The 70191-nt window shown below is 32.9% G+C and overlaps 1 protein-coding gene across 2 annotated transcripts; it reads left to right on the forward strand.

Moving 5' to 3' along the window:
- Positions 1–7263: 7263 nt before the first annotated feature.
- On the forward strand, positions 7264–43346 carry LOC143063308 (uncharacterized). 2 transcript variants are annotated; one of them, XM_076235371.1, is made up of 8 exons: positions 7264–7443; positions 32722–32818; positions 33536–33598; positions 36225–36810; positions 37717–37788; positions 40851–41020; positions 41575–41792; positions 42740–43346. In XM_076235371.1, the coding sequence occupies exons 2-8, from the start codon at positions 32729–32731 to the stop codon at positions 42912–42914; spliced, it is 1374 nt and encodes a 457-aa protein (XP_076091486.1). In that variant the 5' UTR covers positions 7264–7443; positions 32722–32728; the 3' UTR covers positions 42915–43346. The 2 variants fall into 2 exon arrangements, with proteins under 2 accessions (XP_076091486.1, XP_076091487.1); XM_076235372.1 differs by having other exon boundaries at positions 33539–33598.
- Positions 43347–70191: the final 26845 nt, after the last annotated feature.

The following is a 70191-nucleotide window of genomic DNA, read 5'->3' on the forward strand; positions in this document are numbered from 1 at the left end:
AAGAAGACGAAAAGGAGGGAACATGTAACTGAACATTCCCTTCCAAGATAGGGTCATAGCATCTACTGCCCAAGCTTTCTCGTCTGGAATGGGAGAAACGTAAGTCTCCAATTTGTGATTCAGACTGGTGGCAAAAAGATCTATATGAGGACGATCCCAACGAAGAATGATCTCCTGGAACACTGATGGATGAATTTCCCATTCTGTGTTCACTGGAACACGGGAACGGGAGAGAGCATCCGCCAGAAGATTTTGACTGCCTGGAACATGTCTCACTGACAGAAAAATATTGAGACTGTGACACAGAAGAAGAATTTCCTTGCTCAGATGATACAGAGAAAAGGAATGGGTCCCTCCTTGATTCTGAAGATAAGCCACTACTGTGGAGTTGTCCGTGGCAACCAGTAGTGACTGACCCTGAATCACAGCCTGAAACTGACGGAGAGAAAGAAACACAGCTCTCATCTCTAGAAGATTGATGTGTTCCTCCAACTGAGCACCTGACCAAAGGCCTGATGCTGTCCTGCCCTCCAGATAAGCTCCCCAACCCATCAGACTCGCATCTGTGAACAAAGTTAGGCTGGGGTCTGGAGGATCCAACAAAACTCCCTTCCGAAGATGTTTTTCCTGAAGCCACCATTGAAGATGAGGTAACAACCGAGGAAGGATGGGAACAGGTGCCTCCCACAACTGAGAAATTGGATGCCAAAACTCCATCAGATACCACTGGATTGGACGAATGTGTAGACGTCCTAGTGGAATGACGTCCATGATCGAAATCAAGAAACCCACCAGCTGAAGCAATTGACGAGCTGGGACAGATGAAAACTGAGTCAGAGCATTGACTAACTGACATACCTTGACTACCTTCTCTTCTGGAGGAAGCACTAGACCCAGATCTGTCCGAAAATGTTCTCCCAGGAAATTGAAACTCTGACTGGGAATTATCTCTGATTTTTCCCATGAAATCAAAAAACCCAGTCTCAGGAGTAAAAGGATAGACAAATTGGTGTGTTCCTCCAAAAGAGAACGGCAATGATTCTTGATGAGAGAATCGTCTAGGTAGGAATGAATGAGAACTGCCCGAGTATGAAGATACGACACCACCGTCTGAAAAATCCTGGTAAAAACTAGGGGTGCAATAGCCAGGCCAAAAGGCATAGCCTTGAAACTGTAAACCTTGTCTGCCCACACCAGTCTCAGGAAATGACGAAACTTGTGAGAAATAGGGATGTGAAAATAGGCGTCCATCAAATCTAGAGAGGTTGTCCAAGTTCCTAAATGAATTGTCGACCTGATAGACCTGTTGGTCTCCATTTTGAAATGTGGGACCACCAGATACTGATTGAGAACAGAAAGATCTAGAACCGGTCTCATTTTCCCGTTCTTCTTGGGTACCAAGAACAGCCGGGAATAAAACCCTAGATGAAAAGGAGGATTTACCTCCTCCAATACACCCTTCTGAATCAGAATGTTCACTTCGTTTTGTAACAACTGATTCTTTTGAGAATCCTTTGTCACTGACAGATTGATTGGAACAGGAGAAAGAGGAGGCTGTTCCAGAAACTGAATTTCCAATCCCCTCCGTAAAATCGAAAGTACCCACTTGTCTGAAGTTATCAGAGCCCATTGATCTAGAAAGTGGGACAGCCTGCCCCCCACTGGAAGATGAGGAAGAGGAGAAGTATAATTTTCCTCTTCCAGTGGGGAACGATTCAACGGAGGGGACAACACATCACTTACCCTGCTTCTTTCCCTTAACCACTTTAGCTTTCTTCCCACTTGAATAGTTGGGACGAGAAAAAGCTGGCCTCTTCGTAGACTGTGAAGAAGAAGAAGAGGTAGAAGCCTTGGGTTGATGAGAAGACGAAGAAGAAGAAGGATTATTCATCTGAGTAGTTTTGACAAATCTTTTCCCATCAGTGACCTTCACATCCACCTTGACTACAGGAGGGGCCTTATTCACCTCCTCCTGTAACTGCTCTAAGGAAACAGAGAACAACTTGTCCTTAGACAAAGGAGAACTGACAAGTCTCTGCTGAAGAGCTTCAGAGACAGTTGATTTTTCAAGAATCTCCCGTCTCTTAGCAAGAGTAAAGTTGGCCACAGTACCAAGAAGAAGGAATTGAGACATTCCAAGACTCTTGTCTACCTGAAGCAGCATAGACCTCAAATCTGAAAATTCCTCCCCTTTGTCCTTTAACAGAGACCCAGCTGCTGACAAAAAGTGCTCAGCTGTCTCAAGAACAAAAGTCAAACACCTCAGATTATTCTCTGACTTGACATAAGAAGCTTGAGAAAGTCTGAGGCCATCCAAAGGTTTCGAACCAAGCAAACTAGAAAAAGCCCGGTCACAAGCAGGAGCCGACATACCCACGGAAGATCCATGGATCTCAAAGTCCTTAGATCTACATCTCCCTGGGTAAGAGACAGGTCCGAAACCAGAGAACTTACTACCACCAGTTTTGCTAGTGTTAGCAAGATTCTCAGCCAGAGAAGAGTTTACAAAAGACAAAGCAGTTGTAAAGTGCCCAGACTCTGGAAAAGAATAATACCCCTTAGACTCTGGCTTGACTATACCTGAGCAAGCCATGAAATCTGAAGGAGTAGAAGAAACCCTAGGTGGAGACGACATGGGCATATCCGACATATTCCTACGAATAGAATAGACCAGACTCCTAAGGCAATCTGGATTGCCTGAAGCAGGATCCTTAGGAGCGAAAGCATCACCATCTGTGCTTACTACACTATCAGCATCAGAAATACCATCTTGGTCCTCCAAAAAGTTACCTTCCTGACTTCTAGGGGCCAAAGAAACTGAGTCGTCTTCCAACAACTGTCTAGGAGGTCTGGGAGGATCCTGTGCAGGATCCTGAGACAGACCCCTAGACTCCATAAGATCAAGCCTGTTACCAAATTCCAAAAACTTAGCATTAACAGTAGCTTGTATCTTGTGAATGGAGGTGGTAAGACTCCTCATCTCATCCTTAAACGAGGATGACTCTGAAGAGGATCTACCACCAAACCCCTGACCAGACCAAACTGATTGAGCCGAATAAGGATCAAAAGGCTGGGGATAAGGCGGCAAGTTGGGCATTCCCATAGGCATGGGAGGGTATGCAAAATTCATGGGCCACCTAGTCCGAGAAAAGGGGTCACTCCTGATGCCAGCTGGTAGTGTCTCCTGCCTGCTTGTCGTGCAAGCCACAGGAGACGTTGGTATCTCTGCAGGCCTAGTTACGGTATGTGATACCCTGCTAGGCCTAGATAACCTCAACTGACTAGCACCAGGAGTGAAAGGCAAAGTCCTGACAGGAACAGGTTCCGAGTCCTGTTCCAGACCGACACCAGAAACACCTGGAATAAACTCCAAACTTCTATCCCAAAATTCATCTGAATGGGTGGCCGAACGCCAAGGGGACAACAAATTACCATTGGATGTGTGAATTTGACTGTCACTTACCTCTTGGGTACCTGAAGCTGGAATTTTATCCATAATATTCAGATAAAATTAATATAAAATTATCCAAATATACTATAATTATAAACAAAAATATCAATATAAATTACTAAATATATAAATTATCAACTTGTTAAACTGTTTGTGAAAAAATAAACTTTTTCCTCCTCCACAAAAAAAACGTGCAGCATGCGTTGTAGAACCGGAAAAAATGATGAAGGTTTAGGACACACAGGTGTCAGGTGGGAGAGGTTGTCACGGGGTCATGGTTTCTTTTTCTGGCTGGTTTCCGGTTGAATAATGCAGCGAGTGGACTGATATCTAAATTTATGAAGGTGAGGTATTTAATGTAATAAAAACCTATCTAATGAATCATGAAAACAGAGAAGGTGTGTTCCAATAGCTATTTTTTTTTAACTAAAAGTGCTTGACGACAGTCTTTCAATTTGGATGATGAAAATGCATATCTTCGAAAAAAAAAAAATTGTGTGTGATAACTAAAGGTTTATAGTCTTCAACCACTAAAAAAAATCTAGTCTGCCCTTCTATGAAATATTTAATTACAATTTTTTAAATGTTTATGAATTTTCAAAATTCCACCTGACAATCAATTAGACAATAGTTTTAAGTTGAATCAATGCAGAAAAGATTATTAACTGATGCTCATTAGCTAGTAGATACATTTGTCTTTTAAAATACAACTGACATATAAGGATCGTAACAGGGCTATGCGGATAAATTTATCGGTTTTCATTAGTAAAATTGGAAGCGCTTAATCCCTACAATAGCTTCCATTTTTACGATTGTGAAAATCAACTGGCGTAATGGGGAGATAATTTTGACAAAGTAAATTCCTGACTGATACATGCAGTCGGAAACCTGGTTGAAATAGAACAAAAGAATCGAAGCTCTTTGTTAGAGAAGGCGATAAATGTGTACTGTAATGTTTACTATAGTGACAAACATTTAAAAAGTTTATAGAAACAAACAAAATTACAATTTTCTTCTCAACTACGATGTGTTTTATTTTGAAAACAGCATTTGCATAAGTTTTCAATTTATCTAGTACATAGTTAAGCAGAACAAATAGATATCAAGTCGACGACATGTTTAAAAAAAAACATTTACCACGCACGGAAAACATATCAATCTATTAGTTCAATAATTTTCGTGTCTGTCCTTCTATAATGTGACTCAAGAAAATATTCCAAAAAATAGGTTACAATAGTATCAAAAAGAGACAATCGAGTGCACCTTTTTATGTTAGGGCGTGTTTGAGTTGAATATTTTGTCTTGATATCGTACAAAGCAAGAATTTTCATACATCGTGTCGCTTCAGATTCTATCACTTTTATATATAAAACCTACAGGTTGATTTTATAACATAAAAAACAAGAATGTGTCCATAGTATACGGATGCCCCACTCGCACTATCATTTTCTATGTTCAGTGGACCATGAAATTGGGGTCAAAACTTTAATTTGGAATTAAAATTAGAAAGATCATATCATAGGGAACATGTGTACTAAGTTTCAAGTTGATGTAACTTTAACTTCATCACAAACTACCTTGACCAAAAACTTTAACCTGAACTTTGCACTATCATTTTCTATGTTCAGTGAACCATGAAATTGGGGTCAAAACTATAATTTGGCATTAAAATTAGAAAGATCATATCATGGGGAACATGTGTATCAAGTTTCAAGTTGATTGGACTTCAGCTTCATCAAAAACTACCTCGACCAAAAACTTTAACCTGAAGCGAACGGACGCACAGACGGACGGACGAACGGACGAACGGAGGCAAAGACCAGAAAACATAATGCCCCTCTACTATCGTAGGTGGGGCATAAAAATCACAGTACTAAAAGATGAAATATATGGGTCAAGTGTAATACCTATCTAATGAATCACAAAAATAGAGTTGGTGTGTTCGAATAACTATTTTTTACTAAAAGTACTTGACGACAGTCTTTCAAGTTGGATGATGAAAATGCATATCTTCGAAAAATTATATTTTTTTGTCTGTGATAGCTAGGGTTTATAGTCTTCAATCACTAAAAAAATCTAGTCTGCCCTTCCACGAAGTATTTAATTAGAATTTTTTTTAAATGTTTGTGAATTTTCGAAAATTCCACCTGATAACCGATCAGACAATAGTTTTAAGTTGAATCAATGCAGACAAGATCATTAACTGATGCTCATTAGCTAGTTGATACATTTATCTTTTAAAATACAACTGACATATAAGGATCGTAATGGTGGAATGTGGATAAATTTATCGGTTTCCAAGAGAAAAATTGGTAGCGTGTCATCCCTACAATGGCTTCCATTTCTACGATTGTGAAAATAAACTGGCATAATGGGGAGATAATTTTGACGAAGTAGAATCCTGACTGCCTGAATTCAGCCAATATACCCATAATAAGGGAGCACCCATTTTACTTTTTTTCTTTTTTTTCAAAAGGGAGGGGGGTAATAAAGTTCTGTTTGAGTCAGAATTATTTTTACGCGAACCATTTTTTGAGGTTTTTGGACGCCATCAATCAAGTTATATCTAGCAATAAAAGGCTAGGTGTATCTGCTCGACCACAATATTTTTTCATCAAATTTGAATCAGAATAATTTATTTTGAATAAACATAATCCCCCCTCTCCCTTTTCCAAGTTAAATGGTCGTTTCCTAATATCATTAAGGTTCATCATAACAAACGGACAAATATGGCTGTATTTACATGCCAAAAATTACTCTGAGTACAGACTTACATGTGAAGTTGGAAAAGTTTTAATGCCTGGCATCCACTAGATATAATAAAGTTAATTGCATTTTGTGTTTCAGAAAGATAAAATCTCTTTTGGATTTTGATGGGCATTTTTTTTCCTTCATGCAAAAGGTCTGAAAATTAACTAAGTTGTGGTACAACTATGAGATGCTCCCTCTGGTAAAAAAAAACAGTTTGTATTGTTTTGATTGTCCTTAATTGACACGGACAAGAGGTATCTTCACAACTACAGGCGAGTTAAAGAGTTCATCTGAGTCAGTGAGTGGACAGTATCAAAGTAATTTAGGTGTTTGTTTATTTTTACACATTCTGCAGAAAGGAAAAAAAAAATAAAAGATTTTATCTTTCTTTAACACAAAATGCATTTAACTTTTATATATCTAGTGGATGCTAGGCATTAAAACTTTCCAAACATCACAGGTCAGTCTGTACACAGAGTTGTTTTTGAGGTGAAAATACAGCCATATTTGTCCATTTGTTATGATGAACCTTAGGTAAAAAATAATATTTGTTAAGTAATCGATTCAAAATGACTTCACAATCGAGTGCAGGGGCGGATGCAGAAATTTTCGAAAGGGGGGTGCTAACCCAGGGCACCCAGAGCAAAGAGAGGGGGTGCAAAACATATGTCCCGATACAAATGCATTGATCGGCAAAAATAAAGGGGGGTGCGCACCCCCGGAACCCCCCCCCCCCCCCCTGGATCCGCCACTGGAGTGAAACTAAAAGATAAGCACCGTGATGCTAAGCAATCAAGGGGTGTTCCTAGAATTGGACCTAGATCATTGACTGGGATTGTTACAAATGTAGTCCAGATTCCAGATTAGGTACCGTGGATACATTTTATGACATGACATTTTGATGGAAAATTAAAAAAAAATCTGTCGTTATTTTTAGATCCGCTTTAAGGATTATAATAAATACAAAGCTGTCTCATTTGCCAACAGTAGCGTTTATAAATATCGATCCACCCGAGTGGTCACGGATCAGTAACTCTACCTATGGCTAATTATCTCTATTTATATCCGAAGCGTTCAGGTAAACATGGCGGCGCCCATCAAATACCAAAAAACGTATTATTTTTTTGACATTTAATTATGGAAGAAAATTAAGACCAGAACATGATATAGATTACCTTGGATACAATTTTTTCGTAGCATTATATTGGTATTTGTGTTGGAGAAGGAAACTAAAACCTCAGGTAATTTGTGTGTATTACATATAATAATTATATCAATATTACATATATCTGTTTAACATTATAAGTTTCACCTATTGTTATTTTAATTGCAATTGAACTGTGGCAAATATTTTATTTTATTTATATCACAATTTTCGACCTCCATGAACATGTTCATAGCGCCACATTTCCGGGGTATTCCACACTCCGACACCGTAGTCTTTCTCGTACTAGAGAAGAATATACTATCATGTAGTTTTATTTTAATGTTGTCTGGATATTGCATTTTCCTTTTAACCTGTTTTAAATCAGAACTATTAAACATGTATGAAAACCTTTTCTTAACAACATTACCGGACCGACGGCCTATTCCCAGCTTAACCGAAAATGTATAGAAACTCTGGCCATACTAAGGTAGGGTCAGCAAGCTCTCACATGTCGCTGCAATAGTGTGTGATTTGGAATCCGTTCGCCATACTAATTTTATATAGCATTCAAGAATGTAATACTGACTTGTATAGTAGTTTCATATGCTTATATTTCAAACACCATATGATCCCATATGACATGCCGGAATATCGATATAACCAGAAGTATGTGGCTAAAATTGCTTACATTCCAAAGAATTAACCACAAAGAAAGATAACCAGTTGAAAATTTTGATGATTCGAGACCCGTTTTTCAACACAGTTGATTTCTGACAATTATTTTATGCTTAACAATAAATAGACAATTGGCCTTAATACGTTTTCTTTTATGTTAAATGAAATTTCATTAACAATATGATGACAGTTCATCATTGCCCGGAGATATGGTCATCAACCCTATTCAATGTGTTCAGGCGTGAAGGAAAATTACTAAATTAAACGATACTTACCTTGATTAAAGTTGAAGTTTGATTTGAATTCTATGTCGTCATAGAATCACTGTTCAAAGTGATCAGATGAGAAGCACTGCGCAACCGCAACCTCAGTCTTTAAAGATACCAATTTTTTATGATAAAAGCCAAGTGGTACTCTACCAATAGCATATATATATATATATATAAGCCTTGTAAACTACACAGCTGTATATGATTGTCAATGAGATATGGAAGTTATACTATTATATAATATTAGCAAACAACCATTCTTCATCGATTTGTCATTTAAAACCTTAGAAGGTAACATCGAAATTGATAACAGATTAACATCACCGACAGAAAAAAAGCACGGAAAGTTTGTACTATTATACTAGTAAACACCCTCCAGTAATCACAATATCAGTGTCCAAAACAAACATGTAATATGTGCCACTGGACATTAAACTAACAACAATTAAGCATACGTCGTTATATCAACGGATGTTATGCTATTATACTAGTAGCAAACCTAGGTTATCACATACAGGCACTTGTCTCAGAATTTTTTTCCTATAGGCCTTATATTAAGGTATATATGGGAATTTTTTTTCTGAGACAAGTGCCTGTATTATCACACTATATCGTCATAAACATACATGAAATATGTACCACTGGACGTAAAACAAACAAAAATCAATCATACATCATGATATCAAAGGTAGTTATGCTATTATACTAGCAGACGAAATTATTTCACCCCATCATAGTAACACTGTCCGAAAGATGCATATGTGCCACTGGACATAACAAACAAACAATAAATCATTCATCAGTGTATCTCATTGAGAAAGCCTACAAATAGTGTTTTAATAAATAAATGCATGGCAGTGAACATTTTACAGAATTCACTAGCTAATATTCCTAAGGAAATATAAATAGTAACACCAATACAGAAATAAAAATCGGATGCCTATCTACCACTGGTTAAGCTTTTATTCCTAAATCGAAGAATCCGATTGGTTGCCGTAATAATTATCATGTATCATTCAATTTACATAAGGCTCTAATAATGACCTTTACTTCAACTAAGCGCAATTTTGCCATTGATCACTGACACCATCGATAAGCATGGGTCATACTAGAAGATATTATAAAAAAAACAAGAAAAGAAATAAAACAAAGAATAAGCATATAAGATTTAAACACAATATTGCTATTGAAAATAAAAACAGAACCTAAACTTTCATAAAGAGTTCGTCCTAAACCTATCAAAAAGAGATATAGCTGAAACTGGATTTAAAGTTATAGCAAAAGGTTTAAAATTTATTCCTACAAACAAATGTAAACACAGACAATTGATAAAAGATTTTCAATCATTTGAGAGGTCGTTGCGACTGAAATATTATTTCGGTACTAATATACGCATAGCAACTAAAAACCACCCTTTCAAAATTAAGTCTAATTTTCAAGTTCCAATCAATGGCGATAATTCAATAGAAAAATACATTTTCTACACAAAACACGTATTATCAAATTATATGCCAACGATTAAAATAATACAATATGTCTAAATCGGAACGTGAATGCATAAAGAAATTAAAAATCGACAATACTATATGTATTCATAAAGCCGATAAAAATAACACGACTACATGTAATACATAATAAACGTGACTATCTTACTGAAGGCGAATCCCATTTAAATGACATAGAAAACACCATAAAAAATTGTCGATAAATTGGTATACCGTATGAAAGAAAATGATGAAATAGACGAAATGTCTTTCAAATCCCTACGAGAAGAATGTACAACATTTAAAACTCCAAAAGCCTATATCCTTCCTAAGATTCACAAGGGAAACATTAGAAATGTACCAAAATAAATGTATGAATAAAGAAAAAGTACATGTACCAGGTCGACCTATTATTAGCCAATGCTCGGGACCATAACTAAATATTGGAAAATACCTAGATTATTTTCTTCTTCCACTGGTGAAGACACAAGATACATATCTATCAGATGCTAACGATTTTATCAGATATATAGCAAATACTCACACGAAACAGAGTGATTTACTTGTTTCCTATGATATAACATCGCTATATATTCCCTCCAGTTTATATGATCCGTTCATCCTATATTGACTCTTAAAATTCAAGAGTCTATCTAAAAATGAGGGTACTTTTTATATGGCCTTCCAAATACCGTTTCGATCCCTAACATCACTGAAGAGACATTTATTGTCGAAATCCGGATCTGGTGTACTAAAAAAATATTGACACCGTATGTTTGTGGCATAACATCGTGCCCCACAAGTTAATTTTTTTCTGTTTAGTATTAAATTTATATTAAGATCCATTTTGTTACATCTTGTGATCAACTTTATTTGGCAATCGCCAATGGCAGTCAGCAGTGTTAAAGAACACCAGTTGTTCGACCTGTTTGTCAAATGCGTTTTGTTTAAATATACTTTTTCACTTTTTTGGTCTTTTGAAAAATGTTGTTTGTGCTGTTTTTAGACCCTTCTACAACGAAATTTGTTTTACATGCACACGTATAAAAATTGCGGTTTTTATCCAACGCAATCATAGGCTTGAACGTAGTTTTCAATTCAGACTCGTTTATATATAAATATATATACTTATCTTAATTTCAATGAAATTAATACGACTATAGAAAATACGCTGAAAGACCATGTCAAACAAGAATATGAAATTAAAAGACCATCTACAGAAGTCTTCTTGATATTCTTAGTATTTTTCTGACAAAAAATGAATTTACGTTTAATGAAAACGCATATAAACAAATCGTTGGCGTTTCAATGGGCGGAGTTGCTTCCTCGGAAATATCTGATATTGCTATATTTGACCATATAAATAATATTATAGAACAATATCCATACAAAGATAATATCAAATTTCATAAACGAATGAGAGATGATGGCTTTATTATATTTAATGGAAGCAGTGAGCAAATTAAACAACTATTTGAAATAGCAAATAAGAAACATAACCTGCTGAAATTTACTTTTGAAATAAATACTCATACTATGAAATTCTTAAATGTGGTATATATAACGCTTCCTGTCTCAAACTCATCTACCACTATTCCATCATCCAGGTTAGCAGGCTGCTAAGCTGACCAAACTGGCCCCGAAAGCAGCCGTTGTGAAGTAAACGAAACATCATAATAGTCAAAAAAAGAAAAACAACTCACCAAGATGGCGGCCTACATATGGCGTCCTCCACTACCTGTTCCTGACCCACGGCATCAAAATATAAAGCTCACCAAACGCCTTCCGGCACCGAGCCGACCGTGAGAGGGCTTAAAAGCCAGTTAAGGTCATTAAACACCATATATATATATATATATATTACCGTTGTGCAAATCTTTAGACTGATATAATTTTTTCCTTATCTGCATAGTATCGCCTATTCTAGACGATCCGGTACATAGTAAATTTGCTGGTTGGTCGTTTTTATAGACTTTTATATATATATATGGAATAATTTCCAACTTCATGTAGTTGTAGCTACAAACATATTTTATGCAACATCAATCAATATGTTACACTTTTCCTCAACTCTTGTATAGATTAAGCTACAAAAATATTTTTTTGTCATGCATCCGATTTCACCTTGAGAGATGCACACGCCTGATGAAGCTAATTTGTTTAGCGAAATATTGCGTATTTCTATTTAACATCTAATAGAACTTTTTAATGTATTAATTAGTGTGTTTAAGTTATATTCTTAGACATTTATATAATTTTAATTCAGTAACTGTATCAGTTTATTTTCACAAACTGATCCACGCTTAAATAGATTGAATGTTGATTGTTGCTATTTTTAGACATATATATATATATATATATATATATATATATATATATATAAAGATCCGTTTAATTTTGGCTGAAATATATATATTATATGTGGTATAATATAAAAGTAAACGATTTAGTGCATCTGGAATACAAGATATATAAGTCATGCGTCTACCTGTTTCTCTATGGAGAAGGGTTTAGAGTTTTAAGAAAAAGCAGCAATAAGAACGAATATAATAAAAGTATTAAACTGTTTATAGATAAATTATCTAGACAGGGATACACGAAAGAAATCGTCAGTCAAATATTGCACAAAATTCGTCACGAAGACAGACAGTTAAAACTTCGGAAGAAAAAATAAGAACAAAATAACAGGCAGAAATATGTTCATTACAACGTATCATTATAATGCTGAATATCTTAAAAAGATTATAACAAAATTCTGGTATATAATTCGGAAAGATTCGATTGCCAAACAAATATTTAAACCTAAACCAGATATGGGTTTTAAAACAATAAGAATATTAGCGACATGATAATTAATCCTTAAGTCGAAGAACCCCTCCACAGGAAGCTTTATAATATAGTGTATACCGTGAAACAGATTTAATAAAGACATGAAACCGATTTATTTCAATAGATCACGTATCTGAGATAACCGACGGTTTCTATAACTCGAATAATTCAGCGCCCTCTATCCACTACTTTTCTTAATGGAGTGATCGAAGTGATCGTAATATAACGACTGGATTATTCGGGTTACGGTTTCTTATATGTCCATGTTTCTTCCCGGCAGGGTACCTACACATGTTTCTTCAAATGCAAAACATGAATGCTTTTGTATAATATCATTTATAATACTAAAATTACGAGGTCCAATTTGTCAGCCGTCATCACGTAAAAACGACGAATCACAGTATTCAACTTTATATATAACTAATATAGTACAAAGGTGTAGATTAAAAATTACACCACTCCAGGCCCTTTTGTTTTCCACGTAATTAATATTGCCAATAATTCAGAAGTTCCGGGTCGAGTCCGCTACCGATACCAATAGTATATTCACCTGTTACCTATTACCTTATCTGTACGTTCCGCATCTGACAGGCGCACCACCAAACGTTGTATTCAGGATTAATATGCTATATACACGGGTCATAACCACAGGGTTGACACTACTAAATTGTCAAATTGTTACCTATTGTAGTATTTTAATCAATAAGACTTTCTAAGATAACAATACGAATACTAAAAATCTGGACTAAAAATAAGGCGTATATGTACAGTTTTCAATTTGTTAGTGGGCATGACGTAAAACAGCGAAGCAAAGAATTCAACTTTATTTATAACTTATATAGGACAATGCTGTTGATTAAAAAATACTCCATTCCAGGACCTTTTGTTTTCCAAATAATTAATATTATTGTTTCAGTTCGACGGGTTCAAACAGAAAGACTTGAAAGCAGAGAAAAACTGTGTATCTTATAATCGGCATGACTTTATCAGATGACAATACTAATACTAAAATAAGGCTTGCGCATAGTTATATACTTTAATTCAGTCACGGACCCGTGATATCACGGGTGTGTTCTAATAAATTATAAAACCATGGAAAAATTATATTTCCATGATAAAACAAACACGCCAGTATACCCTGAATTTAACAATTTGATATTGATAAATACTATCTCTTCAATATCCCGTGTAGACTTATGTTGAAGTAATTAGTGATAAAAATAAAGACAATAAGTCTCTTCATTAATTAAACAAAAGAGCTTAAAAATCAACTTGGTCAGCTTTTTCAGTCTGTAAAAAGACTAGCTACAACGTGGATTTATATGCACGTGTAGTTAATATATTAAAAAAACTGTTATGAAACAGACGCACATCTATCTATGATACGAGATACGAAATAAATACCAAAGGTCGGCCTCTGATGAGGGTTTACCTGTGAATACTCCCGAAAGAACCCGAAACATTGCATATTAAATTCTTAAGAATTAAGCAATAAAAAGTACGTAGTGTCAGTTCAGAAATATTGATACCATACCATGAATAAGTGGGTTTATGGTCAAGTTATCAAACTATTTTATCCACTAAACTTTTAGAAAAATAAATCGCATAGAACAAAATAAATATTATTTTTAATTTGTCTCCGTCCTTTCAGAAGTTTCTATCGTGAAATATATTTAATTTTAATACTTGAACATACATGTAATAAAAAGTAAACTTCTTTTAATTATTGTTCTGTACGGTAAAGTTTACGGAGAGCTGTCTCATTGGCACTCATACCAAATCTTCTTGCATTTATATTGTACATGTCTTTGCAGAATTTTTTAATTTTTTTATTTATCAGAATGAATTAGACAATTGGAATCGTTAGAATTGAGAATAATACATGAAAACAGATGCCTGCGACCCCTGTTGTTTCGATAAGAATGTTTTCTAAAGATATCCGCGTGAAGTTCACAAATTTCATCATGTATTTGATCACCTGTTGTGAATTTAAGATAACACTGTCAAGTTCAGTCAAATCCGTGGTTAAAACTTTCCTTTACATATAAGCATGCTTCCATGATATAAGCAAGGAATATAACCTCCTTGATATAAGTAATATTGTTTTCCGTGCAGGGTACCCCCTTTTTTATATAATACTCGGAATATTATTGTAAACACTTTTTTGTGGGACTTTCTTTACGGTTTTAGGCGTCATGCATTTTGGGAAAATTTGCTGATTAGTTTGAGAATATTAGTACATAAATCCATTAGTATGAGCTTCGATTGGCTTATATCTATAAAAAAAAAAACAAGTAATCTAAGACTATATGATTATTGTTATAGTGAGAGACCTATCCTTCTATCAACGAACATGTGAAGCGTGTATAAATATTGTTGAAACTGATAAACATGTATTGATAGAGTGTCCATTATAAGATGACCTGCAAACTGATCTTTTTTAGAAAAACTTTGTCACTTCGGAACATCCAAACTTTTAAAAAAAAATCTAATTTGGGAAAATATCTATTGTTCTATACAGTAGGTTGCCAATGAATGTGATAGAAGTGCCAAAATCTGCAAATTTATTTTACATAGAAGACGCTGCTTTTCACATCGTTAAACTTTTTGTCTTAACTGAAGACATTTTTAAAGAAATTTGAAAATTTAGCTGTGACGTCGCGTACGGTGTTAGTGTTAGTTTTGGTAACGTTAGTTTGACGTTATTTTTCATGCATTGTATAAATAACGTCGTACTTTTTTTCATTTCGTGCAGCTCAATCATACAGCATAATTTATATGAGCGCTTTGCTTGACTTGCTACGTATAGAACCGAAATGCAAAAGCGGCACATATTGTTTTTAAGTACAGTTAAATTAAAACAGAAAAATAATATTCATTTAAATTAGTATCCCCTTGGAGCAAAGATATTTTCTCTTTTTTTGATTGAAACAGGATATTTTTTAAAAAAGTTTAAACCCCTGTCTTTTCTGCTGCTTTTTCTTTTAGTTTAAACATATTTATTTATAGTGGATTGTGAAACAAGTTAATACAACTTATATTAATCCGTTTCCACTTTGAGGGTGCGAGTGCTTCCTTGTAGCCTTAGCCTGCTCTTTTCGAAATCTAAAAGGGTGACTTTTACGTGCAAGAGATACTGCTCTCTCTTAACACGGGTCAGTCATTTATCGCCCCCTTCCGACGGACTATCATTGTTTTACAAGACCATCATACTCGCAAATGGTGTCAAGGGCTTATTCTTTTATCCACTTTTGATAATTTCCGAATAAAAATTTTATTAGTTTAATAGTTTGTTTCATCGCCTGTATTAAATGTTAAAAGAATCAACAGTTGAAAGCAAATTCAAAATTAACCACAATAAAGTTTATTTAATCAAATTTGCCAATTTCATAATTCATAAACAAAAGGAAATTTAATCTCACCTATGAACAAGAAAACAGATGGGCGCAGATAATTTTAGCGAAAAACTACTAGGGGACATTTTAGCGCAGACATTAGAGCCCATTTTAGCGCAGGATTAATCCGTTCGGCTGTATTTTCGATAGCCCATTTTAGCGAAAACTTTCCTAGTTGAATAATACTAAGACCACGAGCATTAATTTATGCTGGCTTAATATTAAAGTTGTATGTATATATATATATATATATATATATATATATATATATATAATGTTCACTTCGGTTCATCATGGAAATAAAAGTAATTCTATAGTTGTCACTCAGCTATTTACGTTTTTTTTTTTTTTATACTATCATCAAATTGCAAACAACAACATATATAAAAATACAATGTATAGACGAATGTGCACCACAATCTAGACAAGGTAAAGAGAAATATCAGTTCCTACTGCAACTTTATGAACAGTATTGTACAGGGGGTATACCCAGAGCCCATTACTTACGTTCTCTTGAATATAAATTCCAGGCTAGAACGGTCTTTTAAAATTTGATTTTAAAATTTTAGTGAACTATATTTTAATGGACATGATATTTTTTAAATTGTGCTGTCTTGCTTCTATTTAAAAAAAATATTGATCATTAATCATTAATCATAAAATGGATTAAAGCATTGCTCTAAAATGGGCATTGATAATTTCCATTTTCGCTCGAATGGGTTTAAAGTTTTGGGCTAAAATTGGCTTTACTTTGGCGCTAAAACGTTAGATTTTTTTCTCTAAAATGTCCTACCAATGCGCTAAAATGTCCTCCGCCGAAACAGATACAGATATTAATTTTAACTAGATTCGAAAAAAAATCTGTTAAGATATTGTATCAAAATTATGATAATTTGAAATAAAAATTTATAAATTTGATATATCAGATCCCTTTTGCACTGATTGTGCATGCGCATATGTTTTCTCTTCTAGATCTCGCGCATGGGTCTTTGTTTTTAATAAAAAAGTGTGCAAACAAAATAAATATTGAAACAAACATATAAAATATAAAGAAAAATGCAAGGATGAACTTAAGGATGTTTCATTAATCCTTGTATGTGCCCATCGAAATTGATAAAGAAGCATGCCAGGATTTTGAGGAAGGGAAAGCATTTTTTATCCTTGCATGTTCCCATGTCCCTAGAAACACACTATCCATTCTTTCTGATTTGAAAATGTGCAATATAAATTGATCCTTTTTCTATTATAATCGTTCGTTCTAAGACACCAGGTCCCATGTACTAAATAGAGAACGTTCAAACTAGGCCCCCAAACTGCCTCAATAATAGATAAAAGGGGAGGGAGAGGGTTTCAGAAACATTAAACCTGTTAAGAAAGTTTTGTATAAGCATTCAATGACATATTTGTCGCTGGACGTCAGATAAACAATGAATCAATACACAAAAAAATGCGCCAATTTGGGTTACGCAATGTTTCAATCAATCTCATTATTATACATGTAATTAAATCATACTATTGGTAGAGAAATTCACAATTTGTTATTTCTAATTGATAATTTGTTATATATTTATTGATAATCTGATATATCAAATTGATAATTTGTTGTACCAAATTGATAATCTGTTATATCAAATTGATAATTTGTTATATTAAATTCATATTTTGTTATATCAAATTCATAATTTGTTATATCAAATTCATAATCTGTTATATCAAATTGGAAAAAGTTACAGTACTGTTAATTAGCATGGTACGTAAAGGCTTCCGTAATTTGCGACGTTAGGCACTACATGTCAAGTTTTACAGAACGTAACGTCAAAACAAGTAACATTAAGACTAGACAAAAGTAGTCGCTGACTGTGTCGTTAATTCTTCCGACATGTGATCGAAAATGGGTTCAAAAAAATCCATGAACAGTCACTGAGATTTTAATGTTATATAGTATTTTTGTGCTATTATAATTTCAAATTTTCTCCCCTCCAAAACTGTATAATATGACTTATCATACTTGTAACAAAAATGTAGAAAACGGCGTTTTGTGACATTTTGACTAGACAAAAACAAAAAGATCGCTTTTATTTTTTTTTCAATATTTTCTCTTAAAACTTCGACACAATATTTGTTCATACACTTAAAAAAATAGTTTTCACGTTTGAATAAAATTTCATATCGTAGAAAAGACTGCAACTGCCTATTACTTTTCATAAGACACTTAACAAATACGCCAAAACGTCAGAAAACGGCGAGTGTGACATTTCAACGGATTTAATAAAATGAACAATTTAGGACATAATTTAAACAATACTTAATAATTGAAGACATAGAAAGTTGTATATTTATTGTATAATTTTGACACAAGAAGGTTGGATATGTAAATTGTGGTTTGAATCTGCAGCATTCGTTCGAATTTTGAAGAGCTCCAAAAAATATGCGAGATTTGGGTTTTGTGACAGAAATACAAATTTCAAAAAATCATGAATTCTGGCACGATCTTTTAAAATGTTGTAACAAAACTTATTATTTTTTTCCTTATTATATACGGAATAAAAAGATATATCATTTTCGGAATAATCTATTTGAATTACCTTTTAAAATCACTCTTAACTTCACCCCTATCCATATTTTTTTTCTATTTTCGGCTTGACCACAAAACAAAGTGAACTTTTCGTCCTGGTCAGACGCGTCCAGTTAACGATGACGTCATAATTAAAACATACACCATTAACACCAAAGACTACTCTTGCTATGAGTACAACTTTTTTTTAATAAGTTTAAAAAGTGACAAGAATAACTTCAAAGCAACGCTGATCGTATGTCGCGGTGTTACGTGTCTACACGCTCAAAATCAGTATTATGAGGGATCATTCGAGTAACAAAATGAATAAAAGTATTGATTTTAAGGCATATTCCATTTCTACTTTTAATTACGCACATTTTGATATATACATTTATATAGTTATCAATTCCGAAACTTCTAACAAATGCAATAAAGGCGAACTGGAAAGCAAAACCCGTATTATCACCAACACCGTACGCGACGTCTGTACATTTATACTTATTCATTATTAATATGACATTTCTCTTTTTTACACATAGCAAAATTAAAGCTATGTAAGGACAATACGTCTATGTACTGTAGTGTGTTTTACATTCATTGTGATTTATAAGCAAACTGCATCGTCGCGGGAAAAGTACTACAGAAGCATTTAGTGTTGAAGGCCAATTTTGAAATGTCTCAGAAATCATGGCTGAAAAGTTAGTGAAAATATTAATAAATATACAATTCTGGGATATAAAATTAACAAGAGTAAAAGCAGAGACTGAATTTATTCTTTTAATAAAAAATCAAAATATTGCAATGAGTTTGTGTTTGTGCATGTGTATTCAAATCTACGTTGTCTCATATTCGGGTTTACGTCGAAAGATATTATAAGTTATCTACGTTCATATCTACGGATATGAACGTAGATAACGAATTTATCCCCGGTCTTAGTCCGAATCGGGTAAGTTTTATGGAAATTCGGGTACAAAGTGGTACGTGAAAACAACGGTTTTTTTTCATTATCTAAAAAAGTTTTGTTGAAATTTGGAAATTATACATATTTTTACGGGTATGCAGGGTAGAACCCTACATGTAGTCAAATATAAGACGTTTTTAATACGGAGACAGAGAAACTGGATTGAGTCAAATTTGGCGCTCAATGTTGTGAGAGTTACGTCATAGATGCTGTGATGTCAACGTGGGTCATTTGCATAGTCCCTTTCCTTGAAAATGTGGCAGTTAAGCGATGCATTTAATGAAATGAGTGTAAATGATCGGCATGATAGGACAAAATCGTTAATGAATCAAATATTTAATTACAAATATCATAGATAATCTTCAGAATTCAATATTTCACAAGGAGCAATCATGGAACTAAGGAAAGCTTGCGTGAAGTTCCCCGGGATAATGGTTAGCAACGTCCGGGGATATGGGTTAGCAACACCCAGGGCTATGGGTTTTGTAACGACGCGTGTTAACCAATCAAAATCCTAGATATATACTAAGCCGGGGATAAATATATTATCACATGATTAATAGTAAATACAGTATTTTTGCATATTTGATAAATAGCCTGCTGTTTAATCCATATCGCGCAACTTTGATGTGCACCCTTTATCGCATACCCCTACTTTTTTTTTTTTTTTTTTTTTTTAAATAGTCAGTTTTTTAGCTCAACTGGCCTAAAAGGCCAAGTGAGCTTTTCTCATCACTTGGCGTCCGGCGTCCGTCGTCGTCCGTCGTCGTCCGTCGTCCGTCGTCCGTCGTCGTCGTTAACTTTTACAAAAATCTTCTCCTCTGAAACTACGGGGCCAAATTAAACCAAATTTGGCCACAATCATCATTGGGGTATCTAGTTTAAAAAATGTGTCCGGTGACCTGGCCAACCATCCAAGATGGCCGCCATGGCTAAAAATAGAACATAGGGGTAAAATGCAGTTTTTGGCTTATAACTCAAAAACCAAAGCATTTAGAGCAAATCTGACATGGGGTAGAATTGTTGAACAGGTGAAGATCTATCTGCCCTGAAATTTTCAGATGAATCGGATAACCCGTTGTTGGGTTGCTGCCCCTGAATTAGTAATTTTAAGGAAATTTTGCTGTTTTTGGTTATTATCTTGAATATTATTATAGATAGAGATAAACAGTAAACAGCAATAATGTTCAGCAAAGTAAGATTTACAAATAAGTCAACATGACTGAAATGGTCAGTTGACCCCTTTAGGAGTTATTGCCCTTTATAGTCAATTTTTAACCATTTTTCATAAATCTTAGTAATCTTTTACAAAAATCTTCTCCTCTGAAACTACTTGGCCAAATTAATCCAAACTTGGCCACAATCATCTTTTGGGTTAGTAGTTTGAAAAATGTGTCCAGTGACCCGGCCATCCAACCAAGATGGCCGCCATGGCTAAAAATAGAACATGGGGTAAAATGCAGTTTTTAGCTTATAACTCAAAACCCAAAGCATTTAGAGCAAATCTGACATGGGGTAAAATTGTTTTTCAGGTCAACATTTATCTGCTCTGAAATTTTTAGATGAATCGGACAACCCGTTGTTGGGTTGCTGACCCTGAATTGTTAGGTTTAAGGAAATTTTGCTGTTTTTGGTCATTATCTTGAATATTATTATTGATAGAGATAAACTGTAAACAACAATAATGTTCAGTAAAAGTAAGATTTACAAATAAGTCAACATGACCGAAATGGTCAATTGACCCCCTTAGGAGTTATTGTTCTTTATAGTCAATTTTTTAACAATTTTCATAAAATTTGTAAATTTTTACTAACATTTTCCACTGAAACTAATGGGCCAAGTTCATTATAGATAGAGATAATTTTAAGCAGCAAGAATGTTCAGTAAAGTAAGATGTACAAACACATCACCATCACCAAAACACAATTTTGTCATGAATCCATCTGCTTCCTTTAATATTCACATAGACCAAGGTGAGCGACACAGGCTCTTTAGAGCCTCTAGTTTTTTCTTAAGAAAAAATTTCCTCAAAATAGGTCCAAGAGAATGGTCATTCGGGCATGACCCAATTTATTGAGTGACGTCATTGTTTGTTATGTGACGTCACGAACGTCAAGTTTTCATATTTTTTGGCACACTAAATGGAACTATAAAAAATACAAAACACACAAAAAATACAATAATAAACAAAATATTTTTAAAACAACAGCACAAAATTGTAAGGTAACCCAAGTGCTTCGGATAAGTAATCATTGGCGGATCCGCCACTGGTAATTGAGCAGTTCTATTAAGGCCTTTGAAACAAGACAAAAGTAGAACTGAAGGTAACCCAGTGCTATGGATTAGAAAACAGTTCATATAATATAATACTCTCCTGTTGAAATATATGTTAAAGTGTATAAAACATGGCAAAATCCGTATCACATGCCGTATCACCCTCGACCAATATGATCCCTCGGGCCCTGATATTGGTGGCTCGGGATGATACGACATACGATACGGATTTTGCCATGTATTATTCTCTATTTATATATATAGATATGTTTGGTAATCATGATCTCATTTTTGTCCCTTTTCGACTTTTTATTTTGTTTGTATGGTTTGATATTCGGTAAAATCGAATTTTATCTTTCGGAAATAAAGTCAGTTTATACAAATCGTACTCATGCGGAACCTAGCATGCTACAATGTCATATACTTATAATATTGTTTACTTAGGGTTGTCAAATTATTTACGAGTGACAACATTGTCTTTACAAACTCAGCATGTTGTCTTGATAAGATATCACACACAGAAAAGACTGATCAGACGGATAAGAAATCAAAATCATGCGCGATAACTCGTACTGGCTTACCATGAGGAAAATAGTTGGCCATGGGGAGGGTGGTGGCAGTTATTCAACACATTTACATCAAAACTATTAGAATTTATAATTCTCTTGTTATAGAAAGTTGCAAAAGTATTCACATTTGTCCAACCCGCTTTACTCATAAAATCAGCTAAAGAAACATTGTACAGTTTAGCTTTAGACGTAGCTGCAAATCTCACTGAATGAGCACTAAATTGTCGAGCGTCTATACCCGATTTTTGCAAAACTACTTTAATTCAACGGGAAATAGTGCTTCAAGTCACTGTTTTGTGCGGCTTAATGTAACTGATAAGCAACTGATTAGTGTGAACACACATAAGTTCAGTACGTATAATATATTCTTTCAAAACAGTATATACACACAACCTCTTATCTGGAGGAAAAGCTCTCAGTTTGACATCTGGATTCTTATATCCTGGTCTAGACTGTTTTAATAAAACATCTAAATGAAAAACAAATTCATCCCTCAATTTTTCCATACAGTCAACACTTAAAAACTTCAGTGTTTGTACACGAGTAGCATTTGTTAATGCTATCAACATAACGTTCTTCAAAGTTACTTCTTGTAAAGTTAACATATATACAGGTGAAAGCTTTCTCAAGTAGTTCAAAACTAATGATACATCCCATAAACAAATGTTCTTAGATTTTATTGGTCTAAGATTATAAACTCCTTTCATAAATCTGACTACTAAAGGATGTGCTCCTACAAGGACATTGTCTATCACTAAACCTAGTACAGAAAGAGCAGATCTGGCTTCATTTATGGAACTGTAGCCAAGACCATTTTCAAATAAAATAGTCAAATAATCTAGCACTATATTTATAGAAATTTGAACTTCACTAATTTTCCTTTCACGACAGTAAGAAAACCACTTTTTGACAAATACTTTGTACTGTTTTTTAGTGCTTTTCCTCCAAGAGCATAACATGATGCTGGCAGTTTTTGTCGAAATTCCTCTGTCAATAAACTGTTTCCTGATACATGACCATATTATTAGATTCAATGTTTTGTTCAATGGATGGACAGTGTCTTTGTAAGGAAGAGTCAGTAGTTCTGTCCTTGCCACAAACAGTATGGGTGTATCGATTAACATCTGCATCACCAGAGTAAACCATGCTTGAGTCGGCCATAACGGTGCTACTAAAATAACTGTTGTCTTGTCTTTCAAGATCTTCTGAACATATCTGCCTAGTAAACAGAAAGGGGGAAATAAATAGCATTTAAAATCACTCCAGTCTATAGAAAAAGCATCTATAAAACTAGCATCGGGGTCAGGTTTCCATGAACATAACCTTTTCAATTGTGAGTTGAGGCGAGATGCAAATAAATCAATTTGGGGTTCACCCCAAGTTCACATATATCACAAAAGATGTCTTTGTTTAGATGCCATTCAACTTGATCATTGAACTTTCTAGATTCGGCATCTGCAATATTATTTTCAGTTCCAGCAACGTGGCTAGCAGTGAGTCACACATTTTGTTTCTTTTCCCAAAACCAAATAGATTTTGCAATAGTGTTACAACATATTGACTTGATTCCACCCATTTTATTGACATAGCTTACAGCTGTAGTATTGTCATTTAATATGTTCATATGTGTAAAACATTTTAATTGAGATTCAAATGATTTCAAACCATACAAAATTGCAAGTAATTCTAAATAATTTATATGATATTTTTGTTCATCAGGGGTCCATCTACTTCCTGTTTTGTTGTCATTAAGTACTGCTCCCCAGTCAGAGAGTGAAGCATCAGTTTGTAAAATAATTTGTGGATTAACTCTGGACTGTATATAAGTACTACATGACCACCAAAGAATTTCTTTTTTTTTATTTTATCAGTTATTTCCATATTGACATCAAAATTGCCCTTTGCCATCTTTAAGGCATGTATTTTTTTCTATTTCAATATCTCTATAATACAGTTGACCATAATCAACAGCAGAAAAACTTGAGAATATCAAACCTATATAACTAGCAACTTCTCTTGTTTTTGAGTTTTGTCTTGAAGTAATTTAGGACTTTTTTCATGTATCAGTTCTTTTTTTTGTCTTGTGTTAAAGTGACAATAATTTTTTCAGAGTCTTTCAAAAACCCCGAAAATTGAATTTTCTTTGTAGGTATAAGAACAGATTTTTTCTTATGTACTATGAATCCCAAATCAGATACTAATTTTACAGTATCTTGGATATTTAGACTACACTCTACATATCAGCCTATCAATCATCAATATAACCTATATTGATATGACCTGATCTGCGGAGTGTAGCATATACCACTTTCATAAGTTTTGTGAATAAACGTGGTGCACTTGCCAACCCATTTGGTAAGCAAGTATATTGATAAATAGAACCTTTCCAAATAAATCTCAAATATTTGTGATATTGCTCATCAATGGGCATTGAATATAATAAGCATGGCGCAGATCGACACTAGCCATGTAACACTTTTGTTTTATCAAATGCAATGCCATTTCAAAAGTGTCCATTTTAAAATGGTGATACTCTACATGTTCATTTAACTTTTAAAAATTTAGTATCATCCGATATTCACCATTCTTTTTTGGTGTCACAAATATTGGTGAAATATATTCTCCTTCAATAGATTTCACCTTTTCAATTACTTTAATATTCAGTAAATTTTGAATTTCTGCATCTATTATTCTAGTATCATTATTATTTGCTACTGTATTTCTAATAGTTGCTTGATTTTGAATAGGATGTATACCATCAATAAATTTAATGGGACATTTTTGAGCAATATCTAAAATATTACTATCTCAAGTTATTTCTTCTCATTTATTTATAAAATTTTTCAATCTACCTGCTACAAAATTTATACTCACAACATCAGATTTTAATATCTGTATTTGTTATGAGTCCACCTGGAGATTTTTGATTCTCCAGTTTTATCTGAGCCTGCACGAGATGCTCTACCAGTGCATCTACCAGAGATCCTAAAATACCAGGTCTACGACCGCCTCTAAATCCACTGTAAAAACTACCCCTTCCTCGGATTTTATTTGATATTCTACTACACTTGCCAATATCTATATTCGTAACATCAGATTTTAATATCTGTATTTGTTGTGAGTCCACCTGGAGATTTTTTATTCTCCAGTCTTATCTGAGCCTGCACAAGATGCTCTACCACGGCCTATACCTCTACCACGGACAGTGCCTCTACCAGAGATCCTAAAATACCAAGGTCTACGACCGCCTCTAAATCCACTGTAAAACCTCCCCTTCCTCGGATTTTATTTGATATTCTACTACACTTGCCAATATCATCAATAGTTTTGACCACATCACCACCAAATAGGTTTTTATCATAAGGGACTGTAGCATTCATCAAATGTCCATATTCACCAAAGATATCATACTTCATGAGAGTTCTTCTCATTTAGCATACCAATCTGTTAGCATGCCCCATCAGAGCGAGTGAATCCATACAATCGTCTAACATATTGATTTGCTCAGTACACTCCTCTTTCTCTAACATTAAATCTAGTTTATTAATAACTTTAGCCATGACAGTACCTGTCTTCACAACTACAGACTGAATAGGTTTCATTTTGTTATCCACTTTTTAGTCTCGGGACTTAAAATATCCCAAATAACCTGGTCAGTTTGAACAGTAACGAGACCGTCACAATTTTGTGGTCTCTGAAGTTTCTCATCTTTCATGAGATCTGAAAAACTCTCAGAAGAAATTCCATTTCTAAAAATATCAGTTATATTATTAGCCAACTGTTCATTAATAGATGGTGCATACTTTTCACTAGACCTTATTATTTTGCTCATGCTAGCAAATCTTGTCTCTTCGCAAGAGTCAGATTTTTGTTTCTTACTAGGGGGTTCATCCCTTTTTTCATTATCTGCTTGGACCTCGTCACAAGCGTCATCATAACAGTCAGACTCATTTTGATTTTCATCATCATACTGATATTCCTCATCATATAGAGCGTCTATTATCTTGTTCATGTTATCAACCCTACAGTTGGTTTTTACTTGTTCAGATCTTATCTGCTTAAGAATATCAAGCATTTCATTGTTTTTATTAGCGTCACCACTGACACTACCTGACACTACTAGACGTTGCTTTAGAAGTGGACGGCGTACTCGAGGAAGGGGGCTTACCCTGAACAGCAGACTTGGACGAAGCATTGGAAGTTTTCGACCTTGTTTTAGACTCCTTGGGTTTATCAAAAAGTAAAGCATCTTCATCCTCTAATCTTAAATAGTCATCGTCTATACTCTCCGCCTTCTTATCAGGCATTTTCTCTGACTTTTTGTCACGAGTCTGTATCATGGCGTCCGCCATATTCGTTTACTGTATCAGGGGCGGATCCAGGATTTTGGAAAGGAGGGGGGGGCTAAAATTTAAAAACACATTTGGAGACCTTTTCAGGGCCTAAAAACATAAAATAAGTGTATATATATACACTTTTTAAACGATTCTAGTCGTGGGCATGTATATTTTGTAGTTGCTGTAAAGTGTAAGGGTTGGACTTTTGCGATTCGAAGTTCCTATCAATTGTCTATCATAAAATGATAGTACGGATTTAAAGCTATGTGCTAATAAATTTAATGTGGGACTTTTCAGTAAAAAATAGACATGTGCAATTCTGGCGGACTTCTTGTTGTAAACCAGATATACGCCGGTCTATTCGATGAATATTTCAATACGACGGACACGAGTTAAAAAAGACAAAACAAGAAATGTTTATCCAAATGTTTGGTTGATATTTTTCACCCAACAAAATTAAGGGAAGTGAGGGGTTCTAAATCAACCAAAGGGTACCAATGGGTCTGAAATTACAACGAATTTATGAATGACGATCGAATATGTCGACATAAAGGCCACACCCAGCAGGCAGGTTGCAGTCTGGTCTTAAAAAAAGTATTCAATATAGCAGTAAGGCGAAACAGACATTCCGGTCAGACATGCAAACCCCGGCCACAAAAAAATACGCCCGTTTTTATACATCATGTTCAGTCATTCTTTTGGATTTTCGTTTCTAATAGCAAAAAAGTGGACAAGATTATTGTTTTAAATCTAGATACGGCCAGAATTTTTGTTAAATGCAAATATCAGAGTCAATTCTTTTTAAAAAAGTTATTTTTACTGTTTTGATACTATCGCAATTTGAAAATTTCGTAGCAAGGATTTGTATAATAAGTCTTACTATACAAATCCTTGTTCGTAGTTATGGTGCATTGTTATTCATCGTGCCGACTTGAAAGAAAACTTATTCGATCTGCTTTGATTGTCACAAATTTATATACAAAATAAGAATGAAACCAAGAATTTCTATTCATAGAAAATTCTCAAAATACTGTAACAATTTAGGAGGAAGCCTGATTATAATTCAAAAGTAATCAATCTTTTACTTTTCAAATGCATATTTACCTTTATTTACCCAACAAGAAATTTTCTAATGAGCCGTTGAATTTCGTCCGAATATTACCAAAATATTCAATTTCATATAAATTGATACCGTCATGTGTTAAGACAGGTATTGATGAAATCGGTATATATCACTTAAGGTGCATTCACATGATACGATTTTCCGTTCGATTTTCCATTCGACTTGACACCGTCGCACAGGTAAATCGTACAGCGTTCTGTTCACACGATACGATTTTCCATTCGATTTTCATCAGATTTGAACAAGTGCTTTTTTTTATATTTCTAAACGCAGCAACTTCCGAGATTATCTTTATACGCAAGTATTATTAAAGTTTAAACAAATATTTATTGAAGGGTGATTTGATAATGAATTTCCGAGGACTATTCAGTGGCGGATCCAGAGGGGGGCGTAGAGGGCGTACCCTCCCCCCTTTTGCTTGGACTTTTTTTTTGTAAAAATTATTAATCAGACTTAGACTTCGTGAAATTTGCCATTTCCCGTGTATTTTGTTTTTATGGACATTTCTTAACTTATAACGATAATTATTGCTCGTATTTACTGTAATATATCATTGGTTATGTCAATGTCATGTGATTCCTACGGCGGTGTTAACCAGTGCGTCGAAAAAAAAAAACCGTCATTCTCATTTTGAAATTCAGATTACAGTAACACTTAATTTAAATTTAAACATATTTATTTATAGTGGATTGGGAAACAAGTTTTGCAACTTATATTAATCCCTTTCCACTTTGCGGGTGCGAGTGCTGCCTTGTAGCGGCATTAACACTTGCTTATGATGAAGGTGACAAGCATGACACCTTCAAAGCAACAAAGGATTGAGTAAGAACGTACTGACTTCTATTTCATAATTCCACCAAACAGAAAGTAATGACTCTATTACACTCTCATGAAAGTTTCATAGCAATATTATGTATCTACGAAAACATGTTTTTTGATCCCAAAGGCCCCAGCCTATAGATAACATAGCTGAATAATGATCCCCAGTCAGTAAGTTCTAGATATGTATTTTATGTCTTATAAATGTATGGACTATTTGATTTGAGGGGGTAATTATCTGAGAGGTTTCAGAGAAAAAATCTTACCCTGATTTCTGTCTTAATCAAAAATTCTGGTCGTATATATCTGGATTGAAAACATTAATTTTGTCCACTTATTTTCTATTAGAAACAAATTTTTCAAATATAATTATTTAGCATAAAATGAACATGATGAATAATAAACGGGTGTTATTTTTTGTTGCCGGGGTTTGAATGTAAATCCCATATCTGACCGGAATATTTGTTTCGCCTAACTTATATATAGAATACTTTTTTCAAGGCCCGATTGCAACCTGCCTGCTTGGTGTGGCCATTATGTCTCCATTTGTCGACCGTCATTCATAAATTTGTTTTCTTTTCAGACTCATTCGTAGACTTTAGTTAATTTGGAACCCTCACTTCCCTTTTTTGCTGAAACATTTCAACTAAACATTTGGACAAAAAATGTTTGTTTGTTTCTTATCTCGTGTCGGTTTATTGTAAATTTCATCGATAGCCCGGCGTCTATCTTGTTTACAACATATAATTGTGAGGTTTTACTAAATAAAACAAACGAGAAATTTCCATGTCCATTTTTTACTGCTAACTCCCACATCAATTATATTAGTACATATATAGCTTTCGATCTATCCAATCGTTTTATAATGGGAGAATACGGCATCAAAAATGTCCGACCCTTACACTTTACAGCAACTATAAAAGATGCATGCCCAACTTTAGGAACCGTGTAAAAAGTTCATTGTACACTTATTTTATGTTTTTTAGCCTAAAAAGGTCCAAAAATATTTCGCCTCGCTCCGCTTTGCGAAATTCAATTTACTTCGCCAACTCTTTCCAAAATCCTGGATTCGCCCCTATACTCTGACACAAAATAGTGCTTTTGATGTCATTGTTTACTTAAACTAACCAACAAATATGCAGAAATGAAATTTTTTGGTAAAAGGAAATATATTTAGACCATTTTGAGTCAAAATTCACTTAGCTATGAGTTTGCGTTAAAAATTCAGGATTAATGCGTTACATAGTACACTAATTTAAGATTTCCAGAAAACCGGTAGTTTGGTAGTACCTGTGTTTTCAAAATCAGAAATTTCATATAAGACTTTAAACATCGGTTGAAAATTGGCATGTAGAAAGGTGATACATGTACAATTCAGGATATACCTCCTTTCCTTGAAGTTAAACTTAAGGTAAAATATTTAGATAGCTGTGAAAATTGAAAGATTTGGTAAACAGATACTGAGATAGGGATTTTTATTTGGTGGTCTGACACCTTTATTTTCGTTTTCCTCCCAAAATAACCCAAATTGAATAATCATAGGAAAAGATGACAAATGCGACTAAACCTATATAGAACACAGAGGCATGATGATTTATTTATTGTAGAAGGAAGAGAAGCGACACACAAAATGAGGTCTTCTCGTTTATTAGTATAGATACTTTTCTTCGAATTCTTGGTTGACTGTTCTAGAAACAACCTTATAACTTTATCTCAGCAGAGAGACTTAGAACGAATCTGCAAAGACTGGATATATGCACTGCATGCTAAAAGAGCCCAACTTTTGGAAAACAAATGAACAATCAGTTAGAGTTCGGTGCTTAACTTGCAAGTGGCTGTTAGTCGTGGGAATGTAACAAGTATTATACTATATATGTGTATATTCTTAATTAAATACTAAGTGATATAACTAAGTACTTGGTAGCAAAAATCATAATTAGTGCATATGAATATTAATTACCCCTAAATAATCTTGTAGACCCAAAATTGTGTTGACAAACTCTACTGTTTTATTTAAAACTAATTTTTATAGTTTACTTTTATCTTTTACCATTTAAGATTTTAAGTACATACAACTAAATAGAAAACCACACTAGTGCATAAAATTACCCATTACTAATACGGATTAGTAGTTCATTTCATTTCACTTTCCTTTTGCTAAGAGAAGTTTAAGCAACTGACAAGTTAGTATTTTTACAAAACAGAAAAAGATGTGTTCTTCATTCATTCGACTATTCAAGGTGTTTTATAATATTCAATTATTCATATTATTATGCGTAATGTTTAATTCTTCATGCACATAGGTTATAAAACATTTTCTAATGGCAATTATTCATTCAAACGACCAGTGCATAGAAAAGGGGGTGCCCTTGCATTCATGTTTTATTTGTGTATGTCAGTTACATTTATCTGTCACATTGTACATAGCTTTTGATTAAATGTTTAGTATAATAGTTTAGTAAGAAGTACATTAATTGTTTATTCAGAAGCAGGTTTAAATGAGATAAACTTACTTTGTCATTGTTTCCATAGAAACTATAAAATATATTATTCAAATTATCTCCCTTTCAAAATTCAAAATTAAATTGGTGTAAACAATGATACCTCTACAAAATAAACACAGAAAGGAAACTTTTGTCTAAATAATGAAAAAAAACGTAGGTGAAAAAAATTTCAAAATAGGTGCAATTTATACTATTTTAACTATGTATTATTTTGGTGAATTATTTGTAAATAAAAGTAATGATATAATACATTGTATTAATCAATTCATTATGAGCTCTTTTATTTGGGAATAAAACATCCTCTTTTAAACGCTTTGTCGATTATCATTAGCTGTGCCTTTCAAAGTGAAATATTTATAAATAGATATCAGAACGCGGAAGTGATAGGAAGCCTAATTTAGAACATTGTCTAGTCTAGAAGAAAGCCGGGAAGGAAATAGGTTGAGTTAAAAGTTAATTAATACTTAAGATTTGCATCATATACGGCTTGCACATTCAATGCACGGAACTGCTCACGACAAACAAATGGTGGCCCCTCGTAATCCTTTGGAGATATTTTGATAGTGGGTCTTCCCATGGATAGAAACATGTATGCAAGCGCCTGTGTATGAAACACTTCCTTAATCTTCCTTATTTTTTTGTAATTCTTGAACAGGCAAATTCATCCAATGTCCCTTCTCCTGACTTTGGAAGTGCTAAGGGATGTATTGCATTTACTAGCACTTGTCGCCCTAGCCAAGTACATGATACTATAGCAGTGGTAAGTTATACCAGGATTTACTTATTATTCACGATCATTAATTACGACGGCTTTGTGAAACGGCTGTAAAAGTTAACCTAAGATTTGTTAACGATAGTTGTCACTATGGATCTAATGACACGTAGACTTCCGAAGGCTTTGTAAAACGGTGGCCAGGTTTATGAACAAAAGATGACTATGTTTCCTTTTATACGAATTAAAAACGTTTAGAATGATGCGAAACGGAATATTGTCGTTTAAATTTATAAGCTTGATTTTTTCAATCGACTGATAAATTTAGTCGATTTGGCGTTCACACGGTCCGATTCCAGTCAAAACGTCGAATGGAAATAGCGTACGTTTCGATTTCAAAACGACGTTTCGACTTGACATTCGACTTCAGATTTTAGTGTTCACACGATACGATTTTAGTCGAAAGCAGGTGCACAAGTAAAAATCGAATGAAAATCGAATGGAAAATCGTATCGTAAACCTGACCTCTATGACGTTTGGGTCAATTAGGGGTCCCCTAGCCGTGCACATTAAATGACATATTATGCCGACTTTTTTGTCAATAACTATAACGTAATGTTATTAGGATCACAAATGTATTATATATATATAAAAAGAAGATGTGGTTTGATTGCCAATGAGTCAACTCTCTAAAAGAGACCAAAATGACACAGACATTAACAACTATAGGTCACCGTACTCCCATCAACAATGAGCAAAGTCCATACCGCATAGTCAGCTATAAAAGACCCCGAAATGACAATGAAAAACAAAAGTTTTGTAATGATATAACTATGCACATTTAACTATCTTATTTTACAATAGGTGAACTATGAGACACATCTGGAAAATATGCTTAACACTAGGTGTGCTGTCTGCATTTGTATTTATTTTCACTTCTGTGGAGGATATTTCATTAAATGTACGTATATATATTTTATTTCAAGCCTAGCTTTACTATTTATATATGCAAAGCAGTAACTTTACCATGGTGACACGAATCTTATTGGTTAATAATTCAAACATTCGGATTGCTACCAAAAACAAAAAATAACAACATAAAATATTTTTAAAAAATTGAAAAAGATCAGTGTAGAAACGACAAAACCACCATTTATCTGAACAGTTAGCTCCATGAGCCAAGCAGACAAAACTATCACTTATCTTCACAGTTGGCTACAGGAGCAACGCAGACAAAACCGTCATTTTCTATAGTAATTGGTTTCATGAGTCATACTTTAGTCTAATTAGGTTAATGATCGAAACTCAATTTATAATTTTCTGAAACAGTTTCCTCAATGATAGATGCTCAATAGTCCATTTTTCCTAACAGTTTGTTCCATGATCTTGAGCGACGCTAAAAACTCAATTTTATAAAGCAATTTACTCCAAGAACTATTAGTTAGTTTTCCCAAATAGATCACTTCATGAGCGACACTCAAACACATAGTCAGTATTCAGTATTTCATTAACTGTTAGCTCCAAGAGCAATTAATGCTCTATTTTCCGATCCCGAATTTCTGGTATTTCGAACATACAGGTTTAAATACTCTTCGTACTTGTCACATATATGTATATATTCTAAAACATACGTTTTTAGCTGTGTATTTATAATGCGATAGTTATTTCCTCGTTTTAGCAGCATCATGTACAGAGTGTGTTCAGCAGAGATGAGATGGAAAGCATTAATTTTACTGGACACGTGAGTAACATTTCAGGTTGCACTTTGTAAATACAGCTGTTTCTCAAACCACGCCTCTTTTGTGGAGTTTTAGAATATTCATAGAAAATTGATTTTGTTTACATACTGGTTCCCAGTTCTGATCTTTAGGTTGCATCTCATAGAGACATAACTGGAATTCCAATGGGAACAAACTGTGCTCCTCTACTTGCCGACTTGTTTCTTTATTATTATGAGGCTGACTTCATGCAGGAACTTTTTAGGAAGAAAGATAAGAAGTTAGCAATATCCTTTAACTCTACTTTCCGCTATATAGATGATGTTATTTCACTAAATAATTCAAAATTTGGTGACTATGTGGAACGCATCTATCCCATCGAGCTAGAAATAAAGGATACTACAGATACAGTTTAGTCGGCCTCATATCTTGACTTACATCTAGTAATTGACATGAGGGTCGATTGAAAACAAAACTTTACGACAAAAGAGATGATTTCAGCTTTCCAATTGTGAACTTTCCATTTCTAAGTAGCAACATTCCAGCAGCACCTGCATATGGGGTATATATCTCCCAATTGATACGATATTCCTGTGCTTGCATTTCCTATCATGATTTTCTTGATAGAGGGTTGCTGCTCACAAGGAAGCTATTAAACCAAGAGTTCCAGATGGTGAAGTTGAAATCATCCCTTCGTAAATTTTACGGACGCCATCACGAGTTGGATGACCGTTACGGAATAACCGTTTCACAAATGATATCGGATATGTTCCTTACGTCGTGACTACAATCCCCTTCCCTTTCATGAATGTGACCTACCGAATTTGACTATTTACCGGATTTGTTATCACATAAGCAACACGACGGGTGCCACATGTGGAGCAGGATCTGCTTACCCTTCCGGAGCACCTGAGATTACCCTCTAGTTTTTTTGGTGGGGTTCGTGTTGTTTATTCTTTAGTTTTCTATGTTGTGTCATGTATGCTGTTGTTTGTTTGTCTTTTTTTCATTTTTAGCCATGGCGTTGTCAGTTTGTTTTAGATTTATGAGTTTGACTGTCCCTTTGGTATCTTTCGTCCCTCTTTTGGAAAAGTTACCAAAAAATATACACGTGAATATTGTTTTTATTGAAATCTATGGTAACCCTACAGTCGAGGTAGGGATAGTTAAGAAATTTATTTTTAGTTTAAACTGTTAGAAAATCGGGGCATATAAATGTTGAAAATATGCCGCACAGCTCTATAGTTTGACCTTTAAAAAAAAATAGTAGTGCATATGAACTTTCCATTCTAGGATATAATTATTTTCAAAACATCATAGTCAAAGTAGTAGAGTTTTAGCCGTAAGGGTGTTCCTATGGGAAAATTCATTGTCAATATTTACAGAAATGCAACTTTCATAAGTAAGCGTATATATGTTTTTTATAAAATAACTACAGGATTTATTAATTGACATTGTATATCTAAAATATCAAGCTATGTTAAACAAAAGACTTGGTATTTTCTGCCTTTCCGCTAGACCCTATCACGTGGCAATGAAGAGTAGACCCTAGCACGTGGCAATGAAGAATAGACCCTAGCACGTGGCAATGAAGAATAGACCCTAGCACGTGGCAATGAAGAGTAGACCCTAGCACGTGGCAATGAAGAGTAGACCCTAGCACGTGGCAATGAAGAATAGACCCTAGCACGTGGTAATGAAGAGTAAGATCAAAGACTGGTCTGGGCGTAGTCAAAATAGTATGTCTTCTTGTGGACTTAATTACATTGTGAAACAGTAAAGTCCGGTTCTCTTTGTAGGTCTAGTACAAAGCAGGATTCACATAGTATCTACGTCATTCGATCTCTGGTGGATAGTACTCGTAGTCTCATTCGCAATCACACCACATCTTCCTATATATATATATATTTGCATTTGTCTCGCAATGTCATAATCTGGATATGCATTTAATTTGACGGTAGACGTTAAATATGTCTCCAACTATCCATCAATTTATATACATATGTGTAGTATGATACTATATGAATACTTTCACATATTCCACACAAGTTGCCTCAAATGCATTTATAGCACATCTTCTTATACATTTGTATCTATATATGGTATACAAATGCTACAAAAATATGAATTAAAACAGTATAATTAGAACATGAAGTACGATTAACTTATATCTGCCCAAATTTTGTTGATTTCAGCAAATACTATTGATAGATTAACTGTTACTTGCTCAGTGTTAAGTATAGCAAATATTTCATGCCTATTCAGGACGAGTCTACAAATAAGATAAAAAAAAAAACTGAACTAATGACAGACTGCCAGTATGGCTGGACATGTTTGATATCTTTGTCAGATTCATTATATTGATATTTATACTTCATTACTTGTGGTCGTCAGTGTGAAAGAGATTCCGTTCAAATCGGTGTTATGGGTCGTCTAAAACTTGCAGTGAGAAGAATGTTTGTTTGCTCCGTGTTAAAGCCCTCACTGTGAGTTTGAGATGGAGAACGGCAATAAATTCCTCGATCTTTTGTATTTTTGGCTGTGCATAGGCTGATTTTGTATCATGCATACTCCATATCCTGTCTTTCTTTCTTTTTTATTAAGTATAATTTTTGCTTTATGCATGTCTTTACAATATATATTTGATAGGTGACGCCTGGTGTGAAGATTTGTCGTCGAGATGACCTCTATACATTTTCAGCAGTAGCCAAGCCCAGTGCTGATTGGACAAAATACACCTCGATCGTCATAACGTCATGGTGTACAGGAAGCACACAGTTCAACTGCTTCTTATATTCTACAAATAAAAATATTGAAATGGTTAAAGCTACTTTAAGCAGGAAACGTTCAAATCATGGACGACCAAAACATTGTGCTTGTCAATATACATGCAATTTGGATAATGAATACCACCAAATTAAAGGCTACCTGACTCAAGTTGGTCTTAGTCCGCTAAAGGATATCAAAGAAGACTCTTGTCCTCAAATGAACAAAGTAATATATCCAACGAGACAATCTGGTAAAATGGCTATTTGTTCTAAAATGGCGTATGGTTCTCAGGAACCAATCAAACTGATTGAATGGTTTGAGTACAATCGTTTAATGGGCGTTGATCGCATCATTACCATGGTTCAGCTGATAAATAGAGACGCTTATAAAGTGCTTAAATACTACAACAAAACAGGATTGTTAGACATGGACATTTTTCCTTCTCCACTGCCAGGAATAGACATAAGTATGCATTCATTAAGTATTTCACAAATGTGCCTTTATTCTTGTAGACTGTTTGCTTATTACACTCACAAAAACAAAGCATTACAATTAAAACTAAATAAGGCATATTTTCATTGTTCCACACAATTTTTCCCTATTAAGGAAAGCCGCTGCAAATGCAGCGCATTCAAAGATGGCCGATGTTACTAAAGGTAGAAATCATCAGAAAAAAACAAGGAACAAAAATATTATTAGATAAATGCAGTATGGAAGAGTAAGTTATCCAGATATGGTATATAAGTAAACATCAACTGCATGATCTTCACTGATTTCAAAGACTACGCGACCGATATACGATTGGTTGCATGTCTATAGCATATTTTAAAATTTGCATTCAAATGTTTTTCGATAAAACCACTCAACCAATTCGAACTTCAAACAAGAATCATCGTAAAACGTTGTTTAATATTATTTCATTTTATTTTCTCTTCGGGATTGTCAACATGAACTCCATTTTATGTAGTATATGTTGAATATTATAGGGAATCGTCACAGGAACTTGTCTCAGATTTTCTTTCCCTATACACTTGTGCTATGTTAAGGTATATAGGGCAAATTCTGAGACAAGTGCCTGTGGGAATAGTGTTTGTGTAGCTGATAAGACTGAAGTAAATATTGTTTAAAATGACAGCTAAAAGATAATTTATTTATAATAACATCGAAATGCATCCCCTTGTCTGCATTCAAATAAGCTGTTAAATTGTTATCTTTTTAATTCCTATATATGGAATAACCAGCATTTTAATGAAATACAGTGAGTTATTGAATTTATATAGATAGAAATACTAAAACAACTGTTTTAAACTATATGTCTAGCTTTCAAATGTATTAGACCATATTTTCAATTTTTTAAAATGTATTTTTGCAGAAAAAAATGCCAACTGCAAGATAAAAGATAGAACTTCTTGTTTTAAAGACTTCAGCAAAGAGGAGCTAAAAGGTATTATTAAAATATTTTGATAAAATTTGTTTTTTTTACAAAATTAGTGCTTAAATGATTTTATTGCAAACTTTATTATATTTAAATTAAGCCTCTTTTTTCAGAGATGTGCAATCATATATCTTGAAAGTTATCCTCTTCAGACTACACCTTATATATCCGAATATTTGATTGTTACCAAGACAAACATGACAATATTTTCTAACAAACAATATTTAAATTCAAGCAACATTTATATTATATAAGTATAGTATATATTTAGATATTTTATAGGAGATGATACTTTTGCAAATTTTAAAGTAGAAGTACAACATTCTTAATGCAATTGTTTTTTAACATAAATATATAACATAACAAACATATAAGAAAAGTTCAAAATAGTCATAAATTTGTAACACATTAATTTGTTTTTATTATTACAGCTTGTGTGCATGCTTATATAGCTTATAACAGCTTCTATAATTTAGATACTAGTATAGTTTTTACACTTGCATTTAATTTTTTTGTAAATCAAAATTTATAATATGTTACTTTTATTAGATTAGAGTGAAAAGGTAAAATGTCAAAGTTAATCAGTTGAAAGTTTTGGTTGTGTAAATGAAGCTCGATAACTATTATTTTTGCATTGTATGGTAGACTTTCTTGTTGTCTCTGTGAAGCTTAGGAAACAAGCTCAAATGTTTTGTTGACACGGTCTGTTTTAAGAAGCGACCTGTGTTTAGTAGCATATATAAGTACAAGAGATTTTTGATTGCAGATTTTCCACATTGAATATTGTTGAGGAAAATAGAAATTTCGTATTGATACAGAACTACAAATTGAAAAGTAAAAGGGTCCCTATAGTATGAATACTGGTAGTGTCTCAGTAGTCTATCTGCCTTTATCGTATATATGCCTTTTCTCTCGCAATTTATATCTAAATTATTTGCTGCAAAACACCTAGCTGGCTAGTATTTGCACATTTTTGGCTAATTTTAATGGTCATAATGGTGAAATATAATCCCTTTTGGGTGTAACCATAGCAACAATCTGCATTTCTTTGATACAAAATATAGCAAAAAAGGGGAGTGAACATGTCACAAAAGTCTCCTTAATTTAGTCCAAAGGAAAATTTCAATCAATTACAGTGATACTTTTTCCTGAAACCATAGGTTTATATCTTTCAAGTGGTCCGAAAAAAATCATATGCATTTCTGCTCGACTTTGAAATTGAATTGAAAAAATCCAGGGCAAAATCTTTGTTGATAAACACTACAATAATTGGACCTATGGGCGGTACGTATAGGAAAATACGGACTGTAAAACAGATAAATGACCTATAAAACATGCTAAAAACAATCTAAATGTTCATATAAATCCACTAAGAAGGCTATATTAAAATCAATTTTATTGTAAAAAAACTTTCATATTTAAAAAATTCACCATGGCCATAATGCGAAACTAAACTTCTAACTGTGTATTGCTACCTAAGATAAGAGTTGTATTCTTGTTCAGCCCCGTGAACAGACGACGTCCCTAAACTAGATAAAGCAAACAAAATGTACTCAAAACGATTGATTGCCTAATTGAATGGTTCCGGTAATGATAATGCAGACGTTGTGAAAAAGTGGTTAATGTTTGCGATTTTGTAAATATAGACAAGGCAATGTCCATAGGAACTCCCTTTGTGTCTAAATCTCTATCACTTTTACTATGAAGTTTCGGGATAAATTATATCCCAGAACGGGAAGTTGATATGCAGGATATTTCAACATTTATATAAATATGACGTAAACTTTTAAGAGTTTAAACTTATATAACCAGGAAGATTTGGACAATTGGGACTTAGAAATAAATCAAGTTCAGACAATATATTTTAAGTGCTAAAGTGACAATTTGTTAATCTGTCTATCTAACCTTTTATATTTCTTTTTGTTTAATTAATTCTATTGTTAAATATATGTTTGTCGTGATGGAAAGTACTCTGACCATGACAAGTTAATCCGTTGGACACTAATCCTTTGCCATAGAAACTGTTTTCTATATAGGCTTTTATATGTTATTTGGTAGTCAGTTTAGGTCTTAGGTCTGGTACTATCCGGACGTTGCTTATAAAGTTTAAAGTATTGGAATTCCATCTTTGCATCACTATAACACGGAAAACGCCCGGTTATATATATACTAAAATTTTATACCCCTTTTGGACCTCCCAAGAATTAAGTTTTATGCACAACCAGGTTTTTCTATACTGATAACAAGTTATGTCTCTATCAGACGAAACACAGAGATCATATCTGGGAACCAGTACGCTAACACATTAGCATATCTATGAATAGTATATATATCCCCAAAAGAAGCTTGGCTTGTGAAACAGCTGTATTTACAAAGTGCAACCTTTACTTTTTAATGTGATCGTAAAATCATTGCTTTAAGCTGATCATCAACTATACTGAGGTTGTAATTTGATTCTTCAATCTGATATAGCCGGGTGAAATAGCGTTTCGGCTAAATGGAAAACAAGAAGGAATAATTCGCTCCTTAAACTTTTTATTTTAGCAGTCCGGCAAGCCGAACAACAAACTCCAAACTCCAAACTAAATGTAATGTAAAATACAAACAATAACAATATATATAAACACAAGCAATTTAATTAAAGGATTAAGCAGATTAATAGATGACAAATTAAAAATAACAATAGTTTAAAAGAGTAATTAGTGTCCGACACGTATTTGCGAATTATAGTTTAAACTGTCACAGAGAATCAATAATGAGATAAATAAAAGTTGTGTATAACACCAGCACTCACCAATTAGATCAACACAAAATGCCCTATATTCATCTGACATTTGAAAGTATTGTTTGTAATGTAATGAATAATGTACCAATAACCTACGCCACGTCATACTAATTGTTTTACTGTTCATGCTTATTTAACATGGTTATATTGTTTTTAATAAAATTGTTACGATCAAATGATAAGAGTTATAAAACATGTATTACATTTCTGTAGTTAAAATATTATTTCTATACACCCTTCTTCTGCTGTTTGATTATAATGCAATATTTATTACTATTTTGATTAGATTTACCATGGAGACATTTTCGCCGATCTTCGCCCCAAGGTGAACATGACCAAATGGTAGCCTTGGATCATTGCCAGGAAAAATTACAAGGTTATGCCTTTGTTGCGAATGTAGATTTTGACGAATTCATAGTGCAGTCCAACTTACGAAATATAAAGGAATATTTCAATGTATGTTTTCTGTTATCATTATCCTTGTTTTTTTCGAGCCTGAACTACTTTGTCTCGGAAATGAGGCATTGCAATCCGTCAACCCATCGTCGTCAGCGTAGTGTTTAAAGTTGTTTACCAAAACAACAATGTTGCCAAACCTTCATGAAATTTTATGAAACTTTGACCGACGTTTATTTATAATTAAAAGTATTGAGGGGAAAATTAAGAAAACGTATTGTCTTAACTTTTCTATATTCTAATTGCTGATTTATGGATTTAGTTTTGTTTATATTAAGATACAGTCTATAAGGTGCAAGGTCAGAGCTTACTCCAATTCAAATATACGGTTTATGATCTCATCTGATAACACTTCGTTTTACAATCTGTAATTGTCACATTAGCCAATGAAATTTCATGCAGTCTTAATTCAGTCCGGCATTTGTATATTCATTAGTGATTTACACGTTTTTAATCAGTATTGTCACTGAATGTTATATTCCATAGTCTCAAACTCATGCATGTGTAACATGTGTATATTTCATGTTAGTTAATAACATTTTAACTTATTTCAGGATACAATACTGCCAAAGTATCAAAATGCTGCCGGATTTACATTGAATCATTCATACTTTTTGGCTAACTGGGGAATTTCTGGGGATGGATTTCTACAAATGACTCAATATACACAGAGAGTTGATCCTCGTTATGTAAATTATAAAAATGTTTACATTCCTAGTAGGACCGCAAGTACAACCACGCACGAACTTACTCCAAAATCTGGATTTAGAAGGTAAAGGAATTTGAAAAATAATAAGAATGGTCAAAAATTACATTTTTTTAGTAGTTCATCCAGAAATCCGCCATTCTTATATTAAAATTCTTTGAGTACATTTGTTTTGTTGTATGCTTAATTTGTGTTTCGAACGAAATTATATTCTCGTATTTGTCTCTGTAGAATACATACGGCTAACCATCAAGTTGAGGTTCGTAGTTAAAGTTTGTCTATATGCCTTTTTGTGCTTCTTTGTTACATATTTTTTTTTATATTGATTAAGAATATAACACAATGTTAACTGCTGTACCTCTTTTTTGGCATTTTTTGTATTTTCATGTCTGTTTGTTTTATTCACACAACGTTATCAATACAATGTAATTTGATGCGTCTGTCATACAAGTGAGAAAATTAGCTAGCTTTAAAACGAGGTCTACACAAGAAAATGCCTGTACCAAGTCAGAAATATGACTGTTGAAATCCTTTAGTTTGATGTGGTTGAGCTTTTGATTTTGCCATTTGATTAGGGACTTTTCTTTTTGAATTTTCCTCGGAGTTCAGTATTTTTGTGATTTTACTTTTTTTTGTATAGATCAAGGTCAAGCTCTGCTTTGTGTTTGAGTTCAAATAGAAGTCGATTCTTCTTCTTTCAATGCATGTTTCGTTTTATTGTTAATGCTCAGAACAACTTGTTATGTAGAAACTTATCGTCTTAAGCATCTTAATAAACTGCATTGACATTATTAGAATATAACTGTACATTGCATATATGTGTTAAAATTTATATATTATTATAAAAGAGACTGTTTTTATAGTATTTTTATAAGGAAATTATTACCATCCATTAACAGATGGGAGCCTTTTAAGAAATGTTAAGTTATTCATATCATATTGAAATTATAAATTGCAAATGGCAAGTAATGAGATACTTCCTATTGATGAGTAAAATTGTTTTTCTATTTCAGAATATATTTAAAAAAACATCATATAGTAGTACACCACTATAGAACATGCCCACCGGTTGCATATTGGAAGAACTGTATGAACTTTACCAGATACGAGGATAAAAAAATGTTAAAAATAAGAAAAGTGATGGAAGAAAGAGCATTAAATGTTAAGCGAGAACTTGGGATTACATAAATTTTATATTTCAAATTTCATTCCGGTGTTTGGGGCTTTCTTATAAAGAAGAAAAAACAGTTAGCATTTTAAGAAACTGTCTCCCATTGAAATGATGCTGATATATTTCTTTAAAAATATCTAATATTTGACCTCTTCCATTTTTTTTTTCAAAAATTCATATTTTCATCTGCTTTATAAAGGCTTACATATACCACTTTGCATTGCTGTATTATGTGATTAACAGGGCATCATTTGTACAACAGAGCAATGTGTTAAGAAAAGGCAATTTGTAAAAATATATTTTATGAACTGTGTACTAGTCTTTTCATACACATTTTTTTTTGTCATTGCATGACGTCTTGAAATACTCATTTCATATATGCTTTTATTTCTATATTACTTTTATATCTTATGTATTTGTATGTTTTAATGTTTATTTGAGTGCTACAGGATTTAAAAAATATATATGTGGGTTTTTCAGTGAAAAAGTTGTTTTTCCTTGATTTTGTCCGTCTCTCTTGGAAGAGAGGTTTTAAACTAGCTATCTATTAAGTATGTACTTAGGTGAAGTTTTGGAATTTGTATCAAATGTTCGGACTTCTTGGTGTTTTTCCATACAATACGATGTAAAATATTTTGCCCCATAACACCCATTTATTTTTTCATATAAGAATTAATAGCTCATGAAAGGTCATTAGCCAAAATTTAAGAAGAGTCTTGATTTTCTTTCTTTGTTTTGAGACCCAAATGATACCAATGTAAATATAAGGTAAAAGTCCGAATCAGCTTTTCCCCGCCATATTTCAAATCTCAAATATCTCGAAAAGGAGGTCCATGCCCTATCAATATTTTAAGCTTATCTTTATCCTTAATTGATGCTCTACCAGCTTAAATATCAATTTTAATTTCTTGATTTCTTAATTTTCACCTTACCTCAACTGAGCACATCCTTAAGCCAGGTTTAATCCACAATTATCTACAAAAAAAAATGCAGTCTTGGATAAGACAGTTGTTTTCCATCCGTTTGTTGTGTGTGAGCTTTTGATTTTGCTATTTGATAAATGATTTTTGATTTCGAATTTTCATTAGAGGTTTGGTATTTTTGTTTATTTCACCTCGGATTTATGAGTTTATAATCTAACCTTTGGTATACGTTTTACCTTTCTTTCCAGACATTTCCACACCAGTTGAGAAATGTTAAATTGTTTAACAGCAAAGGAATAAAATTTGCTAGAGGATTTTTCCTTTTCTTTGTTGAAGCCTAAGACATGATACATTTACGTTTGTCTCTATATGACTGTCAATGAGTGTTAACCGTATCATATCTATCTCGCTAAACTAGAAACAACAGAAATGTTACACAGAAAATATATACGCACCAAAATTTCTCTTTTCAGACGGATATACGAGTCTAATTTCCCCATGAAACCAAGGTATACAATAATATATAAGTGACATCACCCTATGTTATTAACTTTTATAAATATAACATATATCATATTTATATATAATAATACTTTATTCCAAAAGCAAGTACAGCTGATAGGATATAGATTCATTTTTTGACAAATTAATTATACATGCACCATATTAAATATTTAAAACATATAATTATAAAATGTAAACTACATTAAAATACATTAAATTCCTTGTATACAATACAATTTCAAGTATAACGCAGAGTATGAAATTTAAAAAATTAATAAAAGTTAGCAGGTAGTTTCTCCGCTAATTTTAAGTATTTACCAAGATTGTTCAGTTCTTTAATATTTTGTACAGATAACAATCGTATCAAATTATAAGTAGAGGGGTGTCTCCAATAATATTGTTTGATATATTTTTCTCTAATGTCAGCATATTTATTACATTCCAATAAAAAATCAAATTCGTCTTCAATGGAACTTGTATTACAATAAATACATAATCTATCTTTCCTGTCAATATTATAATATCTTCCTGTCTCTATATTCAAATTATGTGCACAAATACGGTATTTACAAATATAAGGTTTATATATGTAATTCACTTGTTTGTCTAAGTAAAATTGTAAATTATGTGTACAAAAAATATATTTATATAATTGACATTTGTTTGAGACTTCAACGAAAGCATTTGCTTCGCATATAAATGTATCAACCATTCTCTCTTTTAATTGTATCAGAAAAAAAATCTACATTATCTACCTTTTGATTTAAAGCCATATTTACCTAAAATGTCTCTAATTATACATCACCAGTTATGTTTATCATTTGGTTTTGTATTACAGCTACTAAACATTTCATCTTAACAGTTTTTTCAATATGCAATTATCAGTACATATTAATTTTATCCAATATTTTACTATTCTGTATTCTCTCTCTATACAAATAGGTATTCTACCCAGTTCACAATAAAACATGTTATTAACAGTAATCTTTTTTTTACTTTCAGTATACGTTTCAATAAATACAGATGAACCCTTTCAATATCTGGTGCCTTATGAAACCCCTATTTTTCACAGCCATAGTTCAAAATACTTGCAACATAAGTTTCAAATAAAGTCAATAATGTTTCATGGTTATAATAGTAATCCTGTATTTTATTAAACATACTATATACTGCTTTTTTCCCTTATTTGACAATCCGTTTTGTATTTTAACAAAATTACCAGTGTAATAAAAAAGTAAGCCTAAATACATAAACTCATTACAAATATCAATGGAATCACCATTTAAAAACCACTTTTCTGCTTGTCTAGGCTTATATATAATGACTCTCAATTAAATTGAATTTTAATTTTCCTCTGAGGCATATTTTTCATCAATATTGATATAGATCACATTTTAACATACCATATTTAATGTAATTGTAACAAGGATGAATGTGAATCAATTTCTCCCTCCTTTATTGTTAGCAGCTACTTTCATATGAACAATAAATCATACCAGTTTAAAAATAACAAAAAAAACAAAAAAAACCGCATAAAATACATTCAGAGGGCGTGGCATTCTTGTTTAAATAGCGAAAAGTAAAATAACTAAAAATATTGAACATATTCAGGGATTTTGAGCTTATTGATGCCTTTGAGAAACATACTCGGTAGGGATAACAATATTGATGACTCGAAACATATTCAGGGATCATCAACTCATTGCTGCCATTGAGTAACATACATTTAAAGTTATATGAAACTTCAAATAAAAAAAATGCATATGTTTTTTTTATAACTAAATGGCTAGTTTTTATTATAAAACTTATGTACATATACTTTTTCTGAACAAAATTCTAAAGTTTGTCCAATTTAGAAGAAATTTATTTTTTTTAATTGCATGCTTGCAGCAAACAATTCGCCGACATGTTTTCCGTATGCAGCATGACCTTTCTCGTAAAAATACGGTGATCGCAATACGCATTACATCCCAGCTCCTTTGTTCTAACAGGGGTGATCTGAGCCGGATCACCCCTATCAGATCACCCCAGTTTGAGTGTCTTTGTTATGCATACTTTCCTTTTTTCTGAAACATTTTGGCGGGAAGGACACATCCACTGTAAAACTTATAATTAATTATACGAAAAAGACTATGTATCAAAATTCACGTAGAAAAAATCCAGTGTCTATGCTGGGATTCGAACTCAAGACCTTTAGCATATCAAGCCACAACACATACCACTACACCAGGACGACTGGATATCAACGAATAGTAATTTAACATACTTAACGGAAGCAAGATCTTTTGATCAATGGGTCGAGTTGGCAAACCTTTATTCAGTGGGGTTTAATCCTTTTTCGTTAATAAGTGAGAAATCAGACTGATTGTTCAATTTGATTTTACACTTTTTTTAAAGTAGGGAGAGTCGGTAAATAAGAGTGTGACGATTTTTTTTATATAGTGGCGATATAGTGTGGGCCGATTGGCAAGTGGGGCGAGTTGACATTGTTTGATAACTACTCATCGTGTTCGGGGGTAACAAAGGGTATACATCATATAGTAATATATAAAGTATATTATAATGGTTGTGTGGCGTTCTAAACTAGATTTTATAAATTGTAAATGGTTTTTGGTCTAATCTTAAACAGCTGGGATGTAAAATAGTTATCCCACTCGGACTTGGTGTGTCAGTGTAAGATCACCCTCTGGCCTCCGGCCATCGGGGTGATCTTACACTGACACACCGCGTCATCGTGGGATAACTATTAAAGAGCGAATGGAAAACCAAACGTAAACATCGCTCCGTCATCAAGATATACTATATCTTATTGTACCTGTAATAACACCTTATGTAAAAATCCTGGTTTTTGGTTGAACCAAAATTGTTTGGTTGATAGCCAGTGTACTTTTCACCAATTTACTGTTATCAAATGAATATCGTTCATTTTTAAAACACCACCGGGGTGTTTGCAAAAAGGATATGCCTTTTTTTACCCTCTCTGCTGTCGCATTGGCCAAAAAATACTCTATCCGACCTGACGCTTGTAACGTCACGGTCATCAATGCGTTTTTGAAAGTTAACATTCGATGAAATTAAACAGATATAGCATGTTCCTGAGAATGCTTACGGCTCGTGAAATTTAATATTCTCTCGACTGGTATTTTCCCCAAATACCCCTTTTTTTAACGTGATATATCTGTTTATTATACACGTGCACGTGTTTACCTGAATACCCATGCTTCTTTGTTAATTGTTTACAAACGGGCGACAATCGTTAAACATCCGCTTCAAAACACGACCATTAATTAGCTTTTCAGATTTTTATGTTTTTTTCTAAGATACAGTGAAAAGATGCCAATGCTAAATATAAAGTATTTTTGGAAAATATCAAAATATCTCAAAAAGAAGTTTTCTAACCTATCAATATATAATCTTATTTGTTCCTTAACGTAAGCTCTTCTGACTTCAATCCTTAAACTTATAAACAACCATAACAGTTTCTGTTGTGTGGTGCATTGTTAAAAGGAGAGATATGTCTTTGCTGTTAATTCCGACACTTAAAAACGTGTCTTTGATGTCGAGAATACAATTAATATTTGCATATCTTGAAAATAAAATAACCAAATCTAAATAATGTTCACAAAAGAAGTAATGTTCTACAAAACAAAACACAAACACCTTAATATTTCATTTAAATATCTTTTGCACAAACGTGATTCAAAGTAAATTAACTATTACGCCAATTGTAATAAATCTAAAACAAGTCACCAAAAGATCAATGTTTCATCAATGTTTATATTCTTAAAGGATGATACTGAAAGGATCATTGTGAACCACTCTGTTCAAGTTTATTACACCGAAGCACCATTACATCAATTATCAAAAACCTCAAAGGAGTGTACAAAAGGATAATTCCAAAAGTGTTTAGAATACTTTTAAAAATGTTGGCACTAACGAACTATCCAACAATTTTTATTAACCTCAAAAGATAAAAAAAAAAAAAAAACCAGACACATATACATCACTGTGTTTATACATTAAAGAAGATCACCTAAAGACCAGTTTATCAATTTTTGTAGATGTCATATTGCCCTTAAATACGTGTGGGAACACCAAACTAGCATACCATAAATACTGATTCAAACGAGAACTTCGGCACAATATTGCCATTAAAATAGTGTATATCGCTATCAATCTCAAAAGATGACGCATGGATCTAATCTTTATTAATTATCGTAGACATGAAAGTATGATACCAAAATATCATTCTATCAATGTTTGTTAACCCAAAGGTCAACTTCATTTCATCGACGTCTATCAAGAATCATGCCATCAAATTCTGTAAATCCACATTTGTAATAAATCTCGAAGAACATTTACAGCAATTCTGATAAACGGACTATTCTGTCAATATTTTAAACATTAAAGAAGGCACCAAAGGGACATTCAATCAATGTTTTGATCTAGTTCAAGTTTTAAGCTCATAAGAATCCTTATCCATGTAGCTATAAAATCTCTAAAACCATTTTGAAAATTATATAAAAATTATATACTGAAGTGCAACAAAATCAAACGCCAAAATACATAGAAACGAATTATTTTACAACTACCATATTCCTGACTTGGAACAGGACATTGACAAATGGTGGGTTGAATATTATTTAATGGCTGGCCAAACTTGCTTTATGAAAATATTTTAAAAAAATTATATCGCATAAATGACAACACAACGTAATAGAAATACAACACAGACACACGCAAGAAGATTCATGAAAGAGAAACGCACAGACAAATAATATTATAGTCGACACATCATGCAAACTGCAGAGCAACGAACATATTCCTTTCACGATAGATTTTACAGGATATCGGAAACAGAGACGCGCTTATGTAACTAAATGCAATCTCGAACTTTATACAATTATCTACACAATAATCCGTTATATAAAACGGACTGTTATGGTTAAAATTGTAAACATTATAGCAAAAATACGTGAAAACGGACTAAATAAGTTGAAATACACCTGCAATTGATAGATATTACTTTTAACGATTTTAAAAATACGATCCATTCCCCAAGCACCAGTGGTAAATGTATGTGGACAAAATTTAAAGGAAGTACAATTTAGAGAGGGGAAAGACATTTTTCGCGTCTTCACTATCCAATTGAGAAGAATTATTGCAATATTTATCTTTTTTTTCGATATCTATATGCATTTCAACGTGTACTCATTGCAAGCTGACACATCTAAAATACTACCCACTTACATGCATGACCTAGTATAGCATACGCATTAAAGTGTGTAAAAACTTTCCATCACGATTATGAAGCATGTCTTGATAGTTGTCTTGTGTAATCTTATTATTAATGACAAGTTATGTAATATACCGTATCGTAATAGAGAAAAAAATCTCACATGCATACCGTTTGAATGATAAGATTCGGAAAAGGATATGCTTCAAAAGCAATTTGAAAGAAAAAGAGTTTAGATTTGTTTTATAATCTTTAACACCTCGTGACCATACGACCATCGTTTGGGATATCTTGAAAGTTTCAATTGGCCTTGAAAGAAACTTGCGGTCAAGATCATATCGGTTGGATCAGATATCGTATCATGAAAGAAAGCTAATCGATAAGAAACATATAATGTCAACGTTTATTCAATTTCGTTGAATTATAAGTAAATATTTTCTTTTTAATGTGTCTATATAATATAGCCACTCAACATCATATTTTAGTTGTTTTTACACAATGTGTTTGGCTTCTCTGTCTAAATCGCTCTTATGAATAATACTGTATGCAGCCATCATCAAAATATTTACAACAGGCAGCATAAGTCTCCATTGTGTCATGAACTCATCAGAAAGTTTAATACTCTATTTTGTGCTTATTTTATCGCAATCATTATATGATTTTAATTGTTTTTCAGATTGTAGTTACTTTGTTCTGGTTTATAATAACATTAACGGTACCAATTTTCCTGCACCAGATGCGCAAAAAATAAAATTGCATAGTTAACAAGCATTTCAATAAAACAAGTTGCATTCAGAATATAGCTATATACATCTAGCTGGTATTTCCTAACAATTTTAACTTTACATAGTTTATTATAAAAAACGCCAAATAACATAGATCATATACATGTACTTTTTATTGAGAAAACGAAAAACAGTGCGACATGTCTGTAATATAATGTAAATTTATCTTGTTTTATGTTTAACAGTTCATGCAATTCCTTTGATTTAGCATTCATTTCATGTTTAACACAAGACAATTGTATCTCATGTTTAAAAAAATATACACACTCTATTAATGGAGCATGAAAAAGACATGCATTTTATCCGCATGTAAAATCTTCTTACATGCATTTAGACGATTGCGACAGACTACTTTTTTTATAAATAAAGGCAACAGTAGTATAGCACTGTTCAAAAGTCATAAATTGATTGAGAGAAAACAAGTCCGGGTTAAAACATAAAACCGAAAAAAACATATCAACTTTAAAAGGAAAACAAAGAAACAACAAAAACACTGAAGTGAAGAAAAAAAAAACGACAATGCAACACACACACAGAAACGACTGTTTGATAACAAATACAATTTTCCTGACTTGGTACAGGACATTTAAGGCAAAAATGGGGAGTTTCTAATTTTTTTGTTAAATCATTAAAACAAATTGCCAAAATACAAAATATGGGCACATGAAATTAAGATTTATCGCATGTAGAAATTATATATTTTACAATATTTATACAATATACTTTGAATTTGTGGGCATCACATTTACTATTCTAGAGTTATGATCATGTATGCATTTTCGTAGCATCAATTTTGGATAAAGACTGCATGAAATTTATGCAATCAAAGCCCTATGGTATTGACTTGGTATCTAAATCTTCCAAGGCTTATCACTACCATTTTGATTTACAAAATATAAGGCATTGATAATAACATTCTATAAATCCTATCCATGAAGATTTCAAGATATTTTTCAAATTAATAAATGCTCTCAGATGTTCTAGACTCAAAATAAGGTTACAATTGTCAAGAAAATTACATACCTTTTGAAATCTTTTCTGAAAATATAAATGATGTCATTGTTAAAGTCATCTTTAAAAAATGGAGTTCTCTTCCTTTGTCCAGAATTATAGTTGCATTAACTACAAAAAAATGCTTTTTACATTACAATATTTACTTCCCACTGATAAATTATAGCAATCTTTACACATCAGTGCTTACAAACACTTTGATTACCTTTCTAGGGTTGTGCCCCTTACAAACGGAAAAATTACTGATTAATTCGTTTTTGTTCTCTTACTTTAGTTGGTCTCATTTACATGTAATGAAAGGTATATATAATGCTTATTACAACAAAGGTTAGTTTAAATTCAAATGTTTGTAGTGTCCCTTTTACAGTTCTTGAGTTATGTCCCTTTACAATGTTATATGCTACCGGGTGCATCATCTGTGTCCATTCCCTATTTATTGTAATTTTAGTTCATTTATGTTTTAAGTTTAGTATGACGTCCATTTTTACTGAACTTGTAGTACACATTTTTATTTAGGGGTCAGCCGAGGCCTTACTCCCAGTGCAGGATTTTCTCGCTGCGTTGAAGACCTATTCAGGTCCTTCGGATGTTACCTGCTCTTTGGTCGAGTTGTCGCTCTTTGGACATATTCCCCATTTCCATTCTCAATTTTTATTTACTAAAGTCTGATCAATACTGGACCAGTCTAACTTAAACTTGACAAAAGTCTGAACAATGAACAAAGCTGGACTATTCTAAATTAAACTTGACTAAAGACTGAACAATGAACAAAGCTGGACTATTCTAAATTAAACTTGACTAAAGTCTGAACAGTGAACAAAACTGGATTGATCTGAATTAAACTTGACTTAAGTCTGAAAAATGAAACAAAGCTTGACCAGTCTGAATCAAACTTGAAAAAAACAACCTCTCCTTTATTGATTTAACTTAAAAAGATGATAATTGTTTTAACTGATATGAATTTAAATAAAAATAATCAAATCAAAATAGTAAAATTATCTACTAGTAATTTTGAATAAAATTAAAGATTTAAAATGGGAACAGGTCAAAGAGACAACAACCCGACCAAAGAGCAGAAACCAACCGAAGCCTACCAATGGGTCTTCAAGCTAGCGAGAAAATCCCGCACCAGGTGGCGAGCTTTAGCTATCCCCTTGAATATGACTAGTTTAGCAAAAATAGACGTCAAAATGAACTCCGAAACATAAATGAACCAAAATTTAAAAAAAACATACAAGACTTGCAAAGGCAAGAGGTTCCTGACTTGGAACAAACGCAAAAATGCGGCGTCTAATGATATCTCAATCTTGTCCTTACCTTATATAAGTTTATATGGTATAAAAATTTAACAAAACACACAGTGTAAAACTCAGTTTAAAAGATGTTCGAGTCTAACGTAAGATAAGGTCAAAGAAGCAAATTGACCGATGATAAATATAAATTAACAAAGGACAACTAGCAGTTTCTGACATGCGAACCCCAAACCTCATTCAAACTGATTGAAACATTATGTCTTCATCATATGAAAATCAAGCACAATCCCTTCCGTAAGGTGTTTAGCATGATACAATCACAAGATATACTAGCAAAATATCATCCGCAGCATGTCAATAACTGGTTTTAGAATAAATGTGTGTATTTCCAACGCAAGCGATGAGTTAATCAATATCAATTAAAGAAATTTAATATTTATTGATTTAACAACAGTATGGTAACTATATCCCCTCTGAATAAGTCTGCTTATAAGATGGATGACGACAATTTTGGGCTTTGTTAAGAATATTACCATTATAGATGGGATGTGAAATACCTTGACACATAAGATGTCTGAAAGTTGATCTATATATATGAATAATCTCCTTGTATCGATGATAAATTTAGTAATTTTGTTGACAATTTTGTGATATTGAAAACCCTGATGTTATAATTTAAGTAATACAAAGATTTCTTTCGTTAAAATTAAATACATAGTTACATACACAAGCGAATCGTACAAGTTATGATAAATAAACACCATTGGATGGTGCCAATGCAATGTCACCATCTAAAAAATGGATAGGAAGCTAACGTCTAAATCTTGTTACATACAGAGGTTCTTTACTCGAAAAACACACTTGTACTGAGGGTTATAAAATCATATTCAGAGCAATAAAACATTGTTGGGCTATATTTGAGACATATTACATATTTACTATGGTGTTGGACTTGGTCAAGTATGATTCAGACACTTGTAAAATTGCCAAGTGCAATATCAGACTGGTATGGTTCAGACTACAGTTTTACTTTATTGTTGTTGTTGTCATGTCAGTTAAAAAGAAATGTATTTAACAGTTAAAAGATTTAAAAAGTATTGTTCAGACCATTGATCGAGTATGTTTAAGACAGAAAAATAGGTTGAGTTCAGGTCGCGAATGGGTAAAGACTGTTTGAGACTAGTCGAGTTATAGTTTAGACTATTTCAGTGGCACAGATAAGGGTCAAGGACAAATCAGTACAGTCGAGTATGGTTATGCTTGGGACAAGTAATATCAAGTAAATTTCAGACTTGTTCAGACTGGTCAAGTAAAAGTAAGTACATTTGATCATTTCAGACTTTTAATTGTTTTTAATGATTGTATTAGGTATAAATTTATGTTTGAAGCTGTTTATATATTTAGAATTTTTTGTTTATAACTGGTTTTTTTTCCGCACAGGAAACTTCCTGTAGATGATACTTAAAATAAATGATTATCAAAATATGGATTAAAGGAGTGGCATACACTATCAGTTGACATTGAAATAAGATATACTTAAGTGAATAATGGTAGACGTACTCAATTACCTGTAAGAAGTAAAAACAAATATGATTTAATACATATTAAAGTTCGTTGTCATAAATAACAGTATAATTCATAATAAAACTGTCAAAATTTACAATGGATTCTGTCGAGTTTGTAACACTGATAAATGTATGGTCATGTATGAAGTGGGTCGCGTGGTCACTGTATATATACGATGTATATCTTTCATGATTATATTACTTTTGAGATGGTCAAGAATAAGCTGCAAAGTTGTATCCTTTATGTATGGAGAAGAATAAACCGAGAAATCATGACAGAAAGATGGAATGCATAGATTTAAGGTTAAAAGTACAAAATAAACGACAAAAATAAAGACTAAAGAATAAATACTCTCATCATAGATTGCAATAAAAAGATTGGGGACACCTTCCAGACGTTCATGCATTAACCCGGATTTATTTGTCATATGCACATGCAAGTCAGTTTCTTCCTATATATACATGATTTTCCCCAAGGCTCAGACACCTTTTAGACTTCGGACAATATATAAAGCTGGTCTTATTGTGTAGGAGTTGGTCCTTTTTAGTGGTCGTTTATTTATATACAGACGCAATTATTCTAATGATATATACGTTGGACATTGAAATAGGTTGACTGTTTATAAAAATAACTGTTTTAAGAATATAACATTGGGATATAAAAATAAACCCTGCATTTCCCTGATAATTTATTTATTTCATTCCTTGTGTATGTATAGTAAATTAAAAGAACAACCTAGATATAGATGATGACCTTCAGGGTGTGTATTTCAGTTGCTGTATTTCTTAAAATGATCACCTTTGAAATTTCACATAGCATATAACATGTTATAAACCTACAATAATATATAGCCTGATTGACTTCTGAACAATCTCTTACGCCCAACACACGCACACATATTACGTGTTGCGTTAGAAACACTGAACAATTCTTTTAATCGTCGTACTTATTCCAACTATTCTTTTATTTATAATTCAATCTTATAAAAAAAATACAATTGAACATTATTGCATAAATGTTTTAATTGCACAGTATATATTCTGAACATGCAACTTATATTATCCTTTTTTCTTTTGCAGCAAATATTTGTTTTTCTCAACATATATACTTGAACAGTTATTCTTTAGTTTTCTATGTTGTGTCATGTGTACTATTGTTTTTCTGTTTGTCTTTTTCATTTTTAGCCATGGCGTTGTCAGTTTATTTTAGATTTATGAGTTTGACTGTCCCTTTTGTATCTTTCGTCCCTCTTTTATAACCACTGGGTCGATGTCTCTGCTGGTGGACATTTTGTCCCCGAGGACATCATCCGCCCAGTAGCAAAACTATAATTGCATGAATTTACGAAGATCAAACAGGAAACTGGCTCGGACGTCGCCCAGTATAAATAGGTCCAAAACAGACGTCACCATGGACACGGTGTCGTCTGATACGGCAGGTGTCCCCTCATCACCAGACATGACAAATATCTCAAACATGACTCATTCAGATCATCGTCATAGTGACAATAGCAATATAACACATATACAGCCATGTTCAGTTCTCCTTAAAAACATTTTGTTTTTGATGACACAGTACAACACTGTCGCATTTCGAAATGTGAGACCAAAGGCTGCAAAACTTTTAATTACAGATGCTGAATTCACTAGCAATTTGACCAAGAAGTCATATTTTACCAGAAGTTACGGTGATCTGTTTGGTGTTGGTCATTATAACTGTATTCATTCCCTAATGCACAAAATATCATTCTAAATCTGCAGGCATTAACAAACATATCAGGACAAATACAACTTACTGTCTATTTTTTCCCAAAGAACCTACTTACAAACAGTTTTTGCCAAATGAAACCCAAATCGATATCTATCTATTGTCATTAAAATACACTAATATAGCACAATGTGTCTTCATTTGTGAAACAGATATTCCATAACTGTTAACCAACTAGTGATGGCATCCGTAAATTTTAAAGGATGATTTCATCTTAACCACTTTGTTGACAGAATTCTTCTATGAAGGAAATCATAAAAAATCAAAGATTATGACTCGCAGACGATATGAATATGTATCTAAACTTCAAAACAGTCTTAACAATAGTTTTTAAGTGGCAATTACTAGTAACAGTAATTAAACAATAAGCAAAGGGGGACAGAAGAGTGGTAAAAATATTGAAAAAAGTCATGCATTCAATCTAGACTAAAAACCAAATGACAATTATTACTGAATGCAAATGTTAAGGTAGTATCAGCAATTGTAACGGTTTACTTAACTAAAGTATAATAGACCATCGCAAAAAGGTAGAGAATTATTATACTCCTTCCTTGGATGGGTGCCGTGTAACGTATCTTGTAGCTTAATGGATGTCATTGATCAAACCAGGACTAACATATAACTTTGAAGTGTGAACATACATGACCTATTATATCTATCAAAATAAAGAGCTAAGCAAACAATTAAACAGTATATAAGTAAGACGTATATTGATATATACTATAAAGTCCTTGTGAAACATGTCTACTTATAAAACTGTAAACATGTTTAAGGATTTATTCTTGGATTATTTTGATGTATCGATAACTTTCAGGGGAAAATGTTTTGGTCTGTTATTTAATGTATTCTGGTATTTTAACCTTTTAATTTTAATTCAAGGTATTGTTACTTATATCAAATAACACGAAATTAACAAATGCACGCAAGCAAAATATAAAGAAGGAAATTCTTTACCATGACAATGCCACAGTGCATTATATTGCTTAAATATAGTATAAGTGTAATAAGCGGAAGTGTATCACCAGACTAGTAGTTAACACTTCGGTGAATATCAATAATGTTATCATTTTTTTATAAATTCCCTGCTTTCAAAACTTTTAATTTTTCGAAAAACTTAGAATGTTCTTATCTCAGGCATAGATTACCTTAGCCGTATTTGGACAAAACTTTTTGATATTTTGAACCTCAATGCTCTTTAACTTTGTATTTGTTTGGCTTTATAAATATTTTGAAATGAGCGTCACTGATGTAGACGAAACGCGCGTCTGGCGTACTAAATTATAATCCAGGTACCTTTGATAACAATTAACTCTTTTCCGGCTTTGTCAAATTCATGTATTGCACCATACAGAAATTGTCGACCTCAGTAAAGTGTTCTTGTCGTTGAGCTCAAGCAACAGGATTAATGTAAGGCATTGCAATTATTATTTTTTTCCCGATTCTAATGCATTCTTATCGTTTGAATATTTGGCTTTGAGCGGCCCTGGTGAGGATAATTCAAGATAAGCGTTTCGACGCATGAAATTTAAAAAAGAGTTGTTTTCATTATTTTTTCACTGATACTGGTGATCTATCAGCCACAAAGTGTATTATCGGCTCAGTAGTCAATACAAACTTTACTTTATGTAGACGAAACGCGCGTCTGGCGTACTAAATTATAATCCTGGTACTTTTGATAACTATTTACTTAAATAGTCCTTTTATCACTTTAAAAATCACAAAGAATTAAGGTTACAACACATTCAGACAAAGTTCGATAGAAATCGCTATTTTAGGTTCTTTTTTTGTATTTTAACTCTTCAGCTTGTCTTCTATCGTATGTCCTAGGATTTCGCATTGAGTTTTCCCAATGAAGATAAATCTAGATTTTAGATTCGGTACTGTAGTTGTCGTTTGTTGTTGTATATCATATTTATTTTTCATTCAATGTTATGTATGTTAATTCAGGCCGTTAGTTTTCTTGTTTAAATAGTTTTACATTTGTTAGTTTAGGGACTTTTATAGCTTTTTATTTTGTATGGGTTTTGGTCATTGTTGAAAGCCGTACAATGACCGAACGTTATTAACAACTATATCACTATATCATTTTGGTCTTTGAATTGTGTTCTCATTGGCAATCATACTCAATTTAAAATGTAAACAAAATAAAAAAATTTCGTCGCATTTACTTTAATTATGCCCCACCTACGATAGAAGAGGGGCATTATGTTTTCTAGTCTATGACTCCGTTCGTTCGTTCGTTCGTCCGTCCGTCCGTCTGTCCGTTCGCTTCTGGTTAAAGTTTTTGGTCAAGGTAGTTTTTGATGAAACTTAGTACACATGTTCCCCATGATATGATCTTTCTAATTTAAATGCCAAATTATAGTGTTGACCCAAACTTCATGGTCCACTGTACATAGAAAATGATAGTGCGAAGTTCAGGTTAAAGTTTTTGGTCAAGGTAGTTTTTGATGAAGTTAAAGTTACATCAACTTAATTGACACTTAGTACACATGTTCCCTATGATATGATCTTTCTAATTTTAATTCCAAATTAAAGTTTTAACCCCAATTTCACGGTCCACTGAACATAGAAATTGATAATGCGAGTGGGGCATCCGTGTACTATGGACACATTCTTGTTCTATATATTTAAAGCTCAATTTAACAAAGGTTTAATTTATGATATATTTGAAGGTACTATTACAATATATTTTTTTTTATATTCGTGTGCAGTTTAACTTGATATAAATGCAAGCAGACATATCTGAAATATTGCCCGATTATATGTACTTTGCTACGCCTTTAGTGTACAAAGTATTCATTTACGCTTAAGGAGCTTGTTTTGATGTTTGTCGTGTATATGTCTGAGTTATTACTAGTTAATGGCAATTTATATAATACACTGTATCCAAAAAAATACCATTTCAATTATTCGTTTCAGAAAAAAAGAATATTCAGCATATTTCAAAACATAATTCTATAGAAAAGGAGCGTAGGTTAGTTAAATATCACACAGTCAAAGATCATTGACACATTCATCATTTTTTCTTACAACACTACAAAAGCATATTACTCATTGCCGTTTCAGTGAAATACAGAATGAAAACAAACATAGATTTGTTACATAATAAGAAAAAAATGACAAGAGCATTGAAAACCGCTCCTTCAAAGACTTCTAAAAACATTTTTCAGTAGCTTTTTCTCAATGTGTGAGAACCAAAAAGAGGTGGATTATCTTTTGGAAGTAGCTTTTAAATAGGGTTCTCTACGTATGGACTGATAATTTTAGGAACAGGTAATTTGTTATACTTGAATCCTATTTGAATGATCGCGTCTGAAATAATTTTTAAAGACACCACGAGTAGCGATTCTGCTATTAGCTCATCACTTAATGCAATCCACATTTTTTTTTATCTTTATCTTTCGCCATCAATATATGATTTAAGTTGGTATCCAGATTATGTTTACTTTGTACTTATGTATAATTTCAGTTCAAATAAAACAAATGTAAGTTGCACTAGCAATTTTGTTTTCATTAATTCCAGTATTTGGTCTGCCAAAGAGTCATCAGTGACGCACGAATCGAAACGAATAAAAAGGTCAAAGAAAATTAAAAAAAAAGTGGAGGAGCGTTTAAGACCCAAAAAGTTCTAAAATACAGCTAGTGATTTATATTCTTGTGGCTGAAAATCTTTGGTTTTTAAAACAAATCAAAGATTTGTAAACACTTATTTCATGATTATGGTTATAATGGTAATGTATGTCAACACAAAAGTGCTGATTACTGGACTGATGATACCCTCGGGGAGAAACAATTCACCAATAACTATATATCAATTTTACAAACTTAAACATGAAAAACATCAAATAAATCTAACATCTACATGTACTGATTATTGAAAAAAAAACTTAAGACAGAGTGACATGCTTTAATGATTATGTATATTAATCTTGTTTTATATTTTACACTTGAATGCAATTTTTTTGATTTCGTGATCAATTCTTGTAAAAATTTTCATTTGTGTTCCCTGCTTTTAAGACCTATATGCATAAACCATTAACGTAGACTGAAAAAGAATTCCTTTTTAGGTTGTTATCTATTTGTTTGATGTGTTTGAGCTTTTGATTTTGCTTTTGACTTTTTGTTTTGAATTTTCCTCGGAGTTCAATATTTGTGAGATTTTTACTTTTTACCAAACTGTTAAATTCAATTACACTTTTACTCGATACATTCTTCAAATCGTGTCATTTTGATCTCCTCTTTCTCACATTTTTCAAACCCCAAAAAAATCGACTATAATTGAACTCATGTGAGCTTTATATTTATGTGATATCAAAATAATACCTTTTAAGGACTGTGTTAGCACAAGTTATAAAAAGACATGACCTGAAGATCATGCTTCAAATAAATGATTATTTTGAAGTGAAAGGAATACTTTTAAAAGTGCATATAAAATATGAACCGAAAAATTGGAAAACTCTTTTTGTTTTATTAGTTGCCAAGTACGTTAAACTTTCAAATAAAATATACTCAAACGAACTCAATTACCTTTAAGGTAAAACAAATAAAATCGAACACATAAGGCCTTTGACATACATAACAGTGCTAATCATACTTAAACTTTCAACATTTACATTGGATTATATCAAGCATGAATAACGCTGATGACATGTAGGAAGTTAGACAGACGTGTAGACACTATATCTTTGCTGTTCATCTTTTATAATTATGGTGAATGTGAGGTGGTGGTCAATGATAATCTATGAAGTCGTATCACTTATGGTAGGAGCATAATTGACCGGGGTATCATGACAGAAAACATTAGTGTCTGAATGTCGATTTTGGAATAACAGAATAGACATTAATTGTAAAAATACAGAATGAATGGCACAACATAAATAATAGAATGCTTAAATATAAAGAAAGAAAATTAAATTAAAAGCACAATATAAACAGTAGAGAAAAAAGCCTAGAAATAGCTATCAAAGGTACCAGGATTATAATTTAGTACGCCAGATGCGCGTTACGTCTACATAAGACTCATCAGTGACACTCATATCAAAATATTTATAAAGCCGAAAAAGTACAAAGTTGAATAGCATTGAGGATCCAAAATTCCAAAAAGTTGTGCGAAATACGGCTACGGTAATCTATTCCTGGGATAAGAAAATCCTTAGTTTTTCGAAATATTCAAAGTTTTGTAAACAGAAAATGTCAAAGAAAATTTAAGAACACATAAATGAAGAGCCCCATGCAGACCAATATGCATCAAATAAAGTTCATATATCCATGTAAGCATCTCTCTGTATATTTTCATTTGTTTATGTGAAACGTATTATTTATACGTTGGTCCATTTGGAACATTACACGTCAACATACGTTGGACATTGAAACATGTTGGGTCTACATGAACTGTGATGAAAATAACATTGAAATACATTAATTACATTATAGTTACCAAAGGTACCAGGATTATAATTTAATACACCAGACCAGCGTTCTGTCTGCATAAGACTCATCAGTGACGCTCAGATCAAAATAGTTATAAAGCCAAACAAGTACAAAGTTGAAGAGCATTGAGGACTCAAAATTCCGAAAAATGTTGTGCAAAATATAGCTAAGGTAAACAATGCCTGGGATAAGAAAATCCTTAGTTTTACGAAAAACTCATAGTTTTGTAAACAGGAAATTCATAAAAATGACCATATAATTGATATTCATGTCCACATCGAAGTACTGGCTACTGGGCTGGTGATACCCTCGGGGACGAAAAGTCCACCAGCAGTGGCATCGACACAGAGCTTTAAATAGTCATCAAAGGTACCAGGATTATAATTTAGTACGCCAGACGCGCGTTTCGTCAGCATAAACAATAGTATGTTCCTTTATCTATTTTCTATAGCATATCTTTCGTATAAAGTCCTAAATATATATGGTGATCTTTATTTGTCGATCTAATTCGGTTGCTGTACTCCTAAAAATAGAATATAAGGATATTTCTACAACGTTACATGGAGATCTATCATTTTACTAGTATAACACAGTCACCTGTCTCAGAAATGCTTCCCCCTATATGCCTTAATATAACACAAGGTACTTAACTCGCATTTTTGAAGAAAAAAAATGTCTCACGATCGCGAAATTCCGTTATATTTCAATTTCTCTGTTGTCAACCCCACTAAATCTCCTCATGCCGAAATATTTCAATTGATTTATCTACACAATGGTGTATAACACACATACCTTTGTTGTCGGAATCATTCATAGCAGGCCTTCCCATGTATATCAACCGTAATTATTTCGTCGTGGAGAATTTCGCAACTGGGTCAAATTTTTCAAAAATGAGAATGAAATACCTTGTGTTATATTAAGGTATATAGGAAAACAAATTTCTGCATGTGCAGTATAACATGTCATCTTTATATGATATATCAGATAAGACTCTTGCAGGAATTTAGAAAAAAAAATTAAATTAAAAGAATAATGAATTTGACAATTCATATACCATGTAGCATAGAATTTACTTTCACTAGGCCGTTTAAGTGCTTTTTTAAATTAATTTTTTATTGCTGGAAAAACAAATTCGTTTGAATGAAATTAAAATATGGGAATGTAATATTGAATTCTACAATTCAATTCAATAAAGCCTGAAAACTTTCTGAACATTCTCTTACGCCCAACACTTGCACGCACACTTGTTGCTTATATGAAACCATGAACAATGTTTTAAGTAAGTATACATACCCTAACTATTCTATTATTCATGATCCAATCTTGTAACAAATTAGAATTGGACATTATTGTATAAAACTTTAGAAAGATTAGTATATTCTAGACATGAAACCTGCACGTTCTCCTTCTTTTTCTTAAAATATTACGCTTTTAAAGAGTTTTTTTTTCAACTATTATACTTTTATTTAATTTTTTACCTAGGAATAGATTTACTTAGCTGTATTTGACAAAACCGTTCGAAACGTAGGTCCTCAAATCTCTTCAATTACCTAGGAATATATTGACTTAGCTGTATTTGACAAAACCGTTCGAAAAGTAGGTCCTCAAATCTCTTCAACGTATAAACTAGAACTAAAGTCTATTTTATCGGCATTCCAATGGGAACAAATTGTGCCCCTCTTCTTGTCGACATGTTTCTTTATTATCATGAGACTGACTTCATACAGGAACTTCTTAGGAAGAAATATAAGAAGTTAGCAATATCCTTTAGCTCTACGTTCCGCTATATAGATGATGTTCTTTCACTAAATAATTCAAAATTTGGTGACTTTGTTAAATGCATCAATCCCATCGAACTAGAGATAAATGATACTACAGATACAGTTAAGTCGGTCTCATATCTTGACTTACATCTATTCGATATTCCCATGCTTGCATTTCCTATCGTGACTAGAAGGTTGCTGCTCAAAAGGAAGCTATTAAACCAAGATTTCCAAATGGCGAAGTTGAAATCACCCCTTCGTAAGATTTACGGACGTCATCACGAGTTGGTTGACCGTTATGGAATAACCGTTTCACAAATGATATCGGATATGTTCCTTACGTCGTAACTACAATCCCCTTCCCTTTCATGAATGTGACCTCCCGAATTAGACTATTTACTGGATTTGTTTTCACAAAAGCACCACGATGGGTGTCACATGTGGAGCAGGATCTGTTTAACCTTCCGGAGCACCTGAGATCACCCCTAGTTTTTGATTGGGGTCGTGTTGCTTATTCTTTAGTTTTCTATGATGTGTTATGTGTACTATTGTTTGTCTGTTTGTCTTTTTCATTTTTAGCCTTGGCATTGTCAGTTTGTTTTCGATTTATGAGTTTGACAATCCCTCTAGTATCTTTCGTCCCTCTTTTAAACGATTAAACAACAAAAATCTATGATTGACAACATAAAAAATATAAAACAAAACTCAAGTAAGTGTTTATTGCTTCTGAAAGAGACCTTTTAGTACACCAAATCAATTAACCACTGTTATGGCTAAGTTTTATTCTAGAACAGGTCTTAGAGTACTCACATGTACTCACATGTTCAAAGGCAATACAAACTTATGAAACAGGATGTATGTAACGCCAACAAAAGTAAATGAAATCAAGCCTGTGATAAGGTAATCCTGGACAAACCTCAAGTTCGGGTCATTCAAATAATGAGCTAGACGCCCGAGCTTAAAAAAGGGAACAGTTTAAAAGCTGTAAATGTAACAGTTTAAAGCTGGTTTTATGAAGATTATTGTTTTTATTTAAGGTAAAAATACGATTTGCGTGCACTACGCTCGATATCATGCGATTTTGATAATAATGTTTTTGAAGTGCTCTCACCAGGTGAGCTAACGAGATTACATATTTACGAGACCACATCAAAAAGCACTGGAAAACGGTGAGCGGACGACCGCTTATTTAAAACCTTTTAACCACTGGCAATTCCGCCCAATTTATTTCCATTTTTGAAAAATAGTTTATATTTGTAGAATTAAAATGACTTTCAAGAGTGGCGAAAGAGGCAAGAGGGGCATATATCGGAACAAAACTGACATGACCAAAAACGAAAAAGACAAACAGGCAAATAAAACTACACAAAACACAACATAGAAAACTAAAGACTTAAAAACTCGAACCCCACCAACAACTGAAATGGGGGAATCTCAGGTACTCTGGAAGGGTAAGTAGATCCTGCTCCACATGTGGCATCCGTCGTGTTGCTCATGTTATCACAAATCCGATAAATAGTCTATTAGATAGGTCATATTCGGGAAAAGAGAACGAACTGTAGTTTCGACATAAGGAACACATCCGGTATCTAGTTTGGTGGGAAATTATGTTGCATGTTCAGAATATAATGGTTCTTTCAAACCTTTATACAATAATGTCAATTTCTAATTTGTTACAATATTGATCATGAATAATAAAATAGTTGGAGTAAATGCAATGATTGAATAAAAGTTGTTAAGCTTTTCTTAGGCAAAAAGTATGCGTGTGTATGAAGGTAGAATGAGCTTGTACAGAAACTATTCAGACTTTACTGTATTGTAATCAATACATTCCCTTATTGTAATTTTTCAAATATTTTTTACAAAGAAAAAACAACGATTGAAAAATAAATAAAATCGAAATCAAAATGCCTTATGTCCTTATTTTTATGCAAAATAACACGGTATATGAATTGTCAAATTCGACCATTAAAGTCGACCAAGTTATAAATGTGAGGCAAACGATATCGAATGGACATTCAAAAATCGAAAATAAACTAACAACGCCATTGTAAAAGACAAAAAAGACAAATTTCAGTATACAAAACACACCATAGTAATCTTAAGAGTGAGCAACACGATCCCACCTTAAAACCGGAGGTAAAGTCAAGTGTTCCGGAAGGGTTACCGGATCCCCAAAATGGGGCACCTGTCGTGTTTCTCATTAAGTAAACAAATACCGGTGGTAAGTCTTATCCAGTAGATTACATTCGAGAAAAAGAGGTTTTGTGAGTGGATTTGATAAACATATTACATGCCATAACGGTCAACCCACTCGTGATGGCGTCTCTTAAATCCTCGAAGGGATGATTTCATCTTCACCATTTGGAACTCAATATTTAATAGCTTTCTTGTGAGCTACAAACCTCTACTAAGAAAATTTTGAAATCCAATCGCTAGAATATTGTTCCAGCTGCGAAATATATTCTCCATATGCAGGCGCTGCTGGAATGTTACTCAATAAAAATGGAAAGTTCACAATTGGGAAAGCCGAAATCACTCTTTTGAAGTAAAGTTATCTTTCTAACTGGCCCTCATTGTCAATAAGCATATGTAATTCAAAATATGACTTTAATGTGACTGTTGCACATGTTATTTCAAGTTCTATGGGAATTATGCGTTCGATATAGTCACTAAAGTTTGAATTAGGTGACACGACATCATATGTAGAGCGGAATGTGAACTTAAATGATAATGATAGCTTGTTTTCATTCTTCCTAAGAAAACACTGTATGAATTCAGCTTTATGTGAATAAAGGAACAAGTCGGAAGCAGATAACATGTTATATGTTATTTGAAGTTTGAATCGTTCGCTTCTCTTTTAAAAGGTATAATAAAAATACCGAATGGCGAATTCAAAATGGAGAAGTTCATAAAAACTGTTTTAATCGAAAGAGTGAAGAGGTGGTAATATTAAGGAATTCAGCAACAACACAAACACATTTTAAGGTAACTTTATATAAAAAGTAAAATCACAATAATACTGAACTCCGAGGAAAATTCAAAAAGGAAAGTCCCTAATCAAATGGCAAAATCAAAAGATAAAACACACCAAACGAATGGACAATAACTGTCATATTCCTGACTTGGTACAGGCATTTTCTTATGTAGTGGATTGAACCTGGTTTTATAACGCTAAACCTCTCATTTGTATGACAGTCGCATCAAGTTCCATTATATTGACAACGATGTGTTAACAAAACAGACATAATAGGTAAAATTTCAAAATATGGTTACGGCAGTCATCAATGTGTTACAATCTCAACCCAAACAAAAACAAACAAATATTTACTAGTCACAAAGAAGCACAAAAAAAAAACATATATCAAATTTAACAACCACGTTCATTGTTTATTTATTTTTGATTTATTTTTGAGTATGATAAAATTAACCCATAAAGGTTTGAAATATTTTATTTCCCATATCTTTGTGAAGTTGAAATAATCCCTTCGTATTTTACTGACGCCATCGCGAGGTGACTGGCCGTTGTGGAATATCCGTTTCACAGATGTTATCGGATATGTTTTTAATGTCGTTACTACAATCCCGTTCCCTTTTCACAATTATGACCTACCGAATTATAATACTATTTACCAGGTTTGTAATAACATCAGCAACATGAGGGGTGATACATGTGGAGCAGGATCTGCTTACCCATCCGGAGAACCTGATATCACACCTAGTTATTGATGGAGTTTGTAATGCTAGAGTCTTTAGTTTTCTATGTTGTGTCTTGTGTACTATTGTTTGTCTGTTTGTCTTTGTTTCTTAGCCATGGCGTTGTTAGTTAATTTTCGATCTATGAGTTTGAATGTCAGTTTAGTATTTTTCGTCCCTATTTTAGGTTTCTTTTTTTTTAAATTTACTGTACATATTCCAGGATTGCTGAAGTTACTAATGCCTGCAAAAAGTCAGTTTGTTATTTAATAAATATATTTCAATGTTATATTCATAACACAGTTTAATTATAAACAAACAACCTGTTTCAATGACCAACGTTTATATCCTCAGAATCATGTCGTCGGTTTATATATCAACGATTTTTAAAATGACCAACGCCTACACATCATACTATTGACAAGGGCTGTACATCATACCAGTGACAACGCCTACACATCATACTAGTGACAAGGGCTGTACATCATACTAGTGACAAGTGCTGTACATCGTCCGGAGTATAAAAATATTTGAGCATTCATTCTATCAAATAAAAATACATACGAAAAAAATGAACAACATGGACATGGCATACTTCGGTCCATTCTTCTACCATGAGAAGTACAACTTCATAACTTAAAATTCACTTTGCCATAATTAGCATCATTGTGAAAGATATACATCAAAGATGCAGTGTCCATATGTCTCACTTCATGTGTCCACTAATTCATCATCGTGACACGTCAGACAAAATCCATTGTAGAGTTTGACAGATTTATTATGATTTGGTATTAATAATAAATAGATATCTATATTTGCAAATAACAGACATTGGTCAGCAAAAAACAATATATGATATAGTTCATCATCAAAACATATCATTTGTCTTCAATTCTAACAGGTAATTTGGTGCGTTTCAGTATACTTTATTTTAGTTTCTATTGAACTTGTCAACTTATACAAATATTGTATGCCACTCTTTCGGTACATATTTAAATGCACTTTACTTTTGAATAATAATTTATTTAGAGCATGATCTTTGGTAATTTTCTTGCATAACCAGAATTGGTAAATAACGTGAATTTTTACAGCTGAAAAAATATGCTTCAAATTTAATAAGTGGTAAATACAATCTAGAACGTTGGGTACCAAGATATGTTCAGTGTAGAAAATGTATAAAGTAAAATAACAAAAATGCCAAACTCCGAGGAAAACTCAGAACGGAAAGTACGTAATAAAAATGCAAAAATAAAAGATCAAACATATCAAACGAATGGGTACCAACTGTCATATTGCTGACTTGGTACAGGCATTAATTTTCTTGCCGTAGAAAATGTTGGATTAATCTTGTTTCATAGCTAGCTAAACCTCTCACTTGTATGACAGTTAATAACCAAAGCATTTACCAAATCATATACTAGTACCCAAGTGCTTGTGACAACATATGGTCATATATCTACATATAAAGGTAGAAATTATTTAAAACATAAGGTAAACGTTATGCTCATCATATTGTTGTCGTAGTTATTGAACTATAAACTGAAGAAATAGTAACATGTTCTTGTTTTGACTTTTGAGCTGGTGATACCTTCGGGGACTGATAGTCCAACAGCAGAGGTATCGACCCAATGCTGTAAAAATTAAAACAACACATTACAAGTTCGATTTGTCCAAAGCGCTTAGTTTTTGGATTTCCCTTCATCAGGAAAGACAATTTATATATAAAAAGTGAGAGAAAAAATGAGTCTAGTTGTAAAATGACTTCAATTTGTAGAAACAATCGTCTGAATGCCATGTAATAAGAATGCGTAGCTGGATAAAAAGTATGGCTTTTGAAATTTGAATATTTCTATACAACTTCATCATTTTAAATGAACATAATATCAACGGAATTGCACAAAGCTATAAAACATTAAAAAAAAACATAATTTTACGATACCATTAAATTTCCTAATACATGTAGATGTTTCATGTTATTTGTTGTTTCTTTATAATAAAGTGTGTAAAGATATTATTGATAGGAAATACAAGCCACTGTCAGTGCAATTTACATCTGGTTTTATTTGAAATGCATGTCTAATACATGTAAGCTGACTTATCAACCAGTACAAAATAAATATAATCTGTAATACAAGTTAGATTATATAATAATATATAAATAAAACACAAAATGTGGATACCATTTACTGGAGATTAATTGGCTTAATCGAGATTCAGCATTATTTTGAATGTGATTGCATCATAGACGATTTTAGTACTAAATAAACCCATACACATTTCGACTGGCAACTACTGAAATATTTTTAGTTTTACTTTTCTGGTGGAATAGGTTTCCTTTTTATAAGTGAATGTTAATCACGATTATTTTATGATTCAAACCGTCTTAATTGGTTCCAAAAATTGTTGCGTTTAGTAAATATTAAATTATCAGCCGCGTTCCCTATGTCTTTGGAATTGGTTGGATGGATTTTTCTAGATATTATCAATTTGATCACTCTTTGATCTGCGCCGGCACCTTGACAGTTTGCTGCTGAGGCGATTTTGATTTTTCAAGTTTGAGTAAGATTTGTGTTTAGTGTAACACCTTTTGTATATAGTGTACATAGGAAAGAGCTAAAGTAAATCAAATCCCTTCATTAAGAAAATATATCTAAAGACATAATGAGACAGTCTATCAAACTGCATGACGTCACCACATGTCCTTCTACCTACAATTATGTCATTACTTATTCCAGAGTCAGCTATTATATATAAATTCATTCTTTTACATATATCTAGACATGTATGACCATAAGAATTCACTCGTTAGGTGCATTCAGAAAATCTCTCTAGGGAAAGTCGTCATTGAGGAGAGTACAAGTGTACTAGCTTTTCAGTGTCACTTCATCATTAAGGTAAAACATATATATCAAGGACACATACATATAAATCGTGCAAGGTTGATGCATGTCTTTGTATTGAAATCTGCTATCAAAGCGCATTTTATATTGTGTGTTAAAAACCTTCCCCCCCCAGGTAAAGCCTCTTTCGAAGAATATTCGAACCGTCGGTTGGAATATAAACACATCCCAGTAAAGTTCACCTGTGCATAGATCTTATGTAAATTTAACAAAAACATATATCGCTTTGTTCAAATTTAGTTACTGCTTGTTTTATGAAATATTTACTACTTCCAAATTTGACTTATACAATTAAAAAGTATTAACCGATATTTTCTTTTTAATTTAGTTCATTGATTACAAAAATAACTTTACGCTTGTAGAATGTCAAAATATCATGGCCCACTCAGTTCGTTTTTAAACGAAAATTAAATAATTCCGCAAACCGTGGAGGAAAGCTTTAGTTAAAACAACTGTT

This window comes from Mytilus galloprovincialis, chromosome 2 (assembly GCF_965363235.1).
Source record: "Mytilus galloprovincialis chromosome 2, xbMytGall1.hap1.1, whole genome shotgun sequence".
Lineage (NCBI taxonomy): Eukaryota > Metazoa > Mollusca > Bivalvia > Mytilida > Mytilidae > Mytilus > Mytilus galloprovincialis.

Coding starts and splice junctions, on each gene's coding strand:
- LOC143063308 (XM_076235371.1), top strand. CDS start 32,729: ATGAGACACATCTGGAAAATATGCTTAACACTAGGTGTGCTGTCTGCA. Junction 33,599..36,224: donor GCATTAATTTTACTGGACAC/GTGAGTAACATT, acceptor TATATTTGATAG/GTGACGCCTGGTGTGAAGAT. Junction 41,793..42,739: donor CCAAAATCTGGATTTAGAAG/GTAAAGGAATTT, acceptor TTTCTATTTCAG/AATATATTTAAAAAAACATC.